The sequence below is a fragment of the Lycium barbarum genome, chromosome 6 (assembly GCF_019175385.1).
Source record: "Lycium barbarum isolate Lr01 chromosome 6, ASM1917538v2, whole genome shotgun sequence".
Classification (NCBI taxonomy): Eukaryota; Viridiplantae; Streptophyta; class Magnoliopsida; order Solanales; family Solanaceae; genus Lycium; species Lycium barbarum.
Window position 1 is genome coordinate 135,351,717 of NC_083342.1, and position 52,597 is coordinate 135,404,313.

General features: G+C 36.7%; 6 protein-coding genes across 15 annotated transcripts; 5 read left to right on the forward strand and 1 right to left on the reverse strand.

Annotated features, from left to right (window-relative positions):
* Positions 1 to 10,510: 10,510 nt before the first annotated feature.
* On the reverse strand, positions 10,511 to 11,836 carry LOC132644738 (uncharacterized). Its single transcript, XM_060361345.1, has one exon. The coding sequence runs from the start codon at positions 11,834 to 11,836 to the stop codon at positions 10,511 to 10,513; it is 1,326 nt and encodes a 441-aa protein (XP_060217328.1).
* A 7,519-nt stretch (positions 11,837 to 19,355) lies between these two features.
* On the forward strand, positions 19,356 to 26,628 carry LOC132599291 (probable magnesium transporter NIPA6). Of its 9 annotated transcripts, none has more exons than XR_009566796.1 (10): positions 19,356 to 19,609; positions 19,761 to 19,894; positions 21,681 to 21,737; positions 21,839 to 21,929; positions 22,008 to 22,168; positions 22,283 to 22,413; positions 22,585 to 22,722; positions 24,932 to 25,024; positions 25,128 to 25,805; positions 26,019 to 26,628. XR_009566796.1 is itself a non-coding variant. In XM_060312596.1 (9 exons), exons 1-9 carry the CDS (start codon positions 19,771 to 19,773, stop codon positions 26,105 to 26,107), a joined length of 1,002 nt encoding a protein of 333 aa, XP_060168579.1. In that variant the 5' UTR covers positions 19,360 to 19,770; the 3' UTR covers positions 26,108 to 26,628. The 9 variants fall into 9 exon arrangements, 2 of the variants coding, with proteins under 2 accessions (XP_060168579.1, XP_060168580.1); XR_009566798.1 differs by having other exon boundaries at positions 19,357 to 19,894; positions 25,128 to 25,245; positions 25,596 to 25,805; XR_009566799.1 differs by having other exon boundaries at positions 19,357 to 19,894; positions 25,128 to 25,245; positions 25,629 to 25,805.
* Positions 26,629 to 27,646: 1,018 nt separating this feature from the next.
* On the forward strand, positions 27,647 to 30,148 carry LOC132599293 (eukaryotic translation initiation factor 4B3). The gene is made up of 2 exons (XM_060312599.1): positions 27,647 to 28,888; positions 29,750 to 30,148. The coding sequence occupies exons 1-2, from the start codon at positions 27,738 to 27,740 to the stop codon at positions 29,826 to 29,828; spliced, it is 1,230 nt and encodes a 409-aa protein (XP_060168582.1). The 5' UTR covers positions 27,647 to 27,737; the 3' UTR covers positions 29,829 to 30,148.
* Positions 30,149 to 37,431: 7,283 nt separating this feature from the next.
* On the forward strand, positions 37,432 to 40,413 carry LOC132599294 (protodermal factor 1). Its single transcript, XM_060312600.1, has 4 exons — positions 37,432 to 37,673; positions 38,076 to 38,209; positions 38,361 to 38,722; positions 39,855 to 40,413. Exons 1-4 carry the CDS (start codon positions 37,517 to 37,519, stop codon positions 40,204 to 40,206), a joined length of 1,005 nt encoding a protein of 334 aa, XP_060168583.1. The 5' UTR covers positions 37,432 to 37,516; the 3' UTR covers positions 40,207 to 40,413.
* A 373-nt stretch (positions 40,414 to 40,786) lies between these two features.
* On the forward strand, positions 40,787 to 51,466 carry LOC132599296 (probable amidase At4g34880). The gene is made up of 5 exons (XM_060312603.1): positions 40,787 to 41,543; positions 49,789 to 50,003; positions 50,101 to 50,343; positions 50,659 to 50,857; positions 50,935 to 51,466. The coding sequence occupies exons 1-5, from the start codon at positions 41,067 to 41,069 to the stop codon at positions 51,286 to 51,288; spliced, it is 1,488 nt and encodes a 495-aa protein (XP_060168586.1). The 5' UTR covers positions 40,787 to 41,066; the 3' UTR covers positions 51,289 to 51,466.
* Positions 46,724 to 49,484, forward strand: LOC132599295 (probable amidase At4g34880). 2 transcript variants are annotated; one of them, XM_060312602.1, is made up of 2 exons: positions 46,724 to 48,125; positions 49,347 to 49,484. In XM_060312602.1, exons 1-2 carry the CDS (start codon positions 47,834 to 47,836, stop codon positions 49,373 to 49,375), a joined length of 321 nt encoding a protein of 106 aa, XP_060168585.1. In that variant the 5' UTR covers positions 46,724 to 47,833; the 3' UTR covers positions 49,376 to 49,484. The 2 variants fall into 2 exon arrangements, with proteins under 2 accessions (XP_060168585.1, XP_060168584.1); XM_060312601.1 differs by lacking the exon at positions 49,347 to 49,484 and adding an exon at positions 48,934 to 49,144.
* Positions 51,467 to 52,597: the final 1,131 nt, after the last annotated feature.

Below are 52,597 nucleotides of genomic sequence, written 5' to 3' on the forward strand. Positions count from 1 at the left end.
GGTTATCTAAACTGTTTTGACTTGAAAGGAAAGGTTTTCAGCAGTTCAATAGGCAGTAGATTCAAGTTTAACTCCACGATTATTATATCGATCATGTTAAAGCAAATCGAGAGGGGGCTTAAGGCAAAATCATATTTTTGATGCTTCATCATGCGAGGGAACTTAACTGGAAGGCATTCTCTAATCCCTAATTTTCACTAAAAAAAGAACCAGACTTTTGATGAGCAACGAATGGGGCGACGAGAGTCGAGTAGATCATTTTTCACCAACGATGACAACTAACTCGAACTCAAAAATACTTACTCATTCCGATAATTCAAGGACTCGATTCACCAGATTTTTTAATTTCTTTTTTTTAAGTGACGTAATTGAAAAGTTCAGGACTTGGGGATATAAGACTCCCAAACTCTACATATCGTGGTTAAGCTTGGATCCTTCTATCATTATCCCGTTACACACAATATGCTTTTGGTTGTTGGGTTATGAAACCCGTCAACACTTTGGTAGGTTTCCTAACCGTGGAGTCGATACCAAGGACCGACCCACCTAAGGCTTATGCATGCATGACTAAAGTAAATTGGTGGCAAAGCTCTATCTTAAGGTTTTCTGAGATTTGGCTTACTAGACACAAGGTTCCCGAGCGGACTACTCGAGTGAGAAGGCTACGCGGTCCCCGTTACTCGGGCACCCCGCGCATACGCCAACTCTCCTAAAATTTGGATTCTACGAAAAAATTTTGCGGGTGCGCAAAACACACCTCGCGTGTACGTGTGATAGTGTGAGTTTTCCAAAAGTGGAGGAAATATGAACGGAATGCCAATTTAAGGAAAGCAGTAACATATTATTACATAGAAAATTTCTCATAATAAAGCAAATACTTGAAAGAACATAAAAGAAACAAACAAGGCAACAATAAAAGCAAGCATAAAGAAAACAACCAAACATCCAACAATTTAATTATTAACCTAAGTTTGTTATGGTTAGAACCAAGAATATCCCCAGCGGAGTCGCCAAGCTGTTATACCCCATTTTAACTGGGTTGAAGCGGAGTACAACATATTGGTGATTCCTATTTGTTTTATTTTTAGGAGTCGCCACCTAATTGGTTTTAAGGTGAATTAGGGCACCTAATTACTAACTAAGGTAAAGTTAAAACTAAACCTCCGTTAATAATCTGCTTAACCAATGTGATTCTGGATAAGGGTTCTATATTATCCTAAAGGGAAGGGGTTAGGCATCCTCTAGAATCCGTTAACTACGGTTGTCCGGCCAAACTTAGGTTAATTAATTAATGCTAAATAAGATGCCTTGAATTTTAAGAAAAATGGGCTGAGGGAGATTGTTAAGGTTTTTAAGGAAAATATAAGAATGTTGCTTAAAAGAAGATTTAGAGAAAATATAATAATTTGCATAAAAGAAGACTTTAAATAATTTTAACATAAGAACTGAAACCTAGGAAATGAACTATTGGTTTCTCCTTTAAATTTAACTACCCGTTACTACTAACATTATCCCCACTAATCCGCTAGGATTCATCTAATGTTAAGAAAACGGAACAAGGCAAAGCGTTAGTCATTCAATGCCAAAGCAAAAATGCACAAACGGAGCATAAAATAGAGGAGGAAAGGAATTAAATGAATCGGTCCATTTCAGACCAATTGTTGTGCACTGTTGCTGCTGTTATGGGCCTCGGCCCAGAATCGTTTGCACAGCTGATGGAGCTGACTTGATAAGAATGTTTTGTTGGGCTTTGGCCCAACATCGAATGTGGAAGAAAACGAGTCCCTCGGACTCGCACGCGGTGGTCATGCATAAAACGAAAGGAAAAGATTAGAATATAATAGAATGAACAAGGTCAAACACGTAAAATATAAGCTCAAACACGTCAGTAGATCATGTATAGACTGCACATGAATCTCAGATTATGTATCGAAGGCGACAACTTTAGAAGATGCACACTTAACTGATTCATGTGATTTTTTTTTTGAGTGGCATCAATGAATAAAGACAAACTCATACATAACAGGGATTAGGCTAAACTACGATAAACTGAGGGCCAACACAGCACATATTCAAGTGGGAGACATTTATCCACCATAATAGACATGATAACAGTGGCTAACTGATTTAACAAAATACTTAGGACATCTTATATACACTACTGATTTGGTTACTCTAACCGCATGCTGTCACATTAACATCATATTTGACTAACAGAAGAAACAATAATTCAAGTAGACATTTATATTACTTATTTAAGATAAATAATCATGCTTATACCAGTTAATGACTGAATTAAGCTAAATTTTGAGCTAAACCAACAATTAAGCAGGTATAAACGACCAATTAAAAACAAACTAGTGGCAAATCAATGTGTGTTTAGATCAGGCCGCACCAATATGCCAAACAAACTGAATACTTTAGATCTACTGGACACTAAAATTGCAAACAAAACTAAAGCGTATCGAACTGAACCAAGACGAAGGTAACTGAAAGAAACTGAACATACAGGGGAACTAATTACCGCTAATCGTGCTTAGTAAATTTAACGAACAGGAAACCCATCACCAGAATATAAACATGACAAGCTAAGCAAGATTGAAAAACTGATTTCTATGGACTAAGCATCATAAACTGAATTAAACAAGTAAATCAGTCACCATAGACATGATATATCGCACGAACAAGAAATCAAGCAACAGAGACTGGACATGATGAGCTAAACGAGCAACAAAACAACCAATTACTATAAATCAAACATATAAATGCAAAAGAAATAAAAGGGAAAGGGGAAACACCTGTTTCGGATGCAGCGAAGTGAGGCGCGGGGTCTCCGATTCACACTCGAATACTATGAAATCCGAGCTTGCGATGCTCGGATTCACGACAACAATAAGCAAACGATATTCGGAATAATGGCAACAACAACTTGACCCAATATTAAATAAGATTATGACTGCTAAAGGGACTGATTTTTAAGGAAATTTTCATGCGGCTGAAGAACTCTTTCTTTTATGGGATTTTCCAAATCAAAAAAAAAAAGAACCCCTCATTCATTCTAGGAACGATTATTTATAGCTAGATTCTAGGATTTAGGGATAGGGTTTTCGTTTTGAGGAAGAGAGAGAGGAGCGGGGGGACAGGAGAACGTGGGTGGCAGAAGCGTGGGGGGACAAGGCGAGGTGGGGCGGCAGAGGAATGGGAAAGCTGACGATGGAAGAGGAGAGGAGAGGGAGCGGGAATGGGGGTATGCGGCGGAGAAAAGAAATATGAAACCCTTAGGGTTTCATATTTTGTTAAAGGGGTAGTTGGGCCGGATCGGGTACAAATTAAACGGGTATGGGCTGATTTGGGTCAGGTAAATTAAAATGTGGACTGGTTCTTTGTGAATTGGTCCGAAAATAGTATGAGTTGATTGAGCTACTATATTTAAATAAAAGATCAATTTAAATTACCTAATACAAAATGTGCAATTATTAATACTCGGATAATAAATTATATGCCGTCATAATAGCAGTGCAATAATATTTGAAATTCAACAGTAAGTAAATGTTGTCATCTAATTATGCGAAGAAAAATGCGATGCGTGTGCGTAAGATGGTAAAAATGCTGAAATGATAATTATGATAATACTGGTAATAATAATAATAATAATAATAACAAAATAATAATAATAATAATAATAATAATAATAATAATAATAATAATAATAATAATAATAATGGTAGTAGTGACGGTAGTAAAAGATAATGACAGGATAATGAAATGCCGGTATTAATAAAAGCTAATTATAGTAAACAAAATGCAAATAATTATTTTTTAAAGTTGCCAAAATATTAGAAGCGAAAAAATAGGTATTTTGGAGGAAAGGTGGGACAAAATTGGGTGTCAACAGCTACTATGTTGATACCATATATTATGGTCGATCCATACATCAGTATTAAGTCAGTTCAGGAAAAAATAAAAGGATTGCATTTGTTTACTCCTAGTTATAGAAAAGCACAAAAGGGGCGTAAGAAAGCTATTGAAATGGTATTCGGTGATTTTGAAACCTCTTTCAAGACATTGCCCCGATACATGGCTGCCTTAAAATATTTCAATCTGGGGACCTTTGTTGAGTGGGAGCACCAATCAACTACAATGCAAGGTGAACACATCTTCAAGTTTCTGTTCTAGGCTTATAAACCAAGCATCGATGGATTCAAAAGTTGAAGGCCTGTTATCTCAATAGACGGTACTCATCTGTACGGTAAGTATGAGATGAAACTGCTAATTGCTGTTGGAATTGATGCAAACAATAACATTTTTCCACTTGCATATGCTATTGTTGCACGTGAGAGCTTTGAGTCCTGGACGTGGTTCCTTGTGTTGTTGTGGAGACATATTGTTCGTGAGAGACAAGGAATTGGACTTATTTCTGACCGTCATCAAGGCATCTTGCAATGTGTCCAAACACATGATTGGTTACAACCACCATCCACACACCATAGGTTTTGCGTTCAGCATTTGAAAAGCAACTTCAATAAAAAGTTCCTCAACAGTGACCTTGAGAAGCTAATGTGATTGGCGGCTACAGAGCACCAGAAGAAGAAGTATAAAATGAGGATGGAACAAATCAAAACAATGTCATCTCCAGCGTATTTGTGGTTAAAAGCTCTTCCGGAGGAAAAATGGACATTGCATAAGGACAACGGTCATAGGTGGGGGGCTATGACAACGAATGTCTCCGAGTCTTACAACGGTTTATTGAAGAAAGCTCGTGGATTGCCCGTTACTGCCATGGTCCGTTATACGTTTAAAAATCTTGTTGATCGGTTTGTTGAGAGAAGCACCCTTGCTGATTTGTTGATTGCGGATAAAAAGTTTTGGTCGCGCGCTGTTGAAAAGAAGTTTGATGAATACTGGGAGAGGTCCCTAGAGCATACTGACATGCAACAATACAATGCAACTGAAGGGGTCTTTGAGATTCTAACATTTGCACACGAAGGTAAGGGCGGAAATATCCATAAAGTCTCTGCCGAAGGGAAAATGTGTTCATGTGGGAAGTGGAGAAACTACCATATGTCATGTTCACATGCAATTAAATTTTGTGATATCCGCGGAATTCAACAAAAGACCTATGTAAGCAAGTACTATAGTTGCAGGTTTTACAAGCAAACGTATAGTGGAAATTTTTCACCGTTGGGTGATGAGGCATATTGGCCACCTTCTCCCTCAGTTTAATTGCAAACACTGAATACGAGCGAACTTCAGGAGCGCGGACTACAACTAGAAAGAGGAATGAAATGGATATAGCTCCTGCTCGCATGGCTAGAAAGTGTAGTACGTGCAAGCAAACAGGTCATAACAAGAATCGCTGCCCCGACAGAAATCAATAGTTGTTGTTGCTTGTTGGTTTTTATGTTTTTTCTTAAGTTGTACGATTGTTGTTTCCTTATGTAATCTTCCAAAAATATATAACATGTCTTGTGCCGTTTAATAGTTAGTATGTAATTTAACATTTACTACTCAGTTAATGTGTGACGTTTATTTAACTTATATTTTATTTTTTATTTTTGTTCGCATATATAACACATATTTAATTATTGCATGTGTTAAAATATTTATTTGAGTTAATCACTGAAATTAACTATATGCTTTAAAAATTAAAAAAATCAATAAATTTTTTTTAAACATAGCCGAATATGATTTAAATAGAGGCAATGTCTTACCAAGTATTTGTAAAACGCGGGAAAAAAATTAATGAAGGTATAACGTGGATCAGTCCACGTTATACATTTTTTTTATTATTATTTTTCGGTGCAATCTCTGACAGATGAAAAAAAATTGGGGTATAATGTGGATCAGTCCACGTTATACCCGTTTTGGTATATAAATTTTTGGTCATCCCCTTTTGATTTATACCGTGTATTTTTATACCCTTTAGGCTCCGGGTTCAAAATATCTTACCCTTTTCTTTCAATTAGAGCTTGTAGGTACACGTTTTCAACAAATGAACTATTTGGGGTTTACATCAATATGCATATCGAAGGATTCCTGAGTCAAGATTGGGACAGATAAGAGCAAAGTAACTATAGATTCATAAAAGAACTACCAAAATTTTATTAAAGCAAAACCCTCGGATCAAAGGCTAATGTGATCTGTCCTAATGAACTCCAAAGTTATTAAGCAATTATAACTTTTTGAGCTTGCATAATGAATTGCCCAAGTGACTTCTAATAGCAAGCGAGTTTAAAAATACTCTAAAAACTCGTTCAATAAATGCATAATCTAAACATCATGTACACAAGCGGCGTGCATCAAATACAAGAATAGACAGCTCACAACAAATAATCCGTGCAAAAGTAATTAATTATGTAAGTTAGCAGTTAGAACTTTTTATGAAAACTTCTAAGAAATATCACTAACTTTTCTAGAAATAAACTTGATAAGCAAGTCTAACTAAAACCATTAAAATCTCAAAAAGAGAATACAACAACAACATACCCAGTTGGATCCCACAACGTGAGGTCTGGGGAGGGTAAAGTGTACGCAGACCTTACCCCCACCTTGGAAGGTAGGGAGGTTGTTTCCGAAATACCCTCGGCTCAAAAGAAAACAAGGAAAACAAGGGAAAAGAGTCAGATACGGACAAGCAAATCAAAACCATGTGAAAATGAGAAATAGCAAGAGCACCGAAGTCATGATAAAATAACAAAGATAGACAAGACCAACATATAGAAGCAGGATAAAAATACTCCTAATACGAGAAAGGAAACCTCGCGGCCCCCCACTAGCCCTCTACCCTGAAACTCGACCTCCACCTCCTCCTATAACCGGTTATGTCCTCGGTAAGCTAGAGTAACGCCATGTCCTGCCGAATCACCTCTCCCCAGGCCTTCTTTGGCCTACCCTCCCTCTCTTCAGGCCCACCACAGCCATCCTCTCACACCTCCTCACTGGCGCATCTCTGCTGCACGTGGCCGAACCACCTCAACCTCCTTTCTCGCATCTTATCCATCAAAGGGGCCACAACCACCTTATCCCGAATCACTTCATTCCGAATCCTATCTCTCCTGGTATGCCCGCACATCCATCTCAGCATCCGCATCTCAGCAACCTTTATCTTCTGGACATGCGCTTTCTTAACTGACCAGCATTCCGTCCTATACAACCTAGTCGGTCTAACCACCGCTTTGTAGAACTTTCCCTTTAGAATAGGCGGCACATTCTTATCACACAACACCCTCGATGCGAGCTTCCATTTCATCCATCCCGCTCCAATACGATGTGTGACATAGTCGTTAATCTCGCCAGTCCCTTGGATGATCGACCCCGGGTACTTGAAACTTTCTTTCTTCAGGATGACCTGAGTGTCCAGCTGCACGTCCTCGTCCTCTACTTGACTCCCATTACTGAACTTGCACTCTAAGTACTCTATCTTAGTCCTGCTCAACTTGAGACCCTTCGACTCCAGAGTTTGTCGCCAAACCTCCAGTCTCGCATTAACACCGCTCCGCGACTCGTCAAAACTCACAATGTCATCTGCAAACAACATGAACCATGATACCTTTCCTTGAATGTGGCTTGTCAGAGCGTCCATAGCCACAACAAACAGAAACGGGCTAAGCGCAGACCCGTGGTGCAGGCCCATCGTGACTGGAAAGTGTTCCGAGTCACCTCCAACCATCCTCACCCGGGTTTTGGCTCCATCATACATGTCCTTAATCGCTCTAATGTATGCTACAGGAACACCTCTAGCTTCCAGACATCTCCACAGCACCTCTCTTGGGACTTTATCGTAAGCCTTCTCAAGGTCGACAAACACCATGTGCAAGTCAGTCTTCTTGTCCCTATACTGCTCCACCAACCTCCTCACCAGGTGAATGGCTTCTGTAGTTGGACGCCCCAAAAAGTAAAGGGAAAAAGGAAAAGAGAGATTTACCTTGGGTGACAGAGAGATAGAAGAGGAAGACTGGCTGGTAAGCGTTGTAATGGAAGAGGAAGTGGCGCGAAACGGTAGTGATAGATATGGGTTGTGAAACGTTAATGTTGGCTGAGAGAACCAAGAAGAACAGATGTAGGACAATAAAGGGCGCGTTTTTTCTGTTCCTTTTTCTTTTTTTTTTTTAAATGAATAAAGCAAGGAAAATAAAAGGAAAAGTTAAAAATATGAGAAAAAAAGATAAATGGCAATCTTGCATTTGTGTTGCGCCATGTCATCGAGCTTAAGTCCTACTTTTATATATATTGCCCTAGATCTAGTCCTTAATTAGCATAGCAGGAGGAGCTTATTTTAATGGGAAAATAACCCTCTATGACTATTTAGGAAAAATAATTATTCGAACCTATGTTTGTAAAATTGTCCAAACTGGCCTAATTTTTACCCTCAGTTCAAAAGCTTGTTGTCTATCTGTACCCTCACTATAATTTAAAAAAATGTTGTATATTGTTGTACACTATTGAATTTTCTTGAATATAAACACCTCTTATACATTATTATACATTTTTATACAAGGTTGATACGTTGTCTACTGCAGATGTATATAGTTGTATATTGCTGTATAATGTTGTATATTGTGAAAGTGGCTATGCGAAGTGTAATTTAAAAATATGGCTACCTTGTACATTATTGAAATTTTCTCGGTTATGCTTTGTTTTCAAAGCACTCCCTTCGAATACTAATACAAAATGGTGGTACTTCTAAAAAAAAGCTAGCACATAAGTTATTATTTTTTCTGTTCAATTTAAGTGATACAGTTCAGATTTTGAGAGTCAATTTTATTTTTATTTTTTGATCGTGAATTTAGATATACAATTTTTTTTAAAATTTCATATTTAGAAACTACATAAAAAGCACTATAAATCATAATAATTAACAATTTAAAATATTTAAAGAGCATACGAATAAATCGCGGTCAAAGATTTCTTGCTTGACTCTTGAAAAATGAAAAATATCACATAAATTGGGAGAGAGAGTAATTTTTAAGATGCTTGTTTAAAAAAGATTACATGTTACCAGAGGCGGATCCAGGATTTTAACTTTAGGGGTTCAAGATTTAAAATTTTAGGACAGGCCTCAAGGTACCATACAATAATAACCTAACCAAACAAAGAACATTGATATTCAAAAATTTTAAAAGTAACAATCCACCTTACACTCAAAACCATAGAAATACTTTTCAAACTCCCTCACCCCGCTATACCCAAAAATTTACATTTCAATACTGTAGACATTAAAACAGTTAAGTACTGGATACAAGCAAATAATTCTATACTTTAGTTTAAATAAAGTGGTTTGAGATATTCTCTAAAACGCATAAATCTCATTAAGTTTTATTCAGTTGTTTCCTTACTTTTCAGGTGTACAAGTGTTATAGTGAAAGCACGAAAAAGTAAAATATTTGTTGAAGAGCCAGGTTAAATCAAATCATATGACCACTATCAACATGCAAAAGAGATACATATATTTAGTAAATATCACCATTACAATTGTCCCCGACGACTTGTCATGTTTTGAAAACAATCAATGATCACATCATTTGGTACACTTTCAAATACTTCATCTTCTATATAACAAACTAAACAATCATTAAGAAATTGATCACCAATTCTGCTTCGCAAGTCATTTTTGATGTATTTCATTGAAGAAAAAGCTCTTTCTACTGTTGCAGTAGCCACAGGCAATATCAAGCTTAACTTCACAAGCAAATAAACAAGTCTCCAAGTCTTATGCAGATTTGTTTCAACTAATGTTTCTGAAAGATCTCGAATTCCTTTCAAATTAGAGAAATCACTATCTTCTCTCACAAAGAGAATATAGTTGTCAAGCTCGTAACTGAGATCTTCAAGCTTGGAAACACTAAACTCATCACGATAAAGTGTACCAAGTTTCATAATTTTGTCTTTATCATAATTTGCAAAAGAATTATCCGGACTCAAACTAGCCATACCTAAAAGCAAATCACTATTCACTGCATCAAAACGACTATTAAGCTCCGCAAGTTGCAAATCAATAACAGCATTAAAGACTTCTACATGCAAATGATGAGAATATGTGACACTTGAACTCTTGCGCTTTGACTTTCCAATATGATAGTTCTTATCCATTTCAGGAATTAGAATATCATGCTTCACACAAAATGAAGAGACATCTTCAATCAAAGATTCCCATTTAGACTCTCTCATCGATTGCAGTTGCCTCTTGGCAAAACCAACAAGCTTCATAGCATTCACAATATCTTGATCTTTTCTTTGCAAAGTCATATTCAAATCATTTGTAATTGCCAACACTTTCAACATCATTTTCAACATATGCACAAACTCAAAAGATCTTATATCATTCACTAGACTTTTTGCCATGGATCTCTCTAGATAAGTTGTACCCTCACTTGCAATTACTTCAAGCACATGAACAATTGATGAGAATAATGCAATAAAATTACGCAATGTTTTAAAGTGAGATCCCCAACGAGTGTCACCGGGCCTTTGAAGCCCAAGTTCTTGATTTAGTCCACTTCCCGTATAAACTTCACCAAGCACTAGTAATTCCTCTAGTTTTTTTTGCTTGATCTTCTCGAAGAATCTCCCTGCGCTTAAAAGAACCTCCAACAATATTCAAGACATTAGCAACAATATCAAAAAATTGATCTACATCATAGTGCTTCTTTGCAACAGCTACAAGAGTCAATTGCAACTGATGAGCAAAGCAATGTATGCAATAAGCTGAAGGAGTGTCTTCCAAAACTAGAGTTTTAAGACCATTGATTTTTCCTTGCATGTTACTAGCTCCATCATAACCTTGTCCCCGTATTTGAGATGGACTTAATGAATGCTCTAAAAGCAAAGAATAGATAGCATCTTTCAATGCTATTGCACTTGTATCTTTAACATGAACAACACTAAGGAATCGTTCAATAAGTGTGCCTTCTTTGTTGACATATCTAAGAACAAGAGCCATTTGTTCCTTATGAGAAACATCCTTAGATTCATCAACCAATATGCCAAAGTAATCTCCATTTAAATCTTCAATAATTGCTTTCAATGTTTCTTTTGCACAAGCATTCACGATCTCCTTTTGGATACTTGGAGCAATCATCATGTTATTTTGTGGAGCATTTTCTAGTACAACTTTGTTCACTTCATCATGCCTATTTGCATACCATTTTAAAAGTTCTAGAAAATTTCCCCTTTTTGTAGAAGTTTCACCTTCATCGTGGCCCCGGAAAGGCATTCCTTGTTTCAAAAGAAATCTTGTCACATCAACTGAAGCATTCAACCGAACTTGATAATTATTTTTATCTTTCTCATTATGCTTGTCAAAAGAAGTTACAATCGATTGTTCTTGATTCTTTAAGTCTCTCATCCTCTTGAAACACCGATTGTGAAGACTATTCACATCACCAATATGTCTATTAAGCCTTTCTATACCTTTATTCCAAGCTCTAAAACCATGTTTTGTAAAAGAATCTCCAACTCTTCCATGTTCATTTTTAAACAAGTAGCAACATAAACAAAAGCCCGCATCAAGTTTAACACTATATTCTAACCATTCAGAATATGAAGTACCAAACCAGTCAGGATTAAATTGACGCATGAGTCCACCAAATTCTCTCTTTGGGAATATATGATCACGAGGTTGGCATGGTCCTTTTTGAATATAATGTCTCCTTATTCGGTCACGTTCATTATAAGAATATTGTGAGATTTGATTTCTTTCACCAGGATCAGGTTTAGGAAGATTCAAATCCAACACTTTATCTTTGTCATGAACAACTGGACACGAAGAAGAATTTGGCACAGGAGAGCTTAAACCAGAACTTGAAGGAGTTTGAATAACCTGGTAAAATCTCTTCATTATAGCGACTCTCGCTAAAAGAATCCTAAAATCACAAAACAAAAATCACTTCACATTGCATATATTAAATTTAATTTAATTAAACCAAGTATTAGTGGGTGGTGTACTTGAATTCTCTTTTTCCATTTTCTGGTTCTGGTTGTGAGATTAACCCAAAAAATATTTGATTAACTAACCCCAAAAAGCTGCATTCTCAAAAAGAAAAAAAAAATATTATCCCAAATAGAATGCCTAAAAGCTTATAGTGTTGCATATGTTTTCAAAATTTATCCCATAAATGAACAATATTGCAGTACAATAAGAAATGAAAAGACATTAATAATAGATTTTGAGCTTTTAGGAGCATACCAGTAAATCAAAGAAGAGTTTGCTTGAAGCTTCTGACTTGGAACCAAGCTGAAAGAAGAGAAGACACACTTGTTTCAGTTGTTTGATTTTTTGATGTGGAGATTATAAAATTCAAGAAGCACTGAAAAAAAATATTGATTTGTTGGAACCCTAACTTTTGTACTGATGTTGAAAAGCGTTCTCAAAAGTGAGAAGTTTTTTGTTTCTTTAAAGAATGTGAAAATCAAGAAAACAGAAAAGAACATTCAGGTTCTTTTATGAGTATTTGAAAAGGAGAAAAAAAATCTCCTATAAGAAAATGAAGTAAAAAAAAAGGAATAAAAAATATGAAGCGGGTCCTATTATTTTAAGAGCATACACGTGCCTATTAAATGGAAAAGGACAATATAAGTCCTGCATCAAAGAAATCATATTTGATATAAAAAACATGGTCAAGGAGAATCGAACTTGGATCTCCAAGCATGGATAAGCCTTACAGTGAACTGCCCAACCACTGAACCCCCAGCCTCTTTTAGTTTGGGGTTCAACACTAAATGTATATGTATATTTCGGATATTTAACACAGTATATTTACGATTTACGTCAAAAGTTTGGGGTTCAATTGAACCCCACTCAAACACATTACATCCGCCCCTGCATGTTGCTATATCGAAAAGTATTTTAGTTCTTGTTTCAACTTTCAACTATAAGACATACTCCTAATTGATTGTTGACGGAGAGAACATTTACATTAATTTTTGTTAAACGAAGATTTGCCAAAGAGCTTGTACCTTGTAATCTTTGTTATTCTACCTTATGTGGCACTTTTTGAAAATTTTTAACCATTTTTTATTTTACTCTGAATAATAACATGCTAATAAACATAGAAATATAATATTATATCGAAGACCGCAAATTTGTGCTAAAGTCTTTTGCTTTGTTGAGCTCCGTGCTAAACGTCTTTTTTATTCCTAAATTATTTGCCAATCAAAACTCTAAACAACGTAAAGCTCCATTATACGTTTATAATAATGGGTCATTTAGGAGCTAGAGCTCACTTAAGAATGATTGTGTACCGTGCTATTGTTTTGAATCTTTCTAGAAAAGAGAGATTCTAGTAGACTTGGTCATGTTGTCAAACAAAGAAGAACATATTACTATCTAATACTCCCTTCATCCCAATTTATGTGATATAGTTTGACTAGACACGTATTTTAAGAAAAAACGATAGACTTTTGAAAATTAGTGATCTAAAACAAGTCATAAATACGTGTGTGACTGTAAATAATTTCATTAAAGATAATATGTAAAATTTTAAGTTAAGTTATTTCAAATTATAGAATTGTATCATTTTTTTTAGAACAGATTAAAAAGGAAAGCGTATCATACAAAATGAAATAAAGGAAATAACACATTAGCCATCACAGTTTATGGCTGAGAAGATTTTGGCCTTCCTTGGGCAGTTACAGCCGGTAATGATTTTGTTTCTTGAACCATGTTTGATTATTTTTCACAAATAACATCGTTAACCCGCTTTCGTTTTGATTGATGTAGAATTTAATATTTCCGCAAATGGTCAAAATTGCTAGATTATGCGAAATGAAATAATTTTATAGTCTGTTAAAAAGCATTTTATTCCTACCCCTAGCGTTATCAAATTCGCTCGATTTTCTTTCTGTACGCCATAGGCAGTAGGGGGGGAATTTAAACCATTCGTAAATAGTCTAAAGTTGCCCATTAGCTAAAGCCGCTAACCCATAAGGACAAAATCGAGCCATTTTAATAACAGTAAGGATAGAAGCGAGACACCTCTTTAATAAATGGCAAATTTGTTCTACTTCTCTTAGAAGCCGTTTGGATTTGAAATCATGATATGAAATCAGTAATTTAAAATTATGATAATTTAAAATTGAAGTTTTGTTTGGACATGCAATTTGAATTTCTTAAATTGTATTTTTTTTCATAGACATAAAACCCTCAAAAGTTGTGAAAATCATCAAAATTTTTCCAATTCTATCTTACCAATGAGTAAATCATAATTCCTACCAAAATTAATACGCTATTGCAAGACATTTCTAAAAAAGCACAACAATAATTGATTGAACTTTAATCAATAAAAAAGAAAATTGAACATGAATTGTAGTGTAACTATTCTTTAATATAATTCCCTAATAGTAAATTTGTTATAAATATACTACCAACTTGCTCATCTTTTAATATTTATTATAAATGGTTGGTAAATATATCTACTAACTTATGGATCTTTTTTTATAAAATCTAAATTCATGGGTCAAATTGTACATATAAGAAAAATTGAACCATGATTTGAAATCTCAAATTATATCTTTTAGGAGAATTTGAGATTTAAAATCATAATATGAATTTTTTAGCCTTAATTTTGAAAGTAGCCAAATATTGATGTGCTGGACCTTGTGATAGAAATAGTCAACGCTATTGTACCTATATTTATTTTGTTATTGTTATTATATTTGGAATAACTTTCTTTTCTTCTTCTGGAATCGCTTTGTTGAAGTTTAATTTGCATTTAGGGGATTTAATTATGCTTGAGGTTTTAGAGGTCTTTTTTTTTTAATGACCAAGAACGTGTGGCCATGTGTCCTAGATTATTTCAGAATCTGAAATGATTGGTTTCTCTGTTTCAAAAGGATGAAAAGAGAATTCACTCGCAACTAGGAAGTGGACAGCTTTGCCTTTTTCCTTAAAAAAGAGTATCTGAGCACGAGAAAATCAAAAATTGAATTTTATGAATTTTAAATTTTAGAATAGTTATATTAGGTGTTTATAATTGATATCTAAATTTAATTTTTTTATGTAAATTTCTTAATAAAAATTCAGATTTAGAATTTAAATAAGAGCGGCTGAATTCGGTCAACTCGTATATACCTTCTAGCTCCACGCCTATCTCGATTCTCGAGGAGGTGAAGGAATTTATTTTCTCGACCACATTCATTGATGCGAAATTTGAGTTGAGAATAATGGTTGTACACTTCTAAAACTTGCTACAATGTTTGGCGGAAACTGGTGGTCCTTGACCTTGGAGAACATTATTGGCTCCACTAAAACTTTAAGAGTCATATTCTTTATTTCTATTCTAGGATGGTTGTGCACCAGACATGTGTAACTATGTTTAGAGTCTAATCATTTGTCAGATCTTAAATGTGTGAGTAATCAAGGTAGTATTTAACCAGTCCAATGAATAAATAACATGTGTCTGGATAAGTCTGTTACTATTGAATCGATAATTAATTGATGGACATTCTCACCTCAATTTAATAGATTTAATAGGAGTGCGCATAAGTTTTACTTCCTCCGTCTATTTTTACTTATCTTGAATTGACTTGACATATCATTAAGGAGTCATAAATAGAGTGATAATTTTATTATTATTACTAAGTCATCTAATGGTTAAAATCAATCAAATATACTTTTAATTGTTTAACCACTAACAATTCTTTAAAGTTTTCAACTCAATAATTTCGAGGGTCTATCGAAAACATCCTTTCTACCCAAGAGGTACGGATAAGGTCTGCGTACATCTTACCCTCCCCAGATCCCACTTGTGGAACCACACTAAGTATGTTTTTGTTTTTCAAAGTGGACATATATTTTTAATATACACGACAAAGTAAAATAGACGGAAAGAGCAATATAATTTGTATATTGTCCTCAAATCTGGCTATTTATATATTGTCCTTAAATCTGACAAATATGCAACCTACTCACGTATGTCTCGCAGGTAGGAAGTGGGGTGGACAAATCTCTCAATTTTACCTTCAAACCGATTTTTCACTTGCGCAAATCCATCTCTTTTACTAACTCTTTACAAACACAACAAATATAACTCATTATTATAAAGTGAAAAAGAGAGCTCTTCCTAATCAACTAGGGCCATTTTCTTTTAAAATACTATTCACAACTTTTCTAACAAGATTTGTCGGAGAAATAATTTTTTCACTTCGAACAATTTGAAGAAAACAAAAGCATACACTTCGTTAACTTTCGAAGTCATTATTATTATTATTATTATTTTTTTTTTTTGGTTGTAATTTGAAAGGTGTAACTCATTTATTCACAACAGCCCTTCTGAAATTCCATTACTTATGGAGCAAGAACAACAATAACAACATCAACACTAATATTAACAGATGAGATAACTTTTACTCTAAACAATGTCCAAATCTTTGAAGTTTATCGGAAACTATTTCATTCACATTAACATTAACATCTATAGTACAGTTTTAACTTATCTTCTTCTAATAATCATCGCCAAGTATATCTAATCAGCAGATATAAACAGTAATAATGATAGTACATTGGACTATAATATATACTAGAATGTCTAAATGGGGAATCTTAGGTTTACATTGGACTATAATATTTATTTACTAGAATGTCTAAATGGGGAATCTTAAGTATTAGAGTTAGTGTTTGTGGACTAATCAACGTGTTGCCCGTTTTCATTAGTGTATACTAAAACTTTATGTTTTATATAAAAAGATAGATGTATTCAAACCAAATGGAATATCTGAATTAGGATAAAGATGGTACTAATTTACAAAATGTGATGATATTATGATCAGTAAAAGGTACAACCCACTGTTCGAAGCTCCCGCTATAAAGGGGAGGGGATCGAACATGTAAATGAAAATGTACAGTCCATAATGGGCTTAGTCCATATGATTCAACTAAGACATCTTATGGATATTATCCATCCATTGCGGCTTCGGAAATACCCTTTTTATGCCACTGTTTAAAGTTGGGTCATTTGCACTTTTGTCTCTATGTTGTGTTGGTCTTTAATTTTTGTCCTTCAATGGGCTGATCTCTAATTTTTTCCCTTCAAAGTCGAACTTATGCACAAGTTACAGATCATAACATCAACAAGTTATGCCCGCGCTCTTAAATAACTTATGTCTCGCTAGACATAAATTCGATTTTGAAGGACAAAAATTAAAGACCAATCCATTTGAAGGACAAACCGTGCAATTACTTCTTTAAAGTTAATGGCTCAATAGGTAAATTTGTCTATCATAAGAAACATCCAATAACTTTTAATTGCGATTTGGAGTGGGCAATTCGCAAGAATGCCCTTATTTTGGGGGGTGGTCCATTAAATTGGTGGTCTTTAATTTTTGTCCTCCATTACCCCTCAGGTTTCGGGTTCGAACCTCCGTTCAGTCAAAAATTAAAAAAAAAATGCAAAGTAGAGTTTGTATTCGCAATGACAGAAATTTACTTGCAAAACTTTGCCTCCTTCAGGCAGAGTTTGATACTCTACCTTAAGACCATCAAACTCTGCCTAATCAGTAAGGGGTTTGAGGTAAGCTTTACCTCAAGGTAGAGTTTTGCCTTATATCTGAATACAAAACTCTACCTGTAGGCAGAGTTTTGCATGTGAGGTAGAATTATGCAAACTCTGCGTGCAGGGCAAAACTCTGCATGTAGGTAGAGTTTTGCATTCAAAATTCTGCATGAGGTAGAGTTTTGCATGCAAAACTCTGTCTTGCGAATCCAAACTTCTGCCTTGTGATTTTTTTTTAACTGAGCTGGGGTTCGAACCCAGAATTTTGAGGTATTAGGCGAAGGGAAAAAAAATTAAAAACCACCGATTCGAGAGGCAAAATAAAAGACCAGTGCTTTTGAAGGGCAATCCGCACAAAAAAAAAAATGATTTGGAGTTGCAGGTGTTCAGAAAGTAGACTCAAAAGGGAGAATTATTTTGGATTTAGGTTAAAAAGATATAACAATCATGTAACTAGTAGATAGAATTTCCAGAAGTAGTATAATAATTAGGAAATTTTTTCTAAGAAACTAAGAAAGTCATGTGCCTTGTAAAGGAAATCTTAGCCGCTCGTTATTAAAGGGATAATTTTATATTAAAGAACAAGAGGTAAGTATTTACTTAATGGTGTCGAGAGCTATTAGTATTTTATAAATAATAATGGGAAAATCGAGATATCAAGCTAAGCTATTCAATTGGATTGGGCTTCAGTAGGGGTATGATGTGTGTAGGCTTGAGTACCACTCGTTCTTAAGTATTAAACATCATTGATCCACGCTCATTTCACAAGGTGCTCTTATTTCTTTTTTTTTTTTTTTAATTTTTTTTTAATTTTTTATATGTATGCTCGTTTAATTGTTTTGTTTGTGAGCTCCTTAACAAAAGAAACTGACTTGAACTTCATTATAGCTTTCGTTTGTCAATAATGATTTTCCGATGACCCAAGGATGAAGGATCTTTGAGAGTCGACGTAATAATAAAGGGCCTTATAATATTTTCGAGACTTGTCATTATGAAGTCCAGTACTAATTAGTTATCGTGAAAGCGAATTGAGACACAATAACAAATAACGATTATGTGAATCTGGAACCATAATGTGACGAGGGAGTGATTTGTCGACAGCTTTGTACAACTAAAGCTATTAATTTTATTTTATTTTTTGAAAAAAAAAAAAACACTATGTGGCGTTTGACCATAGAAACCCAAAAAAAATAAAAAAAATCACTCTTCTAAAATTGTTAGAGTTGTGTTTTGCCATAATTTTTGCAAATAATATTTGATTGTTGAACTGTACTTTTTCTCAAAAACATGAAATATGATTTGTACCCCCACAATTTCTAAAACTAGCAAAACCACCCAAAACAATTAATAAACATAATCAGTGCGAGAAATATAACAACTATACTCGAGATTAGCTTATGGAGTGCTCAAGACCAACGGTTTCTTTCCATCAGAAGATTGCGACTAGGATGTTTACCGGTATACACGAAAAATATAGCATCTCTAAAGTCTAACTATGACTTTGTTGCAAAATTTCCACCTACTTTTTTTTCTTTTAAAGGTTTTTTAGCACATAATTGTCAATGTTTGTTGGAGTGGAGAACAACCAAGTAACATAAGTTGTCTCTATTGAGTAACATAAAAAATTTTGGGATAAAAATTGAAAAGAGAAAAACAAAAGTAAATGTCCAAAACAAAAATAAAAAAGCGAAAAACAAGATTTGATTCTAAATTTCAAATACAATTTCAAATTATGTTTAAATTTTTATGACCAAATATCGTAAAGTGAAAAAAAAAAGATTGGAAAAAAAGTAAATAATTTCTCATGGAAAAACGGGGCCTTAAACTATTCGTTTAGGTTGTTACTCCAGTATTAAGGTCAGTTGGGGCACAGCTCACACGCTTTTTAGTTGTCGGCTGACGTAGCCTTCCTAGTATGTTCATAGTCGTCATAGCCAACTTTTTGAACATACTACCGAAGCTTCTAGCGAAAGACAACTTTGTCTCAGGAGAGGGAGGGAAGAAAGAGAATTCACTGAAACTATAATTTAATTTGTTTTTTTCATTTGTTTCAAATCTCCCTCTCCCAAAATTTCAACAAACAGTTGTCTTAATTTGCTCTGGTTATGCAGTTTTTTTGGAAGGTCTTTTGTGGAACAAACATTCTTTCAGATTCTGTATTTATTTTCATTTTTGACCGTGTGTATATGTATATACAGAAGAAGTAGGAAGGGTAAAGTGAAGCAATTATTCTTACAGATTGATTATTTGATTGTGTGTATGTATATATTGAAGAAGTAAGAAGATGGGATTTTCGGAGAACACAAGGGGTTTAGTTCTAGCAATGGTTTCAAGTTTATTCATTGGAACGAGTTTTATCTTAAAGAAGAAAGGTCTCAAGCGTGCTGCTGCTGCTGGTACTCGAGCAGGTTTGAAATTTTTTCTTTCTGTAGATCTTTACTTCGGTTTTGTTAGTCAATTTACTGATTGAAATGGTACAATTTCCTTAGCTCGCTTAATGTCTCAGTTAATTCTACAGATAATGGTCAAAAACACACTCCAACAATTATTTTTTCACGAGTTTCATACCTCAACTATCAAACACCCTTTTTCTACCTGAACTATTACCATCTATGTATTAGAAAACACCTAGTTGAGTAGATGGTGATAGTTCAGGTAGAAAAAGGAAATAACTGATAGTTGGCCTAGTAAGCTTCGATGTGTGTGTTAATATATAGATGGTGATAGTTCAGGTAGGAAAAGAGAACAACCGATAGTTGGGGTGTGAAACTCGCAAAAAATTGATAGTTCGGGTGTGTTTTTGACCATTAACTCTTAATTCTAATCATCAGACTATCATCAGACTATCTCCATAATTGGTGTGTATATTTAATTGCTACTGGCTTAATATTGCATTAATTGTGTGGATGCACAAATTCCAGAGATTAAGGGTGGAGTTAAATTGAAACTGCTTTATGTGTGATATAAGTGAACAAATAGATCAATCAACTGCGAATTTTTGGGTTTATTAACCTCAGGATCCATTCCTCTCTATTGAGGCCTGTTCGATATTCGAAAGATTCGCTATAGTAAGTTACTTCACATTGGCCATTCCTTCTCCTTTATCATGGTTTAGGACCGGCTGTGCTTTGTGAAACTCATACAGGCAAAATTATATTACTGAAAGAATATAGTGCATTTATAATTCGTTCTTTGGTAAATATTGCTATTCTATATAGTACTTAATACCTAAGCATGTTCTGATATTGCATATAAGTAAAGGGACATTGTTCTGTTCAATTTGTTGTATTTAAATTGGTTCTTGTTTGATTGATCAAGAAAACCTTTTTTAGGGTGTGTAATACTTTGTTTTTTAATTGAGTTGGTAGACTCCATCTGGTAAACTATGTGCTATTGACATACCATTAGAGCTAAGTAACTAGAATTTTACTGATTTCGGTGGTGCCGTGGTGGATTCATCATCATTCAGGATCACTTTCGGTCAGGTGTTACACTGTTCAGGCATGTGTTGGAAACATAAATGAAGTGGGGATGGGCACATGAAAAGAGGAGAAAATCTAGAAATCCATAATTTAGATATGGACAGGGAAATGCTGAGTTGACAAATATGAGGTCTAAAGGCAAATAATGCATCGTAATGTTTTTGTGCTGAGTCTGTTGACAATGTTTCTATCTCCATTAGGTTCAGTCTTCTTCTGTTAATAATTACAAGTTGGGAATTGTTGAATTAGGTTCTTGATATCCAGGCTCTCTTCTTCCTGTTGTCATTTTCTTTAATTTAAACCACCAGTAAGAAGATAGATAAATAATAGTTTTCTTGCTGACTAAATTATTGCAAGCACAGCGTGTATATGCCAATAGCTTCTATTCTTATTCATGATCTTGCCAACCCATACATAATATGAGAAGAACCATTTCATGTTGGACATTGTAGTGAGATATGAAGCTTTCATCCGTGAAGTACTTACGAGTTCACATGTAGTAATCTATGACTATATCTCTAGCTGAGCATATTTTGCTTGAAAGTTTATATAGTTTTGCTTTTCAGACTGCAGCCTACCGTGCCAATTATCTGTTCAGTAATTTGATTGGCGGGAGAACATTAAACACCTTGTTTAATATCCTCATTGGATGATCTGTTAACTTCAATTCACCTGGTTAAGCAGTTATTGAATATTGTAATCATCACCGCAGGAGGTGGAGGCTATACTTATTTGCTTGAGCCCCTTTGGTGGGTAGGCATGATCACAAGTAAGTGGATCATGAGCTGTCTCCATGAGTAAACCTCATTCCAGGATAGGAATGCGTTAGCATTGTTGTGTTTTTAATGTCATTTGGATTTTGATATGCAGTGATTGTTGGGGAAGTTTCCAATTTTGTGGCCTATATTTATGCTCCAGCAGTTCTTGTGACCCCCCTTGGTGCGTTGAGTATAATTATCAGGTGAGATTTTGAAGTCTTAGAACTCTGACAAGGAACTCCTGTGATGTTTCCGTAACTGACCTTGGTAAATCTGTATAGTGCTGTCTTGGCACATTTTATGTTGAGGGAACGTTTACCACGGTTAGGTGTGGTGGGATGCATATTGTGCATTGTAGGATCTGTGGTAATTGTTATACATGCACCTCAGGAACATATGCCAACTTCTGTACAAGAAATCTGGATTTTGGCAATTCAACCAGGTCTGGACTTTTGGGTCCCCCCCCCCCCCCCCCCCCTGTTTATCTTGTATAGGTTATAAGATTTTTCTACCTCTTGCAGAACTATTACTAATTTCTCCTTTCTGCTTTTGTCAGCAGCATTTGTGATTTATGCAGCCGCAACAATATCCATAGTAGTAGCTTTGATGTTGCATTTCGAGCCTCGTTATGGGCAGACGAATGTGCTGGTATATTTGGGAATATGTTCTTTAATGGGTGCACTTACGGTAATTATGTTTTTTTCCATGCTACTTCGAGTCATCTCTTTTTTCTCTTCGCTGGAATTTGTACACTACATTCTTGTCAGACATGATGCAGTTTTGCACATGTGAAGACTTTGGTAGCCCGTCAAGATGTTTCTGTAGTTTTCTTGTTAAAAAAATTTATTTTATTTGCAGGTTGTAAGCATAAAGGCTATTGGAATTGCAATAAAACTTACTCTGGAAGGAATTAGTCAGATTGCTTATCCGCAAACTTGGTTTTTTCTAGCTGTTGCAGTAATCTGTGTCATCATGCAGTTGAATTATCTAAACAAGGTAATGTCTGTATGGTACTTTCCCAACTTGACTGAGATCTGCAGTAATCCTTCTGATCATTCATTTGCATCACCTTTACTAGCATGAATTCCCTATTCTCTAAAACAGTAACATGCCTATCCTTCACGTTAGAATCCAGGACTAGCTCAGAGTATAATCATGTGTACTGTCACGGGCTGACTCCTCCTAAGTGGCAGCGGCACACAAATAGCCCGTGCGGCGCCCGTAGTCCCACCTGACTACAAGCCAGCCTTTCCTTATCCCAGGTTTTCTTGGCATGACCCCATGCCTATGATGAAGCTTTGCCTCAGAGGCTTAGCGTTCCTTGTGCCGCCCGTTTGATGTCAAGGCTTCAGCCTTGTCTTGCTATCATACCCTTGTGGCGCATTTCATAGGCTGGGTCTCGTCTATGCGCACCCCTTGGGTTGGCTACGGACATGCATGTCCCTCGCCTGGCACTGAGCGCCGCTCCTGCGCGCACAGTCCTATCCTCAAGCTTGACACTTGCCTTGTGTCGTGCCCGAGTAGGGCAACTCCCAATCCTTGGCCTTTGTCAGGTGCGGTCCTCTTTCATGTGCCTATGGTTGTCCCATGGCATTGGCAAACATAGCTCTCGCAACTTACTTCCATCCCTCGTGGTGCAGCGTCACCCCCCATGACTGCACGTCTAGGCCAACGGACCCTTGCTTGCAAGGCTGAACCCAAGCCAAGCTCACAAGTCAATACACGAGACTCTTGAGTGGTGCCTCGAGTACTCAGTTAGCACGGAGGTCTTTAACATCCATAAAGATAGCCCGCGGGGCATAATAAGTTCCTACGTCAAGCCTCCGGCACTCGTTGTGCGCCCAACGCGGCCCGCAGGCACGACGCCGTCCATAGAGTCCCCTAACTCGTATGGATACCTAGGACACTCCTATGAGATGCCTAGGCAGGCCCTTGAGGTCCTCCCTCAAGGTTGCTCACTTAGTGCGACTGGCCGACAACACGCACGGGGGAGGCTGGCTGAGCTGTAGACACCTCTGCCCCCCTTATATATGCTTTAAAAAGAAAAACCCAAGTTTTAGCACTGGACATCATTTTGCCAGAGAATCACAATGGGCCTTTCTCACTCTTCCGAACTCCAAATGAGGCGCCGTCTGTTCCTAACTCTTTCTCTTGACTTCCTTCACTCCTCCATGGAGTTTCATCTCATCCCCATACTCGTGGAACGAGATATAGCCTTCGGGAGCTTTCTCACTGGCACTGCTCCTTGGCTAAGTCAAGCCCTTAGGTGAACGATCTTCAAATGACGCCAAACTTGGTAAGCACATTCCATAACATCCTAGGAAGGGTCCTCTCACCCGAAATCCCAAGATTCCATCCATAGCTCGGAAACGCACGGGACTGACACTCAGGCTCGCGCGTGGCCTCGTTCGCCGACGGCCCATGGGCTCATCCCAGATCCTTGCTAAACTTCCTTGGCACTCTTATAATATGCCATAGAGCATCTCTAGATGCTTATTGACTCTCGCCCGTCGGAGCCCCTCTTCAATGCACGTCGCCCGCGCACGGCTGACACTGCCTGCGCGCACGGCCGATGCTGCCTGCGCGCGGCTGACACTCATCTGCGCACGTCTCCTGCACGACTGACACCCGCTTGGCCCTCCTAGGGCGCGCAGGGGTTACGGGCGCCAAGGCACAACGAAGGCAGCCCGTAACAGTATATCTGATGTCAATTCGTCTGAACTTAACTATTATAGTAGTTATTTGGCTGTACACTCCATGTAATAATGATATCAATTCTTGCACAGCCAGCACAGGGTATTTCTGTTAATGACACGAATTGATACTTCAGACCTACTATGCCAATACTCTCCTAAAGTCTTTACATTCTCTTTCTGTTTTCAACTTTTGTGATTTGGCAATAAATTTGTTGGTCTTTCTTGCATGCTTGATATGTGAGCTGTTTTAATTTCTGAAACTAGTGCTCTGGTTGGGAATCTAGAAAATGTAATTTTCTACCATGACTTCATATTAAGATTTTCCTTATTACATGAACCTTGAGCTGCTGCCTGACCATTACAAAGTGTAGTTAATGAGGAGTGCAAGCTATTAAGCCTAATTTTTTGTTTATGCAGTTTAGCAATAAGCATGTTACTTCAGGATCATTCACATTGCAATATTTTGGGGTGTCTTAGCATTTTCTAACATTTATGCATCATTTGGATAGGCACTGGATACATTCAATGCTGCAATTGTTTCTCCAATATATTATGTAATGTTCACCACTTTGACTATCATTGCAAGCGCAATAATGTTCAAGGTATGTTGTTGACTGAAGCTATTCTTTGTTGTGGTCCTCTATCACTATGTGTACAGATTTAAGGATGTGAATCCAATATTTGCTTTGTCATATTGATTTGCAGGACTGGGCTGGACAAGATGCTAGCAGCATAGTATCTGAGCTCTGTGGATTTATCACAGTGCTTTCAGGAACAATTGTACTCCATGTGACTAGAGAACAAGAACCAGCAAATCCACCAGGTAAAAAACTGAAGTTGAAGCACGTACCCACTACCCAGCTATATAAGTTGTATGCCTCTCATCTTGATGTATGTATATCCTTGGTATCATGCAATCTAAAATCTTCTAAAAAAGTATGGCAGTGGATTTTTCTGTCTGCAACACTTAAAAGCATAGTGACTTAGGTGTAATTATCCTACTTTAGGTCAATTTGATTACTTATTTCTAAAGAAACTTCTAAATTTGGTTGCTTTGTGCTTTTCTGATTTCAATGAAGATGGTAAGGAAACACAAATAAAAATCGAACCTAGTACTCCGCCTGATTTTACTCGACCTTTGACAATGATTATTCTTTTCCGATATGGGGCTAGACCTCAAAGGGAGCACACATTTTTACCATGCAGCGTATGTGAAATAGTGAGATTAGCTGCTCCGATTTTGCTCAATTGGTGCACAGGTTCAAATGCTCTTCTAATTTGAGTACTTGGTGCCGTGGTTATACATCTCAAAAGAGCACGTGTTTCCATCACGTGACACATAGGCATCCTTTCATTGGCATTGGGACTGATGACTCCCTTGAGGTAGGGTTTGGCAGGAAATTTTAAGTACCTTCTGGCACTATATTAATTTTGATGTTATAGTATCTTTAGTAAAAGTTCAGGTCTAGAGTTCTTTTAGTTTTTAGATATGCTTCTCTAGAAGCTAGACTTGGAACTCCAAATTGAGGCCTCGGTATCGTTTTACTACTCAAATTTTACTGCATATTTGTGCTCATAATACATTCATTTATGCAGGAAATGTATCGTGGTATGATGGAGAAGATATAAAAGTTATGGAGGATGGACATTACATAATGTTGAATGATTCAAACTTTTTCCACTGATTTGATCTCGTGAATGTCTATAGCAAAAGTTGAAGCTGTATCGGTAGCTGATGCTTGATTTGTGTTTTTGTGTAATGAGAATTATTGTTTAAGCTCGGCAATGTGAGCTTTACAACTGGGAGGTGAGTTCTCCCACGAGCACAATTTTGGGAAAGGGTTCGAGTTACGGCTTCAATTTTAGCCTTGACAACATGTGGATATATTTTGGACATGGTTTCTTGCAGAGTTGCTATTCAAATTGAGGTCTGTGCATACATGGCGGTGTCTTTTCGTTCAGTTTGTTGTTTAGAGTATCTTAGTTGATTCATGTTGTAATTTATTGAGCCACCGCATTGGTGTAACATAGAATTCATTGTTTTGTAGTGTAAAGAAGGTTGCAGCAGTAAGTTAGATTGGCATTTTTTTTTTTAAGACAGCTCACGAGCATTTGGTTTGGACAATGACAGATTATGTAATTTCTGGAGTTTATGAATTCGAAATCGGATATTGCGGCGAAGTGAATCATTTTGAACTTAACGTTATGCAGAAACCCGTATTAATGATTATTTGCACCTTATGACCTTTATTTATGCCACTCCTTAAATTCTGTCCCATGGTAGCCCAAGTGAACTAAATTTTGCATTTAAAAGTGTTTGATGAATTGTTCTTTTGTAGATGTAAGGGGAGATGAAATTGAAGAAGTGGCTTCAGAATAACTCATTTGTGAAAATGTAAGGTATAGCATAAAGGGGAGCCCAAGCCCAACCTATTTTGGATAAAGATGTGCTAATATCTACTAATTTATTCAGTAAAGTAATACCGCATAAATATAAACAAAAAAATAATAAGATTATCATTATTCTCGTAGTACTATCTCTAGCACGTAATAATGTTCCTTGTAATTGATATTTGTAGCACTTAATAATAATTAGTAACTTTCGTTAGATTGTTTAGGATTAGAGAACGTTTAATGAATTGCTATCAGTATATATTAGACTATAATATTATTTGTGAACACGGTTTAATATTACTTAAGTTAAGAAATGATTGTCAAGGATCGATTAATATTAAGCTAGTCAATCACTTAGCTGCACCCTATCATGTTGGAAAAAGCTCGTCAAAATTATTTTTTTTGAAGAAATTTTAATAAAGCATACGAGCTCTAAGTAACTACCTTCATTTTTTAATTTTCTTTTTTCAGCACACTCCTTTATTTTGATTTTGATCTTTTCAAGTGTTTCTGCTTGTTTTCCCTCTTTATTTCTCCTCGATCAGGATTACTTGTAATTTCCGAGCTATACCAAGATACACGTTATACCAAGATATGGAAATGCAATATTTGTGGTCTACAATTAAAATAAAAAACTAAAAATAAACGAATCTTCGAAAGAAAAAAAAAAAATATATATATATATAAACAACGCAAAGTCCATTTCCTTTGAGATGAAGGACTTAATCACAACCGTTTAATCAACCCGAATATATTCCATAAAATCGCTTCTTATTGCACACTAACCGTCCGATCAAATCAACCCATCCCCTTATATGCATATAAAACCTATTTCTTCGCTTCAAACGAAAGCAAATACTCTCCAAAAACCTAACACACACAGATAAAACAGTCCACAAACTGCAACACCAATTCGCAAACATGGCGGCAACCGTAAGCGCGTGGGCTAAACCAGGCGCGTGGGCACTCGATTCTGAAGAACACGAATCCGAACTCCAAAACGAACAGCCACCACTCGCCGCCGCTAGCGCCGCCGTCCTTTCAGATTTTCCGTCATTATCCGCCGCCGCCACCACCAAAACAAAGAAAAAGAAACCACAAGCAATATCCCTATCAGAGTTCTCAACTTATAGCGCTGCTAAGAAATCTCAATCACAGACCAAAACCCTAACACCTGAAGAAGCGTTAATGCTTCCAACTGGTCCACGTGAACGAACAGCTGAGGAACTTGACCAATCCAGGCTCGGTGGTGGGTTCAGATCGTACGGTTACGATAGAAACGGAAGAGGTTCGGATGATACACGTAGGCAAGGAGGGTTTAGAAGGGATAATGATAGAGAAATTGCTCCTTCTCGTGCTGATGAAACTGATGATTGGGGTGCTGGCAAGAAGATGTCGTCTGGTAATGGTTTTGAAAGAAGGGAGAGAGGTGAAAGGGGAGGTTTTTTCACCGATTCGCAGTCGAAAGCTGATGAATCGGATAATTGGGCAGCGAATAAAGCGTTTGTACCGTCTTCGGGTAGGAGGTTTGATAGGAGAGGGAGTTTTGGGTCTAATGGGAGTGATTCCGATACGGATAAGTGGACGAAAAGGAAGGAATTTGGAAGCTCTGGTGGTGGTGGTGCGTTCGATAGTTTAAGAGAGCGAAGAGGTGGTTATGAATCGACTAATGGTGGTGTGGATTCGGAGAATTGGGGGAGGAAAAGGGAAGAGAGTGGTGGTGTTGGTGTTGGTGGAGGTAGGCCAAAGTTGAATTTGGCACCTAGGACATTGCCATTGACTGAAGAGAAACAGAATGGTAATGAGGCTGTGGTTGTGGCGAAGCCGAAAGGGGCTAATCCATTTGGGGCAGCTAGACCAAGAGAGGAAGTATTGAAGGAGAAGGGACAAGATTGGAAGGAGATTGATCAAAAGCTTGAGTCTTTGAAGGTTTCTGAGACAAGTGATGGTGGTGGTGCTCCAGTTGTGAAGAAAGCTTGGGGGAATCCTAATGGAAACCCCATTTTTCGCGAGGAGAAGACTGAGAGGAGTTGGAGGAAGCCTGATCGGCTGAATGAAGTTCGTCCTTCGAGGTAGTGATGGATTTTTATGTTAGATTCTGGATTTATCTAGTGTTGTTGTATGCTGACTGATGTTTAATTCTTTGTTGACTTCTTGATTATCTACTTAGTAGGAGTAATTGGTTTTCTATTTGTGAAAGCTAAATCTACTGTGAATAGTTAATTGGTTGTAGATAGACTTTTTGAAAATTTCTTGGGCTTTGCTCTTTGGTCTCAAAGAAGTTTAGGGATTTAACAAGTTATATTAAGCTTACTTATACTGTCGGCTGGATTCCCCTAAATCTAACTCTGTATATGCTAGAGCATGGGGAGTATTGAGTATGATGTAGTTGTGTATTCATATAGTCCAAATGTAGTCATAAAGTTATGGACGAATAATGGAAGAACAACAATAGTTTTGTATCTGTTTACTTGGTACTGAATGATTGTTGGCGAGCGGCTCTTGGTGGGACTTAATTAAACAACCGTGCTGTTGAGCAATGCTAAAAGAGAGTAACATTTTGTTTTCGAGGTTTTTCATCCTAATTTAGAGTAATAAAGAGGGGTTTGGTTTCGGTATGAGACGGGTGCCAATGGATGCAAAATGTATGCAGATGATTTTGTACCGACTCCCACTAATTAGTGAATGAATGCTTAATTGCTTGATCTGCTGATTCTTGCTTCTGGTTAGTGCATTTTCTGCCAAGGGGTGAACTTGGAGTCTCATTGGATAGGGTTGTCCGAGCCGGATTGGGAAACTTTCTCCATAGTTTACCTTCGCTTGTTCCTCTGTTTTGCTTAAGCAGCAGCTTGGAGTTGCATAGTTTGCAGATTGTGCACCAGTCTGTACCTAAATGACATGTTTCTGACACTCATATTTTAAATGTTTTGTAGTGCTGAAGAAACTGTAAACGGTGCTGTTGAAGAAACTATAAGCGAAACTGCTGAATCTGGTGGAGAGCCACAAATATGATGCCAATGGAAGTAGAAGTTTTACGAGCTATGTTTCCTTCAGTCCAGATTCATGTGATGTGAAGCATTGTGGCAATTTTGATAGAACTGCTTATTTTGTAGTGGGTTGTGTTCTTTGTGTACTTGCACCAACATTCTCGTTTTGCTATTTATGTTTGTTCTTTTTCTGTCGACGCAGAGTTTAGATTTGTTTGTTAGTACGCAACATTCTTATGTGGAACACAAAGGCATAAAGACTGTAAGATCATAGATGTTTATCATTACTGTTTTGTACTTTTGGACTTGTTCCATATTCTTATTATGTCCAGATCTTAGATGGGATATTGCATATATCTTAATTTGCTAAATTTACTCTAGCTTTTGCGGAACGTGGTTCATAAGTATATAATATTCAGGGCTGCTTGTGTTCTAACTGAAACTCTGATTCTCCTTGCTTCAGCTTAAGTTATAGTGTTTGACGTGTGCTGTATCTTATTCATCATGCATCTAAGTCTCGGATTCTGTTAGTATAGTGTCTTATGGCAATTTAACATGATCAGCGCAAACAAATAACTCTACCCACTTCATTGGTCACTAATTTATTTTGTCGATCGCGAAGCACCCCTTGAGTTCAAGCTTAACTGTCACCTGCTAATAATTCTCTTTATATACTTGGCTCAAGTATCTGGGGGCTGGGGAGATTAACGAGGATGACACCCATCGTATTGGAACAGGGTGGTTGAGATGGAGGCTCGCATCTGATGTCTTGTGTGATAAGAAAGTGTCACCAAGACTTAAAAGATAGGTTCTACAGAGTAGTGGTGAGACCGACGATGCTATATGGGGCGGCGTGCTGGCCAGTCATGAACTACCATGTTCATGAAAGTAGAGGACATAAGGATGTTGAGATGGATGTGTGGCCAACTAGGAGAGATATGGTCAGAAATGAAGAAAATCGGGATAAGGTAGGGGTGGTTTCCGTGGCAGACATGATGCAGGAGGCGAAGTTGAGATGGTTTGGACATATTCAGAGGAGAGGCACAGATGCGCTAATGAGGAGGCTGACAAGGGAGGGCTGGAAGAGAGGTAGCGGAAGGCCGTAGAAGTATTGGGGAGAGATCAGGCAGGATATGAGGAGGTGTGAGAGGCAGATGCGCTAATGAGGAGGTGTGAGAGGCTGACAAGGGAGGGCTGGAAAAGAGGTAGCGGAAGGCCGTAGAAGTATTGGGGAGAGAGATCAGGCAGGATATGAGGAGGTGTGAGAGGCAGATGCGCTAATGAGGAGGTGTGAGAGGCTGACAAGGGAGGGCTGGAAAAGAGGTAGCGGAAGGCCGTAGAAGTATTGGGGAGAGAGATCAGGCAGGATATGACTAGTCTTTAGCTTACCGAGGACATGACCCTAGATAGGAAGGTGTGGAGGTCGAGAATTAGGATAGAAGGCTAGTAGCAGGATTAGTAGTACCTTCCGTTCTTGCTGGACCAGTATTATTTTTGTCATTTTCTTGTATTTGAATTTTAGCATTCACATCTCTTATTATCTGTTATTTTTATTTTGGCTTTGGATTGCTTGTTCTTATCTCTAGCACTATCTGATTGTTTCTTTTATTTCGTCGTCCTATTATTTTGCTGCTATTACTGCTTATTATTATTGATACTTTCTCATCTCTCCTTGAGTCGGGAGTCTATCGGAAATAGTCTCCCTACCCGTCAAAAGGTAGAGTTAAGGTATGCGTACACTCTATCCTCCCTAGACCTCACCTCGTGAGATTATATTGGGTATATTGTTGTTGTTGTATATACTTGGCGCAAGAGTAAAAATTAATTCTACATGAAGGAGTCTGGTTACATATATTTAGAATAAATCATTGTGTATGTTCAAGTTTTCCAGGATATTTAAAAGTGCTGTTTATAGCTTAAACTTTTGGACGAATAATCAATACTTCCAACACGATCATTAGATGTTCTTTCGCTTAATAGTTGGTTGGCCAATCTGTCTTTGGCAACTATTTTTCCTTTGGGCTTTCCTCTTTTTTCCTATATTTCCAACAACTATTGCCTTTGTTGCGCATGTCCACTTGTTTTCCCCAAGCCAATGATTTACCTTAGATGTAAAGAGGAAATACTGTGACAAGAACAATAACTTCACTTTGCAACAATTTCACTTTACACCACAAAGGTTGTTGGAACTTAACGGCAACATTTCCTTTACAATTTAAAAATTATAGAAACAATAGAAGATTCTTATAAAACAAGACAAATGATCCTCAGAGAAGTCCACGTTGTTTTATTGTCCAACATACAATTTGATCGGCTTGTACTGTGATTTGGTGATCTTCAGATAATAAGTTGAACCCCACTAATAGATTTTAAAAAATGTCAAATCATCAAATAGTTAACTTGGTTAGGTTTGATTTATTAGCATTATCGGTCGTTTTCGAAATCCCAGCAACCTGACACGTTTAGGGTTTTTCAAATTGACTCCCTAGTGACCTCAGCTAAAATATGCGGCTAAGTAGTTAGTTATTTATTTCTCGAAAAAATAGCTACAGTGCATTTTAACGTTTGGCCGGATTATTTGTAACGCACTCAACCTTTACGAGAGCCTATTACCCCCTGATCATATATTTTGTGTATTTTAGACACCATTATCAGGTGATTACTAAGTGACCCCGAATTTTTTTCACTTAAGTGCGACACACGTGCCTAATAAAAGGCCAAAAAGCAACTTCTTCTTCCATTTTCTTCTTCAAAGCAACTTCTTCTTCCATTTTCTTCTTTAAAGCAACTTGTTCTTCCATTTTCTTCACAAATTTGTGAATAATGAACTTAGATCTTTGATCAATAGGATCATCTCTCCACTCAACGAAATTACATTTCTTCACCTAAACAAAAGTTCAACCAATCAAATTCACTGTAATGCGTTTTGAAAATAATGAAACATAAAAAATAAGAAAAAATAAAAAAATTCGTACACCATAGAAAGGGCATGACCAAAATCTTCTTCCGGGATTGTTAAGAGACCAAGAAATCTACATTTTCAGTAATACCCCGTGATGGCATCACACCTTAAGCTTCATTTTTGGATCTTCATTATCAGTACAGAGCTTATTCAACTCTAATTTCACCTCTTTCATGAAGAACCCTAGACAGAAATTTCAGTGAAATATAAGATATAAATAAAAGAGGAGAAAACATTTACATAAAGATTAGCTTACCCCTTGAATCCATTAGCTAATTTGAAGGTTTTTTATTGAAGTTCTAAGCAAAAATGGAGTCCAAATCGGGTCAATAAAAGGGTAAATGAAAAGGGATTTTTTTTTTACCGTTATTTGCGTCACGTGGCAAAAAATTAGAGGTTGAGGTCAGGTCAATATACTTATCACGCGCTCCTCGATCGTGTTCTCACGTTCCATGCCACATCACCTGATAATGGTGTCTAAAATACACAAAAAATATGACCAGAGGGGTAATAGGCCCCCCGTAAAAGTTAAGTGTGTTATAAATAATTTGGCCAAACGTTAGAGTGCACTGTAGCTATTTTCTCTTTACTTCTCACATCTAGAAGTGTCTTTCCGGACCCTTGTGCTTCGGCACTTCTCCGGACCCGGTGCATAGCGAGAGATTCGTATATTGAGTTATCCTTTTTTTTTTTTTTTTAATTTCTAGACGGTGTTTATATATAGAGTTTCCACTTTACCTCCTTAATAATTAAGGGCTGGGAACAAATATTCCCTCGACATGTTGAATGAGAATGATAACCCCTTATGCAATATTTTTGTTGAGACTTTTTCTTTTTTAATAATTTTTTTTCTAGAACTAAAATACGAAAGTATATGACTTATTTAAGTTGCTCATATATGTGCATAAACATAGCTCAAATAAAATGTAGATTGATTTTATGTAACCAAAAATTTCTCCGTATCCTTGATTCTTCTTAATGAGGGGAAGTACATAAAAATCTTTTTGTAAAACGAAAAGGTGATAGAGACTTGAATTCATGACCTCTATAACTCCGGGTCTATCTTGATTATTTTAAAGTGTGTGGCCATCTCATCTAAAAGTAATTGTTAGAGAAATTATAATTTGATTTACTTAATTATATCTTCAACATGCTAACACAAGGGTTGAAGTGTTTCATCACAATAACATAGTTATTTACTTAGTAGTATTTGTTTTTTGTATTTTTATACATTTGCAAAGATAGATTCGTACATTACTGTAAGTATTCCTCTAACTATCAAACATAATAAAGTTTTCATGGTACGACACCGCATCATTGTGTACTAGTATTATGTTTTTGTTTGGCTAATGGTATTATTCATTATTCATGAATGCTATTGCTCCACACGACTCGGACGGCAATCTAATATGTTATCCATCACCGTCAAATTTTAGCCAACTTATAGAAAAGAAGTTATGAAATAAAAAGTCGGTTTGTTTCTGTTCTATTCTATTTAATATTGATGGACATAATTACTACACTCACATCAACCAACCCTTTTATAACCCAAAAGTGGAGCTGCTTTTTGCTCTGTTTGTCAACGCTCAACTGCAAACTGCATGTACTCAACAAGATGTTGTCTGTTCTTATTGCATATTTACACTTTATGTTTTGTCAATTTGACAGTCATAGCTGTAATTGCGACCTTCCATGGTTTCCCATTTGTATTATTTATTCATTTTCTTATGTAGCAACTCTTTTCAGAGTATATGACTCTTAATTGGTTTTTGCAAACAATGCTTAATCAAGGTGATGTATTAAAGTCTGTAGGGGGAGTCTTATTCGAATACTCTATTTGTCCCCCAAAGTCTTGTACTTTTTTCTTTGGTACACTGAAAAATATTTACATAATACTATCGCGATTTGAGGATAAAGGATTTGTTTAATCAGATAACTTTATATAAATTCGGAAACAACCTCTCTATCTTTCGAGATAAGAGTAAGGTTTGCGTACACTTTACCCTCCCCAGACCTCACATTGTGAGATTTCACTGGGTATGTTGTTGTATATAACTTTATATAAATCAGTTTTTTTTTTTTTTTTTTTTTTGTCATTCTCAATATAGTCTAACCCGTATAGCAGCCTAATATTACTGTTTTCATCCGGTTACTAGCCGAAATTACCTTATAAATTATATGATTATGTAAAAAAAATAAAAAAATACAGCATCACTGTATAGAAATTTAACTCAAATCTGAATGCTGGATTATATTCTAAGTAATAAGTCCCCTGCAAACTTGGTTTCCAGGCAGAGGCGGATCTAGTATTTGAAGGGGGCGGGTGCCACAATTTTCTTCAATGTACATCTTGTTAGGAACATGTATTTGAGTCGGGTTCATCTCTTTTTAGTTTATTCGGGTCAACATAATAGACTTTTTTTAATTTGCAAATATGAAATTACATCTCAAAAATCAAGAAACGAACATAATTAGCATTTTAAACAAGAATGACACCCATTAACAACAAAAGTAAAATCAACATTTTCACCACGGGACTTGCATCTCTTATGTATATTAAAAAATGAATTTGCACAAGTAAAATAACATCTTCAATAAGGGAATTACACCAATCAAAATAAGAAAAATAATAGAAAAATTCTTCAATAGGTAAATACACCCCATAAGTAAATGTAGAATTAGATAAACTACAAGTTCTCAAAAATAAATCATAAATTTCATGTTTTTTCTAAACAGTGCTTACGAAATTTCCATCAAAATTTAACTAGAAAAGTGATTTAAATTAAATTTAACAATTATAGAATAACATAAATTTTTATAATACACTCCCTCCATCCATTTTTATTTGTCCATTATACTAAAAATATATGTACACTTTTACTTGTAAGTTATCTAGTTTGAAAAACCAAGACATAATTTACCATTTTATACCTATTTTACCCTTATTATTAAGTACTCCAATTCATTTCTCATTTTTTTGTTGCTTATTAAGAGTGTCCCAAGTCAAATATAGACAAGTAAACATGGATGGAGGGAGTAATAAACAAAAGAAATTATAAAAAAAAAAAAATGAATTTTGATCTCAATCCAAAAATTCCCATTGAGACCCAAGTTTTTTGATTTAAATACTCACAAATTTGAGATTAAAAGAAATGCTTAATTTACGAGATTTTGAAGTTCTATTTGTGTATTCTCGCTAGAGATCACAGATAAAATAATAGAAAAGAGGAAAAATAATATAAATAATAGAAAATTGGGAGAGCTGAAAAGAGAATTACTGGTACAAAGGAAGTAAAAAGCACAAAGAAAAACGGGAGTCGAAAAATGTTCAAGATATATTCAAACTTGTGTCTGCCAGCCGTGGTACCTTTGTCTAATTTAAGACTGAGGGTGGCGGAATCAAATATTTAATCTAATTTAAGCAAATTACAATATAAGTATATAAAAAAATTATTAATCTAGGGGTGTCATGCCACCCCACCCTTTAGGGTGGATCCGCCACTGTTTCCAGGTTTCCACGTTCTCTTTGCATCGCAACTACTTTCTTCACTGCCATGTGCATGACCAGAAAATTATAACTGCAGATGCATACCATGAATCAATCGATGATTACAGTTTCCAACATTAATTTCCATAAGCTTAATTAACGCACCTAAAACATGTCATCAGAATTGTATGCAAGGGAAAAGAGAGATAGAAATTAAGAACACTAGAAAAGTCAGCACATTAAAAATTGGTAAGTCTCTCAGCCAAGAGAGTTAAACTCGAGCAGTAATTGATGAAAATAATTCACTTCCACACGGAGATATCGGAATGGACTCAAACATTAATATGAATTTATTTATTCTAACAAATAATGTCTAGATTTTGTTGCTTATAAAAATGCAGTATCTACAAAATGTTTGATCTCAGACAAGTTATTCATTTACATGTAAGGTCTGATATCATCTTTATTCTACCAGACAATCAATTATTGTTGTTTAATCAAAGTTATACAGAGATAATAGTCATTTATGAAGCAACATGAGAACGTGTTTTGGGGCAATAAACAGACAAATATAGGAAATGTGTGATCTAACGGAATGAAACATAACACGTCTCGCCATATTTCACCAAAACTAAAATTATTCTTCTGAAATAATTGTAAAATAGATGTTCACAAATTCGTTCAAATGATAATTTGGGGTATATTATCGAAAGTTAAATTGTGGGTATATGATCGAAAAGTTGTTATGCAATATTTTGACGGGTTATTAAAAATCCTTAAAATTGACACCTTAATTGAACCAATAATATTCATGGTTCCTAAAACACTTGCGTACATTAATTTGAAGGACATTTAAGGGATCATGAGCCAAGTTTCTAAAAGAACATTAGTAGTAGTTTTGCAAGTAGTATGTCGATGGTTATATATGTACCATTTGTAATAAATCCAAGATACAGGCGTATAGCAGTATGGCAAATGAGAGGTTGGTGATTGCAATAAATTGCTCTTGTTTGTCTAATGGAAAGCTAGATCATAATGATATTTACCATGTCTTAAATGAATCTCCGTACCAATATACTAGTAATTTTTTTCAAGAACCAATTTTTTCAAAAGCTCATTAATGGAGACAGTTGAGTGTTAAAAAAAGCTTCATAAATTCTTCTACCACCATTCAAGATTGAACTCAAAACCAACCCATCACTGGCTTTACTACTACTTAAGTCTCTTTCTCTTTCCTCATCCTGATCATTTACAAAGAAACATCATGGATTGGTCCCAAAAGCTTTACTTTACAGCTTTTGTAGTTGTTGCAACAGCTGCATCCATTCGTGGAATTCATGGTTATGCTATGGTCTCTGGCACTGTCTTCTGTGACCAATGCAAAGATGGCCAAGTATCTCTTTTTGATTATCCTCTAAATGGTAACTAAACCTATTTTCTTTTAGTTTCTTTAATTAAGTTCCCACATGACATAGTAATCCACTTAGTTTTTGGTATTTCTTATCCGATGCTTTGTCCTGCTTATTCATATTCTTGGATTATAGCAGAAAAAATTAGCCTTGAATCTATATTATAAGGGCAGTACGGTGCACAAAGCTTACACTTTACATAGGGGCTGAGGAAGGGTTGAACCACATTGGTTTATTGTATATAGCTTTACCGTACATTGTTCTTTCCATGACTTGAATCTGTGACCAAGACTTTTTCCATTGTGTCAAAGTTCCTTTTTAGTGTTGAATCTTGATTATACTTGAAAAGAATCTCTAATCAGTGCTTTTTATTAGCATTGTTAATTAAGCTTCTGAGTGCCAAATTTTGTGCAGGAATAAAAGTGGCAATGGCATGCCCAGACAACAATGGGCAAATGACAACATGGGGAGAAGAAACAACAAATTGGCTAGGAAGTTTTGCAATGAGGTTCGACGGAACGCCAGATTTGGGTGGTTGTGTTGCACAGGTTAATATAAATAACTTCTCTCTTGTACCGTATTATATTAGTATGAGATGATCATCTTCAATGAAGCGACACTATCACTAAAGATTTACACGATTGACCTCAGATCGTTTGAGATTGACGCGTTGTTGTTGTTATTGTTATTCTTGGACAGGTTACAAGCAGTAGTGAAGAAGGGACAAGAGGGTGTGGGACAGGTGGAGGACAAGGGAGGTCACCAAGATTAATGTTTAGGATGTTTGATATGGAAATGTACACTGTTGATCCTTTGATTTCTCAGCCTGAAGATCCTATGTCTTTTTGTCCAAGATTTTCATATCCACAACCACATCCCAACCCTGTTTCTCCACCTACACCACCATCAACACTTCCAGTTCCAACATTGCCACCTACTCCTCCATTGCCTCATTTACCCCCAATGCCTACTTTACCACCATTGCCTCATTTACCCCCATTGCCTCCTTTACCACCAATGCCACCTGTGCCCTATTTGGAAGCTTCAGCTTGCTCACACCAGTAAGTCTCTTATCGTCAAACTGGCACTTGCATAACAAAATCTTTATTCAGTTAGTACCCTTGCAGTATATGTGTCTGACTTCTATGTATCGACAGTATACCAAAAACTTTACACTATAAGGTCATCAAATTTAAGTTAGAGTTTAATTTATATATATGGACCGGCACAAAATTTTTGAACTATCAAGTCACCTCCAAGATAATTCCAGGTAATCAGCTATAGAGATTGGAATTTGTAACGTAAAAAAGAAAAAGACAAAGTACCTTCTACAACATGTTAACATGGAATGACATTGGCAAAATTCTTTCACCGTCAATGTATTTTTGTTACTCTAATAATTTCCTGTTTTGTTGATAACTGCAGTCAATGTGCTATGGTTAAACTTTAGGTAACCTAAATGATAATAGTGTAAAAAGTTCAACTAGTAACATGAAAAAGTGATTACATGTTACAACATGTTAAATACACTGATATCTAAAAAGATTTATGGCGTGAGCTTACAGAAGTTAAACTCTACCAGTAAATACACAACTAATCTGCTTCATTCTACTGTCTTTAACTACCCTTTCGGCTCAACTTGCTGGATTTCTTTAAAAGGAATTGTTTTCATTCAGAGGTGGATTCAGGATTTAAATCTTTTTGGGTTCAATTTTAAGATTATTAGCATTGAACCCATTATATTTTTAAAGTTATGGGGTCATATCTGCTAATTAATGCAATTTTAACAAATTTTTACACATTAATTTATGCTCTGCATCGAAAGTTATGGGTTCAATTGAACCCATAACTATAATGCTACATACACCTCTGTTTTCATTGATCTTGTACATATGAACCATTATTTTGTCCACATCTTTAACTACTTCTGTTACAATAAATAAATATTCCCAATGTCGGTGGATCCTAGTCAAACAGAGCTAGGAACATTGTTTACGTGTTGAGATCAGAGAAAGTAGTTGGTACAAATTTGTAACCTAATGACAACATTTTTATTCCAAGAACCTGGATGATATCACAAATAAGTCTTAGACATTTCTGTGGTTCCAATTCATGTGGTACCGTTTGATTGAGGACAATGTTAAAACTAGATTATTTTTAAATATAGAAATGTTTTTTTATTTTTTGCTGCAGGAACTGGATGATGCCAGAATACAGATGCTATTGGAAAGTAATAAATCCAGATTCAAAAGTAGGTGTTGTATTTGGTCTAATTGCTGCTAGAAAATATGGCACTGATATAACATTATGGGAAGGAATGAAAGGCAGAGGAGAGCCTTATACAACTTTACTCAGAGAAGGAACAACTGCACTTTTGAATTCTTATAACAGTGTACAGTTCCCATATCATCCATTGGGTGTCATTCAACATATGAATTGGGCATTAATGGGATCCACTCAACAAGTTATGCACACAGCTTTGAGTTTCTTGAGGGCTAATTCTGGAAATGGCAGATTCACTTGCAAGTTCAATCCTTGCAAATGATTATTATTTCAGCTGGTTTAATTAATTTCCCTAATATATAGTTGAGCTAATAATGTTATAATACTCTGTTTTGTAATACTGCCCGTTATTGCTCTTGCAATTGTATGGATAAGAATACGACGCTTGGCGTATACTATTTTCTAAATTTGCTCTGTACGTCTTACTTAGTATATTGATATTGAATATTATTGATGTCATTTTTTTTTTCTTGGGGATGCTTTTTATATTCATCAAGCTCGTAAACTCACAATTGAGACTTCAAAATCGATGTTGTTTGTTCAGTCCATAAAATAAAGAATCCATCTAAAATTACACATCCTTCTACAATATCTTGTAAGCGGGTATTTAAACTGAATAAAAAATATTTGACGGAAATCAAAAGTATTCATATTTGACAAATTGAAAGAATCAATACAGTTCAGAGCATACTTAATTTGAACCTATCGCCAAATATAAGGGACCGGTTTTGTCTTTTTCGAAACTTTGAATTGCTTTCCTATCTGCGCAACTCCTCATTACGTAAAGTACTAGGTAGAAAAGAACAAACTGGCTTAACCTTGTATAGTGTTCATGAAAATTGGTGAATCTGCAAAACCTCGTCACGTGTAAGTTCAAAAGGATTTAAGTTTAAAATAATCATCTCCTAGTCTATCGGCTCTATGCTGAGGCTTCAAGCAACAGTTTCATACGACTCACGAAATTATGCACATGACAACTCTTGCCCAAAACAAACAAACGGGGTGAAAAAAAAAAAAAAAGGTTCATCTTTGTATTTTTCACTTGCACAGAGCTCATACTTTATATGATCCTTGAGCAGTGAATCATACATCTCAAGACTCAATTTTTAAACTCAAAAAAAGATGGAATTAGGCTCCAATGCTTTCAGGATTGAAGAAGCCACCATTGAAGAAATCCACCAAGCATTTGCTACAAACAAACTCACATCGAGAAATCTCGTTGACTTTTACCTTCACCAAATTGAAACCCTTAATCCTCTGCTTCGCGGCATCATTGAAGTTAACCCGGACGCTCAGGGGCTAGCTGATGAGGCTGATCGAAAGAGAGCTAATAGTAATAAAGAAGAAATTTTTCTAGGGGACTTACATGGAATACCTGTACTTGTTAAGGACACGTTTGGGACAAAGGATAAGTTGAATACTACTGCTGGTTCTTATGCTTTGTTGGGATCTGAAATGCCACGAGATGCTGGAGTTGTGGAGAAGTTGAGAAAAGCAGGTGCTATTGTTTTGGGGAAAGCAAGTATGAGTGAATGGTATAAGTTTCGTTCACTTAGTGGAGTTCCTAATGGCTGGTGTGCTCGATCTGGACAAGGAGTGGTATGTTACTCTTATTCCTTATCTTTCTTTGTTCGTAAGGTCCAGAGAGTAACTTCTTTGACCATATATGGATTTTAAGTTATATAGGCTACTAGTATAAAGATTATTTACACGAGCAGCATAATTTGACACGATTAGGCTTGGTAGTAGTCTTGTCGTAATAGTAGCCTTTTTCACGTAGTTTCTTGCTTTTTGATATCGGTTACTATTCTTCTTCTGAATGCTCTGTACTACTTTCCTTATCAGTTGTCATGTTCTCTTTACTGACGTTTTTCTCTTTCATAACTATTTTGCTTTGCTGCACTTGAGCCGAGGTCTTGCGGATACATCCTCTCTACCTCCACCAGGTAGGGGTAAGGTCTGCGTGCACTCTACTCTCCCCAAGTTTCACTTGTGTGACTACACTGGATATATTGTTGTTGTATAGTTTGACCTATTATATCTGGTTAGTTACCAACTTTTATCAGGTTACCAAGTGAGCTGAGAGATCCTGCCTAGTTCTACTTCCATCAATTGATCTTTGCTCCCGGATTAGCATGATTTATCAGCTTTCCCTAGTATGAAATAGATGCCGAATCGGTGCTAAACACCATTCTGCTCTACATTTTACCTTGCATGTTGGTGTTTGCAAGCAGGGTTTTTGTCATGGATTTAAGTATATAAAATGACTGTAAAAAATATCAATTTTGATTGCACTGGATATGTTGTTGTTGTTGTATAGTTTGACCTATTATATCTTGTTAGTTACCAATTTTTATCAGGTTACCAAGTGAGCTGAGAGATCATGCATAGTTTGTTATGTCGGTAAGGGTTTGGATAAATAAAGGTTAGGGAATGGGTGGAAAGGAAAATTTCGATTGAATTGGGAAATTAGGGATTTGGATGATAATTGGGGAAATAAAGGGAAGTCACGTGCCACTTAGAAGATCACGTGGTAGTAGTCATCAACGGCCCAGATTAGAAGAAGCAAGACTGAATCCTACGGTGGAGATTAAAACATAAAGCCAGCTGGACTACAACTGTTGGTGGGTTGTTAAATAAAAACCTGCACATGGCTAAATCATTTAGACAAATATCTGGTACATATTTTCTCTCTCTAAAATACCTTTTATTCTCCTTCTTCTTCCTTATCTCTCTCTCTCTCAATTCTCTTTCTTTTCTTCCATTCTCAGGAACATTCAAGCTATTTTGAGCTCATCAATGGCGGCATAAGTGCAATTCACTTCCATTGTCATAAATCATTCAATTACAGTGTGATTGTGACAAATTTGTAATAAAACAGTTTGTTTGGCAATAAAATTACAATTTCACGTCAAATTCATTCAATTTCAGTTACGAACATTACAATTGGTATCAGAGCTCTATCCTGGCCCACAAGAGATTTACAAACAGGACAATGACGGAAACAAGATCAAAATCTATGGAGGAAAACGTTAAAAAATTGGAAACACAGTTACAAAATCACATCGCAGAAGCAGGTCGTAAATCTGAGGCCACAGATGTGAAAATTGATGATTTAGGGAAGAAACTGGATTTGGTGATTGAAAGAATTATGTCGGTGCATGATGGCATACTAGGGAGCCCCTAGGGCACATACTAGCAACTGCTGGGCAAACAAGTGGTAGTGGAAGCTCTGGCAACAGGAACAGAGGAAATCAGATGATGCCACCTGCAGTAAGAACACAAGTGAGTCAATTTCATCATAAGGTAGAATTTCCATATTTTGAAGATGGTGACTCTTAAGCATGGTTGAGAAAGTGTAAACCATTTCCACTACAATAACATAGTTGACCCTCATGAGAAACTAGAAATGGCAGTTTTACACTTGAATGGAAGAGCAGAAGCATGGTACTTCTCTTATCACTTAAGTAAAGGGGATGTGGAGTGGACAGACTTTACTGAAGAACTCTGCAAGAGATTTGTTAAAGGATCCAACAGTGTGCTTAATCTATTAGGAGCCTTCAAAAGAGTGGAGCAAAAAAGGTCAGTTAATGAATACTTGGAGAGATTTGAAGACCTAAAGGCTTGGGTATTGATGAAGAATCCTATCATACCTGAGCAGTTTTTCCTAGGGTTCTTCATAGAAGGACTGAAGGAGGACATACGACCTATGGTGAAAATAATGGAACCCTGTACACTAAGTCGGGCTGTGGACAAAGCAAGGCATTATGAGAATGTGTTAGAAACAGCTAACAAGAAGAGTAGAGCCACTTGGAGTAAAGCAGCAGGGCAATCTAGTGTACCTTTATATAATAACTCTAACAGGAAGGTACAAACAGGAGGTAGTAATAACAAACTCATGGAAGCCAGGAGGAGTCAAGGACTCTGCTATAAATGTGGGGACAAGCACTTCTATGGTCATCAGTGTAAAAATAAGCAATTGAATGCTATCTCTGCAGTTGAGAACCAACAAGGGGAAGATAACCTAGAGGAGATTGTAGCAGAAGGAGAAAAAACTGTAGCCTTCAATGAATCAGAGGTGATAGATGAGGCTATCAGCTTGCATGCATTATCAGGGACTGAGGTTCCTAACACAATCAGTCTCATGGGAGAAGTAAAGAAGCAACTGGTGAGTGTGCTACTAGACTCTGGTAGTACACACAGTGTTTTTGACATGAAAACTGCTAAAGAAATGGGAAGTGTGATCAGACAAGTCAATCCCATGAAAGTGACTGTAGCAGATGGCAACCAAGTAATGAGCCACCACATATGTCCTAGGTTCAAGTGGAAGATACATGGGATTGAGTTTGAAGATTGTGTCAGACTTATTGATTTGATTGCTTCTGACATTATACTGGGTGGGGATTGGATGAAGAAACGTAATCCTGTGTTATTGGATTTTGAGAAATATGAGGCTCAAGTTACTCACAAGGGCAAAAGGGTCAGACCCAGGGGAATGCATAATCAGGATAACCTCAGGAGCATCTCCTCTAACAGTGTTAGGCAGCTGATCAGGAAGAGCAGAGTATTCTGGGGACACTTGTTCACTATTACTGCAGAAGAAGTTAAAGAAGAAGAGGAAACATTACATGCTGACATTAGTAGGGCATTGGAGGCATATGCTGATGTGTTCATTGATCCCAAGTCCCTACCACCAAAAAGAAGCCATGACCACTTTATACCATTGAAGCCTGAATCAACACCAGTAGGTATTAGACCTTATGGATATAACTTCTTTAAAAAAAAATGAGATTGAGAAGCAAGTTAAAGACATGTTGGACAGTGGCATAATACAACCCAGTCACTCACCTTTTTCCTCACCTGTTCTATTGGTTAAAAAGAAGGATGACACTTGGAGGTTTTGTGTAGATTATAGGGAATTGAATAAGATAAATTTCCTATCCCAATGATGGATGATTTACTGGATGAGCTTAATGGGGCATCTATTTTTTTTCAAAATAGATCTGAGAGCTGGATACCATCAAATAAGGATGGGGGAAGAGGATATCTACAAAACTGCTTTCAGGACTCACCTGGGGCACTATGAGTTCAAGGTTATGCCATTTGGCTTAACCAATGCCCCAGCCACCTTCCAGAGTTTGATGAATCATGTGTTTAGGCACCACATTAGACAGTTTGTATTGGTGTTTTTTGATGATATACTAGTCTACAACCCATCAGTTCAAGACCATGCTATACATCTAAGGAAGGTATTGGACATCCTAAGAAGGGAACAACTTTATGCCAAGAGATCTAAATGCTTATTTTGACAGGATAAGGTAGAGTATTTAGGGCACATTATCACTGGAGAATGGGTAGCCACTGACCCAAAGAAGATTGAGGCAATGATACCTTGGCCTACACCTAAGTCCCTTAAAGCTTTGAGAGGGTTCTTGGGGCTGACTGGTTACTATAGGAGGTTTGTTAAAAATTATGGGTGGATAAGTAAACCACTCACATCTTTGTTAAAGAAGAACTCATTCCAATGGGGTAAAGAATCAGATGCTGCCTTTGAATAATTGAAGAGGGCTATGTCTACCGCTCCAGTTCTGGCACTAGCAGACTTTACTAGCCCATTCATAGTGGAGACTGATGCTTGCTCTAAGGGAATTGGTGCAGTTTGATGCAAGCATGCAAACCTATTGCATATTTCAGTAAAACCTTGGCTCCTAGGCACGGGGGCTTATCCACCTATGAAAAGGAATATTTAGCAATTCTATCTCAGGTCTATGGTATTCTCATAACCCAAGCAATGGTTTAAGTGGTTGCATTTGGCAGAGTGGTGGTATAACACCACCCACCATAGTGCCATCAAAACTACCCCATTTGCAGCCCTGTATGGGTACCCCCTGCCTCATATACCCATGGGCTCACTACCTCACCCAGTGAATAACCAGGTGAGTGCATGTCTTATTCAGAGACAACACATGTTACAGACACTGAAGGACAACCCACACATTGCACAAGTAAGGATGAAATTTTTCGCAGATCGTACCAGGTCGGAGAGAGTATTGCAACTTGGTGACCTTGTTTATCTCAAATTACAACCCTATAGGCAGAGCTCAGTGGAGGTTCGTCGTAACCTCAAGCTCAGTGCCAAATACTACGGGCCCTATAGGGTCTTGGAAAAGATAGGGGAGGTAGCTTACCGTTTAGAGTTGCCGACCGGGTCGCAAATCCATTCGGTGTTCCATATCTCGCAACTGAAGCGTCGTGTTGGGCCTGATGTCACACCTCAGCTCCAACCACCTGCTTGTGACGATGGGGTCGAGTTTTGGTGGAGTCGTTGGCTATTTTGCGACGGCGTATCATCAAGTCAAACAACGCAGCTGCCGTCCAAGTCTTAGTTCAGTGGACAAATCTGGGGCCTGACGAGGCGACATGGGAAGACTGGACGTACATTCGTAGCCGCTTCCCTCAGTTTGTAGCTCAACCCCAACCTTGAGGACATGGTTTTTCGATGGGGGAGGGATTGTTATGTCGTTAAGGTTTTGGAGAAATAAGGGTTAGGGAAATTGGGTGGAAAGGAAAATGTCGATTGAATTGAGAAATTAGGGACTTGGATGATAATTGGGGAAATAAAGGGAAGTCACGTGCCACTTAGCAAATCACGTGGTAGTAGTCATCAACGGCCCAGATTAGAAGAAGCAAGACTGAATCCTACGGTGGAGATTAAAACATAAAGCCAGCTGGACTACAGCTATTGGTGGGTTGTTAAATAAAAACCTGCACATGGCTAAATCATTTAGACAAATATTTTCTTCCATTCTCAGGAACATTCAAGCTATTTTGAGCTCATCAATGGCGGCATAAGTGCAATTCACTTCCATTGTCATAAATCATTCAATTACAGTGTGATTGTGACAAATTTGTAATAAAACAGTTTGTTTGGCAATAAAATTACAATTTCACGTCAAATTCATTCAATTTCAGTCACGAACATTGCATAGTTCTAGTTCCATCACTTGATGTTTGCTCCTGGATTAGCTTAATTGATCAAATTTCCCTAGTATGAAATAGATGCCAAACAAGTTCTAAACACCATTCTACATGTTGATGTTTGCAAGCAGGGTTTTTGTCATGGATTTAAGTATATACACTGACCGTGTAAAAAAAATTCAATTAGTTTAACTTGTGATAGTAGGTTACTTATCATTTTCACCTGCTGGTTACTAGTTAAGGCTTATCATAGAGATTCACTGTGTAAATATCTCTTTCGCTGTCAACGCACGAAACTTAAACTCTCAGGTCGTGTGTGTCACATAGTCCTCGCAATTAACCAAACAAGAATGCGAAAAATGAAAAATAATTTGAAAAAAGGGGAACAGAGAGAAGCTATAGATCTGAAAGCAGATTACTATATTTTGTGGTAGATTGTGCAGATTACCAGCATATGGATTATGGTGCTGCATAAGGTTGAAGTTCTTCGTATCGGTCTCTAACCTTGTCTCATTACAACCCTAGGTTCTTTGACTGAGTAGAAAACTCTTTGTCCATATGAGGAAGTCTTATAACTTGGCAATTTTGTGGCAGTGTGTTAAGATATACTCCAGTTCATAGTAGTGGGCGATTTAGCCCCTCCACCTGAAGCAAATTTCAAACACTGTGAAGACAATTTAATAAATGAAATGGCTAAATGTATCGTAAAGTTGCTGTGTACAGACCCTAACCCGAGTGATTCCCTTGAGAGCTTTTGGGAAAACAAGACAATAGCTAGCTGGCCCGGACACCACGGTTATTAAAAAGTAAATAGGCAATAGCTTTTCTCCTGCCCTGTCACATGGAAGTGGAATATAAATTATGTCATTTGTTTTTATGGTTTACATACTTTGAAGTAACACGAGAATCCAATGAACTTTTTACTACAGGAGAAACTTGCAGAGTATGACCAACATACTTTTATAGAAGCTGAGAAGACAAATGGATACGGGGAGCATGAAAAGGAGGTAGTAGAGAAGTTGAAAAACTTGTCACGAAATGGGTTTGAGAAAATGATGGAGGACCATGAACTTGATGCAATGGTCGCGCCTGGTTCACGTGCCTCCCCTGTTTTTGCTATTGGTGGCTATCCAGCAGTAACTGTTCCAGCCGGCTATGAAAGTGATGGCATGCCCTTTGGGATCTGTTTTGGAGGGTTAAAAGGTACTGAACCAAAGCTGATTCAAATTGCCTATGCCTTTGAACAATCTAGCAAAGTTCGACGACCTCCTTCTGTAGTTTAATATTGGAAATGAGGAAAATAACGAATTTGCGTGTGCAGCTAATGGTGCATTGTACCATGACTCAATCTCTTAGTTGTAGTCAAAGCAGTTTCTTCAACTTTGACCATTTGAGCTACATTGTTTCCCTATTGTTTTTTCAATTTTAGAGACATTGTTTCTCGCTTACTGTAACTTGAGCTAAATTGTTTAATTTCTACTTCCCTAATTGAGGATTTTTTTCTTTTACTTTCTTCTTTACCCGTTCTTTACTATGACTAGATTCCATTGCCTGTTTCAGAGTAGTAATAGCCTAGATATCTGATGTTGCCGGCGCTTATAAAGTTGTCTCATTAATTAGGTTGTATGGCCAACAACTGAATTTTCCTCTTGTTGAATAATCCAAGTAAGATTAAGGCACAGGATATAATTAATTGATCTAAAAGATACCCTACATTGAAAAATTCCATAAAACTCCATATAAGTAGTAGACAGTTGCCGTATGCCGCCGGCAGACATACACATACCTTGACCAAAAGTAAAATTTTGGCACTAAACAATGATTTTAAAGAGCATATGGACTCAAATATGCAAAGAATCTTCTGATTTTAGTGATCATTTGCCATTTCCCCCCTGCCTGCCAGTTTCTTAATTTTAGCATAGACACTGCTCAATTTGTCCCACAATTCGCGTCTATTAAGATTCTCTTTTGGTTCATCCCTGACCTCAATTCTTTTTGAACCATTTCGCAGGAATCAATAAAAAAGACAATCCCCTTATTTTCACTCAAAAAAGATAATTGAATCATCAAATAATTTGGAGGGTGAAGTGCAATTAAATCCATTTTTAGGGGATTCACGGCATCTTTAGCATCATGAAAGTTTATTCCTTGTTCGCGTTACTTGCTCTTACGGCCTTATCACTTGTTGGATGGTCGCATATTGATACTTGCCATGCATTCTCGATTAGGGAAGCTAGCATTAGTGATCTTCAGCTTGCTTTTAGCCAAAACCAGCTCACGTCGAGACACCTCGTGGAGTTTTATCTTAGAGAAATTTCACGGCTTAATCCAGTTCTTAAAAGTGTCATTGAGGTAATTATGTTGAATTGTATGATCATCTCATATCAAAGTATACTTTTATTTACTTAATTGTGTCTTTAACAGATAAATCCCGATGCACTCTTGGAAGCTGACAAGGCTGACGTAGAGAGGAACGAGGCAAACAGAAAAACTCGTTCTTTATCCGTGCTGCATGGTGTACCAATACTTCTTAAGGATAATATTGCAACAAAAGATAAGCTTAACACTACTGCTGGATCATTTTCATTACTGGGATCAGTGGTGCCCCGTGACGCAGGTATAGTGACAAAGCTGAGAAAAGCAGGGGCAATTGTACTCGGGAAAGCTAGCCTCAGCGAGTGGGCTCAGTCTCGGGCGCTAAAGGCGCCCAATGGCTGGAGCCCTAGAGGTGGACAAGGAAAAGTGAGTTATATATGTCAAATGTAGTTTAAAAAAATAATTTCGAATAGTAACAATTTGTGTTTGACCAAACTATTTTTTTGTTAGCATTATAATACTAAGAGTTTGTGTTTGGTCAATATGACAGAATCCTTATGTTCTCTCCGCGGACCCTTGTGGCTCGAGTAGTGGATCAGCAATATCAGTGGCAGCAAACATGGTATCTGTGTCAATAGGGACAGAGACCCGTGGTTCCATCTTATGCCCAGCCAGCTCCAATGCAGTTGTAGGCATCAAACCAACCGTTGGACTCACTAGCCGAGCCGGAGTCATCCCAATCACTCCTAGACAAGACACTGTTGGGTAGAACACATTCTACATCTATATCCACTGATTTGATACTTCTTCTGAATCATACCAATACAATAATACTAACTTGTCTTATGCTTTGGTTGAATAGACCAATTGGCAGAACAGTAGCGGATGCTGTTCATGTTCTTGATGCCATCGTAGGCTTTGACCACAATGATGCAGCTGCAACTGGTGCAGCAGCTAAATTCATTCCTCCAGGTGGTTATACTCGATTCCTGAAAGTAGATGGAATTAAGGGTAAGAGAATTGGAATAGTGAGGCACCCCTTCTTCAATTTCACTAATAATCCTGCCCTGGCTCAAGTTTTTGAGAAACACATACAAAAACTCAGGTAACATAATTGTTGCTGAAGACTTCATTACTCTCATAACTAGGAAGCCTGTCTTTAAAGGCTGGTAATTTCACTTATGATCACTTTCAGTAAAATAGCAAAGTTACAAGATTATATTTTGTCGTATCAAAGTAACTGAACTACGCGAAATTTTTTCATAAAATACACGTAGTTCAACTACTTTAAAGTGTCCAAACATAACTTTTGTAACTATACTCTTATAGTGGATAGAGTTTAGTGATCATATGTGAAACGAACTCCATGCCCAGGCTACACGACTTACAAAAAAATCATTCATTTTCCTTTTTTTTGCAGGCGACAGGGTGCATTGTTGGTAGATAATGTGAACATCGCCAACATTGAGACAATTTTAGACTTTAATCTGAGCGGTGAAGCATCAGCAGTGTTGGCTGAATTCAAGATAGCCTTAAATAATTATCTAAATGAGCTAGTTGGTTCCCCTGTTCGATCTTTAGCAGATATAATAATGTTCAATCAGAAAAATCCTGAACTGGTACGTATCCATGATCAAGTAATCAACAAGATTCAATGATATCAACTTGGCAACTAATTTATCTTGATCTATTTCAGGAGATGCTAGAGGAATTTGGTCAAGATATATTTTTGGCTGCTGAAGCAACAAATGGAATTGGGGAAACAGAATTGAAAGCTTTGAGGAATTTATCAAGATTAACAAGAGATGGATTTCAAAAGTTGATGAAAAAGTATAAGTTGGATGCATTGGTGACTGGTGGCCCTGGTGTTGCTGCTGTTCTTGCAATTGGTGGATTTCCAGCAATTAGTATGCCTGCTGCATATGACAAAGGAGTGCCAATTGGCATATGTTTTAGTGGGTTGAAAGGCTCAGAGCCTAAATTAATTGAAATCGCCTATGGCTTTGAGCAAGCAACCCTAGTTAGAAAGCCTCCTACTTTTTTGCCCTAAAAAGGTATTAGTAGAAAAACATGTGCGTATGTTTCTTTTGTTTTGCTTTATGTATTTCTAATTTGAAATTAACCGTCCCGACTAATTGAGGTTTGCATAAATGTATGGACTATTAAATGTGACTAGTTGGATTAGAATTAAAAGTTGAGGGGTAAATATGAATTTCCTTCACCATAAATATTTAGACATGTGGAGTCCACGCATTTCACACTGGAGCTTTATTAATGAAAATGAAAAATATATGAGATGACATGCCACGAAAATGGTATAATTGAATCAAAAGGATAACAAAGGATAAAATTAAGTAATTTCTTATGATATAGAGGTAATTTTGGACCTTTCAAGGAAAGAAAATACAATTTTATATGAGGTTAAGTTGTAGCTTAATTTTACCAACTCGATGTTACATTTACTTGTGTAGGGTTCAAAATCGGATTGGAAGAATATAGAAGCATTTGACCAATTCAACTAATGACAAAAAGGGCTTAGATTTTTCTAAGCACATTGGTCAACTAAATTATGTACTTGCGTCCTAACTTTTGGAACTCTGAAAATTTTGTCAATTTCACAACTACGTGTGATTCTCGTGGTTTGCTGTGTCATTTCAATGGCTGTTGATTTTGGATGCTTTGTTGACATCCACACACACTTAGCATATAGAGTCATGGCCTCGTGGGGCAAGTAACATTGATGAACTAAATACCGACACTCACCGGCTCTTTTTCGTCATTTCTTCAGTCCAGACATCAGGCTCAGCACCAATCATCAATACAGAATGAAAAATGAAAAGGAAATACTATAAAAAAGAAAACAAGGAATAAGATAAAAATTCGACGGAACATAACGAATCAGAATTTAGTGGTTACAATTTAAATAGTAGAAGAAAAAAATCATACAAGTATCTCTTGCGTGAATCTGTGGAAATAGCCTTTGTTCACCTATTTCCTCAGCCTTTTTTCCCCCACCTGCTCGTACTATTTTCCCCTCACCTACTCTGAATGGAGACGGGGCTCATATATAGTTAAAACTTTGAAAAGTAGAATAGAAAAATATTTTTGCCGTATTTTTTGTGATGGTAACCAATGCACGACGACTTAAGGTTCTAGAACTGCAGAATCCTGACTTGACTTTATGCTCAACTACTTTTCCGCGCGAATTGAAATCATTAGTAAATTTACAAAATAATAGTTGCCAGTTTATTAGTATTATTTTATTATTATTTGAGAAGTTAACCGAACTCTTTTACAATCATAAATATTTGAAGGTATTCTTTAAATTTTTAAGCTATTAATAATGTAATTTATAATTT

Bases quoted from the DNA above. Each gene is read 5' to 3' on its own strand.
- LOC132644738 (XM_060361345.1), bottom strand. From the start codon at position 11,836: ATGAAGAGATTTTACCAGGTTATTCAAACTCCTTCAAGTTCTGGTTTA.
- LOC132599291 (XM_060312596.1), top strand. From the start codon at position 19,771: ATGGGATTTTCGGAGAACACAAGGGGTTTAGTTCTAGCAATGGTTTCA. The intron at 21,930-22,007 runs GTGAGATTTTGA...AAATCTGTATAG, and splicing joins GCGTTGAGTATAATTATCAG to TGCTGTCTTGGCACATTTTA. The intron at 25,025-25,127 runs GTATGTTGTTGA...ATTGATTTGCAG, and splicing joins CAAGCGCAATAATGTTCAAG to GACTGGGCTGGACAAGATGC.
- LOC132599293 (XM_060312599.1), top strand. From the start codon at position 27,738: ATGGCGGCAACCGTAAGCGCGTGGGCTAAACCAGGCGCGTGGGCACTC. The intron at 28,889-29,749 runs GTAGTGATGGAT...AATGTTTTGTAG, and splicing joins AATGAAGTTCGTCCTTCGAG to TGCTGAAGAAACTGTAAACG.
- LOC132599294 (XM_060312600.1), top strand. From the start codon at position 37,517: ATGGATTGGTCCCAAAAGCTTTACTTTACAGCTTTTGTAGTTGTTGCA. The intron at 38,210-38,360 runs GTTAATATAAAT...ATTCTTGGACAG, and splicing joins TGGGTGGTTGTGTTGCACAG to GTTACAAGCAGTAGTGAAGA. The intron at 38,723-39,854 runs GTAAGTCTCTTA...TTTTTGCTGCAG, and splicing joins GCTTCAGCTTGCTCACACCA to GAACTGGATGATGCCAGAAT.
- LOC132599296 (XM_060312603.1), top strand. From the start codon at position 41,067: ATGGAATTAGGCTCCAATGCTTTCAGGATTGAAGAAGCCACCATTGAA. The intron at 50,344-50,658 runs GTAACATAATTG...TTTTTTTTGCAG, and splicing joins AAACACATACAAAAACTCAG to GCGACAGGGTGCATTGTTGG. The intron at 50,858-50,934 runs GTACGTATCCAT...GATCTATTTCAG, and splicing joins ATCAGAAAAATCCTGAACTG to GAGATGCTAGAGGAATTTGG.
- LOC132599295 (XM_060312601.1), top strand. From the start codon at position 47,834: ATGAACTTTTTACTACAGGAGAAACTTGCAGAGTATGACCAACATACT. The intron at 48,126-48,933 runs GTACTGAACCAA...ACCATTTCGCAG, and splicing joins CTGTTTTGGAGGGTTAAAAG to GAATCAATAAAAAAGACAAT.